At 38.2% G+C, this 72089-nt stretch overlaps 2 pseudogenes; one reads left to right on the top strand and one right to left on the bottom strand.

The window, feature by feature from the left end:
• Window positions 1-25895: 25895 nt before the first annotated feature.
• Window positions 25896-50063, bottom strand: LOC101289550 (52 kDa repressor of the inhibitor of the protein kinase-like; annotated as a pseudogene).
• A 20482-nt stretch (window positions 50064-70545) lies between these two features.
• Window positions 70546-71432, top strand: LOC101289795 (ferritin light chain-like; annotated as a pseudogene).
• Window positions 71433-72089: the final 657 nt, after the last annotated feature.

The following is a 72089-nucleotide window of genomic DNA, read 5'->3' as shown; positions in this document are numbered from 1 at the left end:
CATGAACAAAATGAAAAGAAAACCTACAGAATGGGAGAAAATATTTGCAAATGATACAACTGACAAGGGATTAATCTCCAAAGTATATTGTATAAACAGCTCATGCAGCTCAATATCAAAAAAAGAACCCAATTAAAAAATGAGCAGAGGACTTCTCTGGCCCCCTTTCTCTCGGACCAGTGAACCTCGCCCGGGAGCGCTCCCTGATAAAGCTCACTTGAAGCTTTCCTCTGTTTCACCGTGCCGTTTGTTAAGATCCGACCTTGCATTTGATGCCAAAACCCGGGAGGGGTACCAAGCCCCGCGGGTTACCGCGTGGGCCGCTCCTCCCCTCCCCCAGGAGACAACCAGGGAACCTCTATTCGTCCACCCGATCCGGCAGAAAACGGGGTAAGTCCCCCTCCCTTGTTCCCTCTGACCCTCAGAGTCCCTGCCCACCGGACTCCCTGTCCTTAATCGCGGCCGCGTCAGGGATTCCTCCGTCCTCTCTCCGGGCCTCAGGCAACTGTGGAGACGTCCCAATTGCCTGACCGCTCTCTGACCCGCCGGGCCTCGGGTGATTGTGGAGACGTCCCAATTGCCTGACCGCCCTCCGACCTGCCATGAATTGGAGACTGAGACCAGGGACGCCTCTCTCCCTCTCCATTCACTCAGGGACAGACTGGGGGTCATGGGAACCTCACAATCAAAACCAGATCCGAAGACGCCCCTGGGGTGTCTCCTAGCCAATTTTACAGCCCTCGGTTTCTCCCAAGATCTCCGTCGCCGACGGCTTATTTTCTATTCCACTGTGGCCTGGCCACAATATCCTCTAGACAATCAATCCTGAAGGGACTTTCGATTTTAACATCCTCCGTGATCTAGATAATTACTGCCGCAGGATGGGCAAATGGTCCGAGGTACCCAATGTTCAGGCCTTCTGGTATTTGCGCTCCCGCCCCTCCCTTTGCGTCAATTGTTCTACCTCTCAAATCCTCCATCCAAAACCTCAATCCTCTTGGATTCCTCCCCACTAACCGACCCTCCCGAATCTCTCGCCTCTCCCCCCTCCAGAGCTCCTCTCCAACCTCCACCCTACCCTGAGGCGGTCCCTCCTCCTCCCGAGCCCACTCCGTCCCCTCCAACCGTTCCCCGCCTCCCTCGATGGTTTCTCCTCCCACGCCCCTTGCTTCGCCAATTACTGCACATACACGCTCTCACGACTCCCAAGATTCAAATCTCCTCTGCCCTCTGAGGGAGGTAGCAGGAGCGGAAGGATTAGTTAGAGTTCATGTTCCTTTTTCTCTCCAAGATCTCTCTCAAATAGAAAAGCGATTAGGCTCCTTTTCTGCCGACTCTTCCTGCTACATCAAAGAATTTTGCTCTCTCTCTCACGCTTACGATCTAACCTGGCACGATATCTGTGGTTCTGTCCTCTACCTTAACCCCTGACGAAAGGGAAAGAATTCAAACTGCTGCCCGAAACCATGCAGATCAGGTTCACCTTACCGACAACTCCATGCCTGTCGGAGCCACTGCCGTACCTGGCACCGATCCAGGCTGGACTTATCAGGATGGCCAAGATGGCCATCGTAAACGTGACCTCATGATCCGATGCCTCCTGGCTGGCACGCAGGCCGCCGCTCATAAGGTAGTCAATTTTGAAAAATTAAAAGAGATAACCCAAGAACCTAACGAAAATCCAGCTATCTTTCTCAATCGCCTTACAGAGGCCTTAACTCTCTACACCCGGCTGGACCCCGACACCCTGGCAGGGGCAGCGGTCCTAGCCACCCATTTTATCACCCAATCAGCCCCGGACATCCGAAAGAAATTAAAATGGGCAGAAGACGGCCCTCAAACCCCTATTCGAGATCTGGTAAAAATGGCCTTTAAAGTCTATAATGGCCGTGAGGATTTGGCAGAATCCAGCCGACAGGCTCGGATGCACCAGAAGGTGGCCCTCCAAACCCAAGCTCTTGTAGCCGCCCTAAGGCCGGCCATCTCCCATGGATCACAGCATCCACGGGGTCCGCAAAAGGCAACCCCGCCGGGGGCCTGCTTCAAATGCGGAAAAGAAGGCCACTGGGCTCGCCAATGTCCCAATCCCCAACCTCCTTCTAAGCCCTGTCCCAGCTGTGGGCTAGAAAAAAAAAAAAAAAAATGAGTAGAAGATCTAAATAGATGTTTCTGCAAAGAAGACATACAGATGGCCAAAATGCACATGAAAAGATGCTCAACATCTCTAATTATTAGAGAAATGCAAATCAAAACTACAATGAAGACTCACCTCACACTGGTCAGAATGGCCATTATCATAAAGTCTACAAATAATAAATGCTGGAGAGGGTGTGGAGAAAAAGGAACTCTGCTACACTGTTGGTGGGAATGTAAATTGGTACAGTCTCTATGGAGAACACTACAGTGATTCCTTAAGAAACTAAAAATAGAGATACCATCTGATCCTGTAATCCCACTCCTGGGCATATATCTGGTAAAACTATAATTCGAAAAGATACATGCACCCCAATGTTCACTGCAGCACTATTTACATTAGGCAAAACATGGAAGCAACTAAAATGTTCATCAACAGATACATGGATAAAGAAGATGTGGTATACTTATACAATGGAATATTACTCAGCCATCAAAAGGAATGAAATAATGCCATTTGCAGCAACAAGGATGGACCTAGAGATTATCATACAGAGTGAAGTAAGCCAGACAGAGAAAAACAAACATTATATGACATCACTTATATGTGGAATCTAAAAAAAAAGAAAAATGATGCAGATGAACTTGTATACAGAACAGAGATAGACCCACAGACATAGAGGACAAACTTATGGTTACCAGAAGGGAGAGGGAGGATAGATTAGGAGTTTGGGATTGACATACCTACTGTATAGCACAGGGAACTATATTAAATGTTTTGTAATAGCCTATAAGGGAAAAGAATCTGAAAAAAAAGTATATATATAAAATATATGACTGAATCACTTTGCTGTACACCTGAAACTAACTCAACATTATAAATCAACTATAGTTCAATTTAAAAAAACAAACAATTAAATTAAAAAAAGATGACCATAACTGTTATGGTTACATGTCTGAGTGTTCTGTTGAAGATTCAGAAATTTTACTAATGATAAAATAAAGACAAATATAAAAATAAAGTGCTATTTATTCCATGAAATTTACTTGTCTTTATTTCAGCAAGTTCACTGAATGTTTTTATAATCAAAACTCATATAATTTAAATTCTAACAAAATTAATGCTAAAGAAGACAACCTTTCTTGAGTTTTTATTATAAAACTGTTATTAATTTTAAATTAGGTAAACCTTATGCTGCTGAGGCAGTAGCTGTTAAAATTGTCAAAAAATTCTTAAAGCATTACTTAAATTAAAAACTGGGGCTTCCCTGGTGGCGCAGTGGTTGAGAGTCTGCCTGCCGATGCAGGGGACATGGGTTCGTGCCCCGGTCCGGGAAGATCCCACATGCCGCTGAGCGGCTGGGCCCGTGAGCCATGGCCGCTGAGCCTGCACGTCCAGAACCCGTGCTCCGCAACGGGAGAGGACACAACAGTGAGAGGCCCGCGTACCGCAAAAAAAAAAAAAAAAAAACTGAACTGAGGCAGTGCCCAGTCCTGTATATAAGAAGCTTGGAAGTTGCCACTCCATTCTAATGACAAGTTAAAAGCTAAGCAACCTGAAAAATCAACAACTCTTAGATATGAGAAAGAAGTGAGGTCATAGGGCAAACCACTGCCTCCCAAATTGGAGGGACTGACAGGAAAATATAGAGAATACAATTTCCTGGAACAGAAACTCATGAGCTGAAATGTCTTTGGAAATGGTGTTGGAGTAAAAAAAAAAAAAACAAAAAAAACCTGAACTGTAATTCTGTAATTGACAAATTGTTTGAGGCTCATTGTGGAAAAAACTGAGAGAGAGAAATTCCAAGGGAACTCAGTCATCAGGAGCCACTCACACTTTTCTAAGTTTTCCTCCATGAGCTCAAGCAGGTTCTCATAATAAATAACTGGAAAAAAAATCCCCCTTTGCTTCTGACAGGGGGAGGGAAAAAGAAACCATTTTAAAATACACTGGAGGGCTTCCTTGGTGGCGCAGTGGTTGGGAGTCCGCCTGCCGATGCAGGGGACACGGGTTCGTGCCCCGGTCCGGGAGGATCCCACATGCCGCAGAGCGGCTGGGCCCGTGAGCCATGGCCGCTGAGCCTGCGCGTCCGGAGCCTGTGCTCCGCAGCAGGAGAGGCCACAACAGTGAGAGGCCTGCGTACCACTAAAAAAAAAAAAAAAAAAAAAAAAAATACACTGGAGAATTCTGTGTTTCTTAACAAGGTCTGTCCCCAAGAGAAACTAATTAACCAGAGCCTAATCTGCTGGGGTTTTATCAGAGCCTAATTGACCTAGGGGAAGGGAAATATGCAACTCCAGCTGGCTCTAGCCTTCCATGCACAGGAAAGGAAATACCAAACTCCAGCCTACTATAGCCATCCTGTCCCACCTAAGAGCTCAGGAGAAACTGATAAACAAATGTGAAGTTCACAGTCCAGAGGTACAGGTTCCTTAAAAGACTGAGACATAATTATAGGTCTACAGAATGCTCTCGTTCACCTTATCACCACATTACTAAAGGCCTACTTACAGCAGTTTCTTTTATCCAGCACATTATGCCTAGCTACCAAGATAAAATTACAAGACATACCAAAAGGTGAAAAACATAACTTAAAGACAAAGAGTAAGCATCATAATCATAGTTAAACATAGCAGGGGTGTTGGAATTATCAGACCAGAAATTTAAAACAACTATGATTACTATGCTAAGAGTTCTAATGGATAAAGTAGATAGTATTCAAGGACAGATGAGGGCAATGTAAACAAAGAGAAGAAAATTCTAAGAAAAAAACAAAGGCTAGAGATAAAAAAAAAATACTGTAACAGAAATAAAGAATTCCTTTGATGGGCTTATTAGCAGACTGGACATGGCTGAGGAAAGAATTTCTGAGTTTGAAGATATCTCAATAGAAACCTCCAAAACTGAAAAGCAAACAGAACAAAGATTGAAAAAAAAAAGAAAAAAAAACACCCAAACAGAATATCCAAGGCCTACAGGACAACTTCAAAAAAGTGTAACATAAGTGTAAATGGGAATACTAGAAGGAGAAGAAAGAGAGAAAGGTACAGAAGAAATATTTGAAAAAATAATAGCAGAATTTCCCTAAATTAATGTCAGACACTAAACCACTGATGCAGGAAGTTCAAAGAACATCGAGCAGGATAAATTCCACAGAAAAACAACAGCTAGGTATGTAATTTTCAAAATACAAGAAATCAAATAAAGAAAAAAATCCTGAAAGAAACTAGAGGGAAAAAACCCCACCTTCTCTATAGTGGAGCAAAGATAAGAATTACATCAGACTTCTCTTCAGAAGCCATGCAAACAAGAAGAGAGTGGAATGAAATATTGAAAGTGTTGAGAAAAAAAGTACACGAACCTAGAATTCTGTCCCTTGTGAAATTATCCTTCAAAAGTGAAGGAGAAATAAAGACTTGTAAGATAAACAATAATTATGGGAACTCTTTTGAATGAAATGTTAAAGAAGTTGTTTACCGAGAAGGTAAATGGCATGGTACTTCATGACTCTGTCAGTTATTTAATATGGCTGCTTGTACAAGAGTTACTGAGCTTGGACCATCCCATATCCAAGGGCTAGCCTCATAATGGGACTCAGCTGAGGTCTGCTGGCTGATTACACTCGTTCCTTGGGAAAGCATAGTCCATTCCTGGAGCAGGTTGGTCTCAAGGATGTAACCAAGGTTAATCATTCTCCTCCTCCACCAACCATTCTAGATTTGCCTCAACTCTGGTGAGCACCTGGGCTGGTCCAAGTGGTTTACCTACCCCTGGGGTGTCTGAGCTCAGTCACAATGTCTTTCTCATAGCTGCGTGGTTTGATCTGTCCCCTTATTATCCAAATTAGGCAAGAGGAGGTGTGCCACTAGATCTCATGGAGATCACCCACAAAATTTCCTGTCTCTACTATGCAAAAGCATGTTTATCTCATCAGATGGAGTTGTTCCTGCCAGTTTGGTGGCTTCTCTCTTTTCTTGTTGCTCTCTTGTCATGTCAAGTGACCAAATGGAGCTGAACTTGAAGTTTATTGGGACTTTTGCTGTGTCCTCTTGTGTGCACACTCTCCTGTAGGAATCACAGGCTCCAAACCCACAAAGCCCAGCGTTGTAGGGAACAAACACACACATTATCCAAGTGGATCACTGGGTGTGATGGAAAGAGAGACACTCCTATTTGTAGCCTGTAGTACTAGAATCCATACTTTTTAAATTCATGACATAGAATCATGTACTAGTCATGCTTTAGGGTATATGTGCAGTTTCAATATGGTTCCTCATCCCTGCATGGTATCTTGGGGCGAGTACCTCTGATGCACTTGCAATTCACCTGAAATTTACACCCTCATGTTTATCATTGAATGTGGTCTTTTCTGGGAGAGGCTGCCTTGTTTGAGGCCTCTCTCTGCAGCTGAGGCTAACTCTTAAGTTGCTGAGAGCTTGAAGCTGTCCACTAAGTCCTCCCAATAGTAGGGGTTAAAAGTGCTTCTTTGAAGGAGGATCTGGGTAGCATATATCTATGTCTACCACATGGAGTGTGTGAGATGCAGTCCTTAGAATATATTACCTGAGATAGGAAATCTGTGGGTCGAACTTCTCCTTACTAAGACTTGACCAGGGCCCCTGTTTTCTTTGTTTTGCACACTGTCCCTTGGAACATAATCCTGTTCTCTCCTGGGATGCTGTAAGTGAGAACTGACTCACAACTCATGAGCATCTTCCTCGGCAGGCACAAAGATTTTAGAATTCCCACTCTGCTAAGTCAATTAGCAATAAGGGCACTGTTTATCTCTTTCAATTGTTTGGAATATTTTGATATCTCCATCCCACTATTATTCTCCTCTCCAATATTCTTTGTTATCTTGTTCTTTTACAATTCTAACATTCTCTTGGAGCTCTTTTCAAAGATTATTTTGGGGGGCGGGGAAAGGAATAATGATAAATCATGGGTGAAGTAAGTTTGATTTAGAGAGAGATGAAACTTGTTTCTATAATGCAACTTCTCTGTGGATTCTTGCCCTGTATCAATCCAACCAACTCTTTCCCCATCTCCATATCTACACTTCACAACACTGCAGGAGGCACTGCAAGGTCATGTGGCATTTCTGTCAAAGGACACTGCACTATGGGTCAGAGGGTTCATTGTTTTTCTGTCTTTGTGACTCTGATGCTTTCCTACAAAGGTAGGATCAGCTTTGGTAAATTGGATTAAGATGGGAGGAAGGAAGCTACATTTTCTAGTGTATAGTCTTATATTTACATAAAATTTGCATTAACTATTTTATTTTGGAAATTATTCTTGGCATTTTACTTTATCTTATTTCAGGGTTTTCTAAAAAGTCAATGACAGAGAGATGTGATATTTTAATTTTGTTTTCACTATGTTTCTTCTGTTTTACCTAATATATTTTGCTGCTCTGTTTATATCTCTATATAAAACCATGCCTGTATCATGTTGCATGAACTGTAAAGTTTTCTCTTGATAATTAAAAAATTGAACTAAGAATTTTCCACATCACATTAAAACACTATTATGTTGTCAGTTATGACAAATCACTATCACAGGTACTTTAAAACTACAGTAGTCTCTCTTTATCCACAGGGGATATGTTCCAAGACCCCCAGTGAATGCCTGAAACTGCTGATAGTACCAAACCCTGTATATACTATGTTTTTCCTTATACATACATACATACCTGTGATAAAGTTTAATTTATAAATTAGGCACAGTAAGAGATTAACAACAATAACTAATAATAAAATAAAACAATTATGACAATATACTGTAATAAAAGTTATATGAATGTGGTCTCTCTCTGTCTCTCAAAATATCTAGCATTTTCATGGACTAGTCATGGTTTACACTTAATGCCCCAGGATCCCATATGGTTTGCCATTTGTCCTGGCTAAAATATCTCAGTTTGGACAATAAATTCTATGGTCATCTTACACAAATGGCACTTGGAAATGCTTTTAGAGAGAGGGGAAGAGCAAGGATTTGGGGAGAAAACACATATTTGTTTAATGTGTAAATGAATGAGACCAATAAAATGGTGGGATGAGGGGAGAGGGAGGATGAACAGAGGGTCTTAAGTTCTTGGGAGGGACTCAGGTTCCTTAACATGTAAGATAAAGAAGCATTAGCTAGCTGGCTTTAAGTGTTTCATTAATCTCTTTCTGGACAGACTCAGATCTCTCTGGAAAGAATTCATCTAAAGACTAGATTTATCCTGTTTTTGAAGGAATTCTAATCCAAGAAGGTTGAATGGATTGCTTAGTTTCCCTGTGTGAAAATAGTGACACTTCCCTAGTTTGAGATCTTTACTTGCTAAAATTGATCTCTTTATTACTAAGTTTAAACATTTCCCCCGAGTTTAAAATTAATTCCTCTTCAGTATATTATTTGCATTTTAGAGACCTATTTACCAGCTAGAGTATAGCTTCTTTTTCTCCACCTTTTTTCCTTCCTTCCTTCTTCCTTCCTCCCTCTCTCTCTCTCTTTCTTTCTTCCTTTTTGCTCTTTCTTTCTTCCTTTTCTTTCTTCCTTTTCTTTCTTCCTTCCTTCCTTTCTTTCTTTCTTTCTTTCTTTCTTTCTTTCTTTCTTTCTTTCCTTCCTTCCTTCCTTATTCCTTCCTTAATTAGAGATTTCCATGAGCTATATTGCATGATTTCCTTTCACTCAATTTTAATAGATTAAAAGAAGGTACCAAAGACAAAGAGAGAGTAAGCGACAGAGAGGCGGCGGGGGGGGGGGGGGCTTCAGTGATTTTATAATCTTGCTTCAGGATGGCTTCTATAGGAATTACCCAGCCTTGACAGGAAAAAAAATAGAATGAAAGGCCACAAATGTAGGTAATGACCACTCAAGAGGCTGCCAACCACATACTCTTTCTATACTACTGGGGTTTAATAATTGCTGTCACATTACCTGGGAAATAGGCCACATGAATAAATATTTTTCCTACCACTTGATGCAAAAGATGGCCTGGGCAGGTCATGAAATCCTAGAGCTTGCCAGTGAAAATGTTTGGCCTGCTCTGGCAGAACCCAGAAGATGTGTCATCTCTCGTGGACTGTCCTCCTGACCCATGACCCATGTCATGTCATTCTTGAGACAGAATGAGTCTAATGTTAGGAGGAGTTTTGGAGAATTCCAGTGGACAGGTTCTATTTTTCATGTACAGTCTTTATATATGATCACATGTTTCTTGCCTCCTGAATTTTAGGAATGTAATGCTGAAGTCAGTGTTGGCCCAGCTTCATTTAAATGATATGAGGTAAGAGAAAGGCCTTAAGGCTTCAGTTACAGGAACCCAACCCAATGGAAAAAAATAGATTCCATTGCACTGAGGGGAATAATTCAAGTCATTTAAACAATTCAACTTCTAGGTTCTTCAGGCTAATCCCAGTCACAGGATAGAAGGAGCCTTCTAGGCAGACTAGAAGAATGATGCAAAGAAGGAAAAACAAAATAAAACTACTAATCAAAGTATTTGCCAATCTCTGTGAAACTGTAAACATGTATCTGAAGGCAGAATGTTTTTAGTCAATGATGACTGACAATCCCACATCAATGTTCCTTCAGACTGTGGCATCACATATACATTGAGAATCCACCAAATAAAAGATTTGATCACTGAGAGTTTAGAATAAAAATGCTATAAGCATCTGGAGTACATGACTATTGGAAAACCATGAACAAACACTATAAATGGATTGGTGTGCTAGAAAACAACTATTGGGAGAATAATTGACATATGAATCTTTTAAAAACCTGGAGATTCTAGAAGATAATTATTTTGGTTGTATAGATAACTTCGGACATTCAGAAAAATTCCTTAATTTATTGCAGAAACATGGTAAAATGCTTTATAGGATCAAGGTAATTATAAGCGTGAAATAAAGTAATCTGATATATAAAATGATGGTTGAAAAGATTTTGAGGGGTGGGTTAGAGAAACGTGTGTGTGGTAGAGGTGGAGTGGGGGTGATCTCAGCCTATTCTAAACTAGGATTCAGACTACTTTGAATAGGTTTGATGAACTGTTGTCACCAAGAAGGCATTTGGCTGGAGGAAAAGATTTCATGTGTGATTAGTAGATAGAACAAGGTGGTGGTGGGGTGAAGACAGCTTAGTATCTGTCTGTATTGGATACCCCGGTTGGTCTTCGGGTCATCTGAGTTATGGAAAACAGAGCTCCAGGTGAAGGTTGTCAAATCAGTGTTTCTGAGGAGATGGTGTGATGCTCAGATGACCAAGTCTAACCCAGAGCGGAGTAAGAGTTTTGCAGTAAATACTGTGTGAATGAGGCATGCTCAGGATATCTGAGAGCTTCTTGGATTCCTGAAGGGTCTGTTTATTTTGTGGCAGTGGGACCAGTTCTTCTCAGGCAGTATAATCAATGATAACAGGCTAGAGAAGGGCACATCTGAATATATGCGAGGCATTCTGTGAGAATTCAAGGAAATCTTTCTGAGTTGGGGGCAGGTGTCTTACTGGGGGTGGACATGTTACATGAAACACATGTCTTATTCAAGAAGGGCTAGAGCCAATGAAATGTAAGTCATTATGTAAATTTGATCCCACTTATAAACACAAGCTGGTAAGGTCTGGGACTAGTCAAGTTAAAGATCTATAACAAATAATGCAATGCCCCACCTTCTGTTCCCTCCCACAGTCTCCTGAGCAAAGGGAATAAGCTATGCTGTGTATTTCTTTGTATTGACACCATCTCTTGGAATTTTAGCCTCTGTGGTATGTTGTTTGTTTAAGCTACAAGATGTTATGAACAAAGTAATCAGAGAAAAAAAAGACCCACATGGGCTGTTAACCACATTGGCTTTTTGGCCCAACACACTTTAAATTTAGATAGGCTCTGAATCTTAGTTTATTTGTTGGCAAATGTTTAGAAATAACAAACTATTTGTTGTAGTCGTTCCAAGGAAGAAGATGATGAAATCCCTGTTTTCCATATAAAATGAACCAACATCTTTCAGGCCGAGATATCCTGAGGATATACATTCTTTTATAAAGTCTGGTTAACATTTCTGGAAGAATCTGTCTGTTATTTGTTTCCTGTCAAACAAGTTAGTACAATTTTGCTGACAACAGCCCACCAGTGACAGACTGGAATCAGAACAATAAGCAGCTTCCCAAAGAGAGTTTTGGAAACATCTTATGACCCTTAAAGACTTGTGATAAATTTTATCTTACAAAAAGAAAACAAAAGATTGTTGGATTTTTTTGCTAAAGTAAAGCAAGAAAGATCTAATTGTCTGAGGCACATAGATTAAATAGTTTTCTAAATGAGAACTTAGTCTATTCTCTCAGACAAAAGCATCTTCTTTTTACTTCTTTTATGAAGAGTCTAAGAATCCCTAGAAAACCAAGTATTTTGTTCCCCTCTGCAAAGCTCATCAGTACAAAGCATTGATTTTAGTTACAGAAGATTACTTTTTAAATAAATACAAATATCTATTCATAGGGGAATTGTTTGCTTGCTTGTTTGTTTTTGCGGTACGCGGGCCTCTCACTGTTGTGGCCTCTCCCGTGGCAGAGCACAGGCTCCGGACACACAGGCCCAGCGGCCATGGCTCACGGGCCCAGCCGCTCCGCGGCATGTGGGATCTTCCCGGACCGGGGCACGAACCTGTGTCCCCTGCATTGGCAGGCGGACTCTCAACCACTGCGCCACCAGGGAAGCCCCGGGGAATAGTTTTATTACTTGTTTATATCTATGTAATGGAATACTATGTGGCCTTTAAAGAGAGTGAAGAACATGCATGGGTACTGATGTGGAATTTATTCGAAGACACTCTGTGTGTAAACAAGGAGCACATGAATGCCTGTATCTTGCTACCATTTGCAGTTCAAAAAAGGGGAGGTGTCATAATGTGTGCAAATCTCTAGTGGCCTCTGGAAAGGAATCCAGGGTATGGGGAAGGCAGAGTAGGAGGAATAATGTTTTTATTATTTATTATGCCATCCATTGTACTGTTTAAATATTTAAGCACATGACGATATTTCTCATGTAAAGTAAACAAATAAATCATTGAAAATGTAACCACATGTGCAGCTTTGACCTTCCTCTGCTCCCAACACATGCCTTTCAGCCCTGTCCTGTCCTCATACTCGGACTATTCAAGGGACCTTGAGGATCATCTGGTCAAACTGCCCCGCTTCATGGCTGAGGTGCAGAACAGAGCGGAAGATACTTGCCCAGGGTTAAACTATTTGTTAGTACCGAAGTCCAGACTAGAGCCCTAGGCTTCGTAATGCCAGGGAATTGCTCTTCTCATCCTGTGTTCCTTTAGGAGGGAGACTAAACAGCTTTAGCCTTAAGGATGACCTTCCCCTCCATTCCTTCTCCCTGGTGCTTCTTGCAAAGGTTCAAGCCTCTGCCTCTTGTGTCCCAGGACACACTGCTTAGCTTTTAGGCATCAGTTAACTAGAATAACAAAACCATAAAACTCAGGCCTTCTTAATTGGAGGTCTGCCTGTACAGGTTTCAGAAAATCCTGTGTCTAAGTAAGAGCTAAGAACTCTGGGGAGAGAGCGCAGTTTCCTCTGTGAGCTTCATTGCCAAGTAAGATGAAGTACACTTTTCAACCTGAAAGAGACCTCAGCAGTCATCAAGTCGAATCCTACTCAGGTACATACATGTCCTCAACAACAACCTGCTTTTCTGCTAGAATACATCCACGTGCTGTGGAGTCATCACCAACAGCAGTAAAATTCACTTGGGTAGTTAGCGCTATGCTAACTACCTGTGCCCCCTGCAGTGGAAGCACAGAGTCCTACCCACTGGACCCCCCAGGGAATCCCAGTTCGCTCTATTTTAAAGTGTTGGAGTGAATTTCATTCTTGCTCTTGCGACAGCCCATTTCTATTATGTGTTGTCCTTTCTTCGACACCCAGACTGATAGAATGGCCACCATCAGGAACATGCTGTCATAAAAGGGACAAAAGAGAGCTCAGAGGATATCACAGCAAGAAATTAATGTTCAGCCAGAAAGTCTGTACTTTTAGGCCAGAATGGTTACATGCCCTCAGCCAACCAATGGGAGCCAGAAAGAGCTGTTATAACATGTGCCTGGAAGGCAGAATGATGGAAATATTCAATGAGCAGTAGTCATTGCTACCATCTTTCTCCCTGAATAAAGAGCCAGAAGTCCTGTCAGAGTTTTAGCAATTTCTTGCTAAAATTAACTCACTTAAAAAAAGAAATGAACGCACTTAGAAAATGGAGATGATTGAAAAACTCTCACGGCAGTAGGACATACGATTGTGGTTGGCAGTTACAGGGTGCCTATTCCCCCCTCTCCACTTCTCTGGGCACTGTGCTCCACACTCACCCCTTGCTGAAGACATGAGTCTCTCTGGTCATGTTTGTACATGTCATCACGTTTCCCCACGACAGACGGAACTAGGGATTGACACCTATCCCAGTGGATGCCTATCTGCTGGCTAGCCTGTAACCAAACATATTTTCTGAGTCACAGAGTCTATAATCAAATGGGTGTGGGGCCTATGAATTAAATGGTTCTATAGAACTGGGCCTAGGGCAGGCATTTTCAGCCATGATCATAATCCTAAATTAATCAAGCAGAGATTGGGCAGAGTAGCCAATGATAAGGGAAGATGAGTGGAATAAATGGGATACAGGATTATATGTGGTTCTGGAGAAAGAGAGAGAGAGAGAGAGAGAGAGAAGGAGCTAGAGTGCCAGAGAAACTTCTTGCATCTTCAGTTGTTCCTAGATCCCAGCTCCTATTCCCATGAATAAGGTCTTATTCTGTGCCTCATTCCTGTGAGGTAGCTTTACAGCCTTTTAATAAATCCTTGTTTGAGCCATTTGATTATCTATATGAATGGAGAATCCTAGTTACTCTGTCTCTACCTAGATTGTCACCCCTGGTCTATGCCGGATCTATGTAGAAATTTTGGAACTCATGCTGGGGTGTACAGTTGGGGACTAATAGAAAAGAATCTCACTGTAAACCTTTATTAACTTAATTTTCTTATTTTCTGGATTCTTGACGCTCTGGCATCTGGGACCTCACTGACTTTGAAGAGATTACCGCTCCCAGGTCACCTAGTTCCTAGAGCTAGCAAACACCTTGCCTGGGAATACACCTTTTGTATGCAAACAACCAATCCAGAGGCCTCCCCCCACCCCACCCCAACCCAACCCCTCCTTGGTTAGACTCTTAGACTCCAGGCCAATGTTCCCCTGCCTTAATCACCCCGGGGTAAGGCACCAGACAACTTGGGACAGCCGCTATACCCCAGAGCCTGCTGAAATTATTCAAAGCAGGGCAGTCTTAAACCTGCTTATCCTGGCTTCCCCTGCTTTGTCTATTCCTTCCCACGAAAACCACAACAAAGGTTCCTGCACCTGCTTTCCTCTCATGTCCTTGGATCCCAGATTGACCCTGGTGCTTCCCCATGTGGCCCCCCTGAATTGTGCGCCACATCTCCTGTTTCTAGGGATCTGTGAGTATAAAACTTCATCCTTCACAACAGTCATTTCTGTGTCTGTTTGTCTTACCATACATGATTAAAAGAAATCCCAGGTACATATTAAAACAAAACCTCTCTCTGTTTTCTTCTGGGCCTCCACCTTAGGTTACCTATTGATTAATCTGTCTGAAGAGGTAGGACCCTCTGTTCTGGTAGGCGGTCCTCTTAGATATTCAAATTGTAAGCTGTTTAGGTACACAGAAAAAATAAAGGAAGTACTTTTCCTCCCTTAAATTTATATTATCATTACAATGAATGATAATATAATTCTCTCTAAGCATATTTTTATGTAGAAAATCAGTTCTAATTGTCACAGGCATGCTCTCTCTTGGACAGAACTTAGAAGCACATGGATACATTCTTCCTCTTTTATTCCAAACACTGTGAAAACTTACCATTCTTTATTATGACAGCAAGACAATGACCTCAGTTCTGTCAGAATTAAATTACTGATACTAAAATCCTCTTGTTAGTCTGGGACACTCCTAGACAGTGTTTGGCTAGGGGACACGAAAATGCTTGAATAATGATTTTGATGTATCTCTCTAGGGGAGACTCAAGGCACAATTTTCCTCTCTCTATAAACTCATAGCTTTGCTTCTGTTTGTAATAACCTGACATTCAATCACTATAGAGTTTATTGAGAATATTTACCTCCCTTTAGTCCCAGAACCTCAAGACAGGGGAGAGTTTAGGACAGCAGGATTTTATTTATTTCCCCACTTAGTGCTGGTGTAAAATAGAAAAGTGTAACCCAGCAGTCTTGGGTTCCCACACACTGAATTAGCTCTTTCTGGCTCAGGAAGAATGGGCTATTCAAGCTTGATACGCCAGGTAAGGAAACCCCATGATTGCCCTCAGGTGTATTTGTCAGGGTTTAGTCATAAAAACAAAACTACTTTAAATATTTCAAGGAGAAAAGAATTCAATAGTGAGACTTAAGAGATTACAGGGAAGTGCAGAAGTTAATACTGAAGCTACAGCCACCTCATAACCCTCACCCTGAAGGGTAAGAGACGCGTGTGCAGTCTGAGGTAGCTTCAGCAAGCCACGGCTACTAGTCTACCACAGCATTTCTGTAGCAAGAATACACCTATTGGGTGTCACCATTGCCTCTCATTTGTTAGCTGTACTAAACTCTGATGGGAAGGCACCATGCGAGATGTAGCTCCCAAGCTTCCAGCCCTGTGACACCAGAGGAGAGTATAAAAGGTGCAGAAGTGATCCTGAGTGCTAAAACAATCTGTCCCACCATTTTATCAGGACATTATAATGCCTTATCACCCAGACACAAAAGCTGTTTCTAAAGGCCTAACAATTTCAAATGCAATCACAAAGGCCTGCCCTGTTTCAAGGGTAGGGAATATAGATTCCACCTCTGAATTTTAGGAATATGAAAGAACTTGTGAATATGCTTTCAAATGATCATGATACTATATCTATTTTTAAAAATTTAAACTAGGCTTTGTTGTAGACTTAGGTACAGGCAATTTTCACAAAAGGTTCCATGTCCATCTGAGTGAACAGCATGTTCTCTTTTACTGTGGCACAGTTTAACATGGATTTTTCTATATGTTCTACTTTATTGTGTGATTTAGAACTGTGATAACTTTTCTCATTTTTCCCACTTTTCTCATTTTTCCCACTTGATTTTACTAGATTTAAGAGGGGTATGTTAGTTTATTTGTTTGTGTCTCCTTCTTTATTCATCTCCTCCTGTTTCTGCTCCACGAAGTAGCTGCCGTGCTATTTTATGTAGAGATATTAATAACACTTTTCATTATGCATTTTGGTCCTTAGCATTATAAAGCATCCTTTTCTTGGTCTCATTTTATATTTTGGGGGCTAAATTAGGCCTTGTTTGAAATCAAGATTGGGATTCCTTTTACTTATTTATTTACATTTTTGTTTGCCATCATCTGATCTGCATCATCATGTTTCTGAATCTCCCTTTTCTGGATGTTTCCATAAACACAGATTAGAATTGCACTCTGTTTTGGTAGACAATCTGAAATTTTCCATAGGTGTGATATCCTATTTACATTTAATTAAACTACCAGTATCTTTGCCCCAGTTCAATCATGTTATTTTACGCTATATTTATTCTGTGCATATGTTTCTGTATATAGAAGTATATGTATGGACACACATACTTGCAGTAGGTAGAATTGTTGGGGTGGTGGGGTTTTTTGGCATTTCTTTTGGTATTTAGGAAGATTTTTAAAAGACTTTAAAAGAAATTTTTTTTACAGCAGTTGTAGGTTCATAAAAAAATTGGGAAGATAGAGATTTCTCATATACTCCTTGCTGCCATACATGCATAGACTCCCCCATTATGAACATCCCCCACCAGAATGGTACATTTGTTACTACTGATAGACCTACACTGGCACATCATTACTACCCAAAGTCCATAGATTACTTTATGGTTCACCCTTGGTGTTGTACATTCTATGGGCCTGGACAAATGTATAATGATGTGTATCCACTATCACAGTATCATGCAGAATATTTTCACTGCTCTAAAAATCTTCTGTGCTCTACCTATTCATCATTCTCCTCCCCCCTCCTCCAACCACTGATCCTTTTACTGAATCCATAGTTCTGCCTTTTCAAGAATGTCATATCGTTGGACTCACATAGTATGTTGCTTTTCCAGATTGACTTCTTTCACTTGGTAAAAGGCATTTAAGTTTCCTCTATGTCTCTTCATGGCTTGATAGCTCTTTTTTTTTTTTTTTTTTTTTAGTAGTCCATTGTCTGGATGTACAACAGTTTATTTATCCATGCACCTATTGAAAGATATCTTGGTTCCTTCCAAGTTTTGGCAGTTTTGAATAAAGCTGTTATAAACATCTGTGTGCAGGATTTTGTGTGGAAATACAGTAAGTTTTTAACTCCTTTGGGTAAATATCATGGAGTGAGATTACTGTTTGGTATGGTAAGAATATGTTTAGTTTTGAAAGAAACCACCAAATTGTCTTTCAAAGTAGTTGTAGCATTTTATGTTCCCATCAGCAATGAAGAAGAGTTCCTGTTGCTCCACTTCCTGGCCAGCATTGGTGTTGTCCAAAGCCACTCTAATACAGAAATATAGAAAATGGAACAGGATAGAAAGCCCAGAGATAAACCCACACACCTATGGTCACCTAATCTATGACAAAGGTGGCCAGAATATACAATGGAGCAAAGATAGCCTCTTCAGTAAGTGATGCTGGGAAAACTGGACAGCTACATGGAAGAGAATGAAATTAGAACACTCCCTAACACCATACACAAAAATAAACTCATAATGTGTTAAAGACCTAAATGTAAGGCCAGACACTATAAAACTCTTAGAGAAAAACATAAGCAGAACACTCTTTGACACAAATTTCAGCAAGATCTTTTTTGACCCACCTCCTAGAGTAATGAGAATAAAAACAAAAATAAACAAATGGGACTTAATGAAACTTAAAAGCTCTTGCACAGCAAAGGGAAACATAAACAAGATGAAAAGACAACCCTCAGAATGGGAGAAAATATTTGCAAACAAAGCAATTGACAAACGATTAATCTCCAAAATATACAGACAGCTCATGCAGCCCAGTATCAAAAAACAAAAAACCCAATCAAAGAATGGGCAGAAGATCTAAATAGACATTTCTCCAAAGAAGATATGCAGATGGCCAAGAGGCACATGAAAAGCTGCTCAACATCACTAATTATTGGAGAAATGCAAATCAAAACTACAATGAGGTATCACCTCACACTAGTCAGAATGGCCATCATCAAAAACTCTACAAACAATAAATGCTGGAGAGGGTGTGGAGAAAAGGGAACCCTCTTGCACCAACCCACTGTTGGTGAGAATGTAAATGGATACAGCCACTGTGGAGGACAATATGGAGATTCCTTAAAAACATAAAAATAGAACTACCATATGACCCAGCAATCCCACTACTTTGCATATACCCAGAGAAAACCATAATTCAAAAAGACACATGTAACCCACTATTCATTGCAGCACTATTTACAATAGTCAGGACATGGAAGCAACCGAAATGTCCATCAACAGAGGAATGGATAAAGAAGATGTGGCACATATATGCAATGGAATATTACTCAGCCATAAAAAGGAATGAAATTAGGTCATTTGTAGAGACGTGGATGGACCTGGAGGCTTTCATACAGAGTGAAGTAAGTCAGAAAGAGAAAAAAAAATATTATATATTAATGTATATATGTGGAATCTGAAAAAATTGGTATAGACGATTTTATTTACAAAACAGAAATAGAGAGACAGATGTATAGAACAAATGTATGGATACCAAGGGGGAAGGGGTGAGTGGGTGAATTGGGAGACTGGGATTGACATATATATATACTATTGATACTATGTATAAAATAGATAACTAATGAGAACTTACTGTATAGCACAGGGAACTCTACCCAGTGCTCTGTGGTGACCTAAATGAGAAGGTCATCCAAAAAAGAGGGGATATATGTATACATATAACTGATTCACTTTGCAGTACAGTATAAACTAACACAATATTGTAAAGCAACTATACTCCAATAAAAATTTTTTAATGGGCAAAAGTAACATGTTATTAGAAATTAGGATAGTGATTACCTTTTGGTAGGAAAAAAAGGTAGTAATGGGGGAGAAGGAAGGCTTCTGGGGGTGTTGGTAGTATTTTATTTCTTGACCTGGGTGCTGGTTACATGGATATGTTCACTTTGTGATCACTCACCTAGTTATATATTTGTATTTTTCCTATATAAATATATATGTATATAAAAAGTACTGTACTTTGGTTTAAAAGTTTATTTTTAAAAAGTGAGGGAAAAAAAGAAATGCTGCACAAGAGCACAATACCTGACAATGCCAAGAAAATTTGACCTGTCAGTTACCCAGAGTATTTTCCAACAGTTACACAGAACATGTATTGCCAATTCAATGATGCTGGTCTATGTTGTGGAAAAAAACAAACAAACAACAACAAAAAAAGCCACTCTAATAGGTGTGTAGTGATATCTCATTGTTATTTTAATTTGCATTTCCCTTATGGTGTGGAACATCTTTTCATATGCTTATTTGTCATCTGTGTATCTCCTTTGGTGATGTGTCTCTTAAGCTCTTTGGGCCATTATTTAATCAGGTTGTTTGTTTTCTTACTGCTGAGCTTTAAGAGTTTTGTATATTTTGTATAATGGTTCTTTATCAGCTATGTCTTTTGCAACTATTTTCTCCCAATCTGTGATTGTCTTCTCATTCTCTGACATTGTCTTTAAAGAACAGAAGTTTGAAATTTTAATAAGTCCATCTTATCCATTGTTTCTTTCATAGATTGTGCTTGGTGTTATATTTAAAAAGTCAACACCAATACCCAAGGTCATCTATGTTTTCTTCTACATTATCTCCTAGGAGTTTTATAATTTTGCATTTTACATTTTGGTCTGTGATTCATTTTGAGTGAATTTTTGTGAAGGGTGTAATATCTGTGTCTAGATTCTTTTTTTGTTTTTGCATGTGGATGTCTAGTTGTTCAGCACCATTTGCTCCTTTATCAAAAATTAGTTGACTATATTTGTGTGGGTCTATTTCTAGGCTTATATTGATCTATTTGTGTATTCTTTCATTAATATCACACTGTTTTTTATTCTTGCAGCTTTATAGTAAGTCTTGCAGTTGGGTAATGTTAGTCCTCCAACCTTGTTCCTCTTCAATATTGTGTAGGCTATCCTGGATCTTTTGCCTCTTCTATAAACTTTAGAATCTGTTTATTGATACCTACAAACTTGCTGGGAGTTTGATTGGGATTGCATTGAATCTACAGATCAAATTGGAAGAAAAACATCTTGACAATATTGAGTCTTCCTATCCATAAACATGAAATATCTTTCCATTTATTTAGTTCTTTGATTTTGTTAATCAGTTTTGTAGTTTTCCTCACATAGATTTTGTACATATTTTGTTGGACCTATACCTAAGTATTTAATATTTTGGGTGCTAATGTAAATGATACCATACATTCAATGTTAAATTCCACTCATTCATTGTTAGTATATAGGGAAGCAATTGACTTATGTGTATTAACCTTGTATCCTGCAACCTTGCTAAAATTGCTTATTAGTTCCAAGATTTTTTTTTTTTGGTTAGTTCTTTTGGATTTTCTCCATAGACGAGCATGTCATCTGTGAACGAAGAGTTTTATTTCTTCCTTCCAAATCTGTATACATATATTTTCCTTTTCTTATCTCATTGCTTTGGATAGAAGTTTCAGCAACATGTTGAAAAGCAGTGGTGAGAGGGCATATCCTTGTTTTGTACCTGATCTTAGTGGGAAAGCTTTCCATTTCTCACCTTTAAGTAGAATATTAGCTGTAGTTTTTTTTGTAGCCATGTTTTATCAAGTTGAGGAAATTCCTCTATATTCTAGTTTACTGAGAGTTTTTATCATGAATGGGTGCTCAATTTTGTCAGATGTTTTTCTGTATCGATATGATCATGCTATTTTTATTTTTTAGTCTGTTATTGTGATGGATTACATTATTTGATTTTTGAATGATGAACCAACTTTGCATACCTGGAATAAGTCTTACTTGATTGTGGTATATAATTTTTTTTATACTTGTTGAATTCACTTGCCTAAAATTTGTTGATGATTTTTGCAACTATGTTCATGAGAGCTATTAGTCTGTAGTTTTCTTTCCTTGTAATTTTTTGTCTGTTTTGTCATTTGGATAATGCTAGCTTGTAGCATGAGTTAGGAAGTATTCCTTATGCTTCTATCCTCTAAAAGAGATTTTAGAGAACTGTTATAATTTGTTCCTTAAATATTTGATAGAATTCACCAGTGAACCCATCTGGTACTGATGCTTTCTCTACTGGAAGATTATTAACAATATGTATTTTAATTTCTTTGAAATATATAGCCCTATTTTGATTGCTTATTTCTTTTTGTATGAGTTTTAGCAGATTAGGTCTTTCAAGGATTTGGTTTAATTCATCTAGATTATCAAATCTGTGGTCATAGAGTTGTTGGTACTATTCTTTTATTATCTTTTTAATGTTCATGGGGTCCAAAGTGATGGCCCTCTTTCATTTCTGATGCTAATAATTTGTGTTCTCTCTTTTTTCCTTAGTTAGCCTTCCTAGAGATGTATTGATGTTATTTATCTTAAAGAACCAGATTTTTGTTTTGTTGATTTTTCTACTGCTTTCCTACTTCCAACTTAATTGATTTCTGCTCTAATTCTTATTACTTATTTTGTTCTGCATACTTTGGATTTAATTTACTCTTCTCTTTCTAGTTTTCTCGGGTGGAAACTTAGATTATTGATTTTACATCTTTCTTCTTTTCTAATAAGTACATTCAATGCTATAAATTTCCCTGTATGTAATGATTTTGCTGCATCCCACAAATTTCATAAGTTGTGTTTTCATTTTAATTTAGTTCAAAATATTTTAAAATTTCTCTTGAGAATGGAGAAGCTATACAACAAGGTCAAGAACTAGGATTTGGAACTGTAATACACATCCTGTAGCATTTTAAGAATTCCGTGTTTTGGTTACAGTTACCATGCTTACAATGCCATACAAACCTTCTCCAGAAGCTAATCTTTTCCATTTTTACATGACTTTCAGATTGTGTCAGTTTCTAATCTTGTCCTCAAATTTTAAAGATACTCCTTAAGTCCTTTTTGTAGCATCTATACTACATATTGATTACCAACTTTCTGATGATTGGAATTAAAAACTACATATCATACTAAACTAAAAGTTCATTGAGGGGCTTCTGCTATAATGTTAAAAACTGGAAAAAGCATCACTTCCAATATAACAATAAGAAAACCCCCCAAAATTCATAAAATTGCCAGCACTTTGAAACAGTTATACCTTTTCTTCAACCAACCAGAGAACTGAGTTTCATAGGGTAACTAACAACCTGAAAACTAAGAAAATATAGGTGGCTCTGTTAAAACATGGGAAAGTGAGTTTACCTGGGATAGAGCAAGGGAGGAAAATGGGACTACCAAACAAGTGGGTAAGAAGAAATTACCTAAATTTTTAATGAATTGCTAAAGGCTAACTGTGGGCTAGTGTAAGAGTATAGAACAGGGGTTGGAAAACTTATTTTAATAGGTCAAATAGTAAATATTTTAGGCTTTGTGGGCCATAAGGTAACTCTTGCAACTACTGAACTCTGTGTTTATAGTGCAAAAGCAACCATAGACATTAGGCAAATGATTGGGTGTGGCTGCATTCCATTGAAACTTTATTTAAAAAAACAGATGACTAGCCCACAAACCATAGTTTTCTGTGCCCTAATGTAGAATACCTGAAAATGACAGACACAAAGGCAGTTTGTATCCACTTCCAGACTCTTTTCCATGGACCTCTCTGGTTTCTCATGAGATAGACTGAGAGCAGGGCAGTAGACCAGAAAGAGGCCCCTGGCAATGCAGGACTGAGGTAGGGGAACAGCAGTGGGGGATTCCTGGATCCTTTTTTCTATCTTTTCTATGGTACAAAAACTTTAAGCCTCTGGGGAACTGGCAGCAAATACTGTCTTTCTCAGACATAACTGAAGACCCATTGGAAGGGAAGGGAAGGGAACAGAAAAAAAAACCTTCAACGCCTGAGGGAAGGAAAGGAATTTCCCTTGGCCCAGACCATTAGAGGTCAACTACAGCTGGCCAAGGGGCAGAATCACTGAAAAATCTCTTTCTGTGAGACACAAGAGAGAGGTCTTGCCTAAGACTGAAGATAAAGGAAGAAATAGAGTATATTCCCACCCTCCACCACCAGGCTTGCTAGCACTGAATAACAAGTAACAGCACTCTACCACTGGGGGCAGGGCAAGAAGATAAAGAGAGACCTCCTTTGAGGTTACATTCACAGAAGAAGATTAAACTTGAGACTGAAAATGGAACATTGAAAAATATTCTTTGGAAACTTAACTACAGAGGAATCTGTAGTCAATAGTGTGCAGAAGGTAAAAACATTGAGCTAGCAAAACCCAAACCCTACTCAACTTTTGACTAGATTGACACAATTCCCCATATTAAATGTATAGTAGAAAAAGAGGCATGCCCAATCCAGGCATATATCTATATCTATATCTATATATATGTCTATACCTATATCTATATCTATACCTATACCTATACCTATACCTATATCCATCTCAGTCTTTACTGTCCTACACATGATATCCAGCTTTTAACCATAAATGATGAGATTCACAAAAATTCAAGAGAAAACAACTTTCTACCAAGAGACAATGCAATCTGCAGAACCCAGATGTTGGAGCTAATAGGCATGGTATTAAAAAGAGAAAACTATGAGTTATGTGTTAAAGGTTCTAGTGTAAAAGAAGAATAACATACAAGAACACATGGAAAATTTTAGCAGAGAAATGGAAACCGTAAGAAAGTATGAAATGGAAATGCCAGAAATAAAGATATAGTCATAAGATAAAGATCACTCAAAATAAATGATTCAAACGAAACACAAAGAAAGAGGGGGAAAAAGCCAATACATCCAAGAGCTGTGGGACAATGTCAAATAGTCTAATATATGAGCAATTGGAATGCCAAAATGAAAAAAGAGAATGGGGAGAAGATATATTTGAAAATATAATGGCAGAGCATTCCCCTCAAACAATGAAAGATTTTAAACCATAGATTTGGAAAGCTCATAGAAGACCCAGTAGGATAAATACTAAAAAGAAAGGAAGGAAGAAAGGAGGGAAGATGAGGGAGGGAGGGAAGTATGTAGGAGGGAGGAAGAAAACACCTAGACACATCAATACCAACGATCGAGATAAAATCTAGAAGGCAGCCCAGTGGAAAAAAAGATACACATGGAGGAACAAAGGTGAGAGTTACAACAGACTTCTTATTAGAAGCTATCTAAGTCTGAAGATGATAGAGGGGCATCTTTATAGCACTGAAAGAGAAAAAAATGGTCAACTCAGAAATCAGGGCCCAGTTAATCTATCACTGAAAAATGAAAGAGAAATAAAGAATTTATGGACAAGGAAAAAAAAGAATTCATTATCAGCAAACTTTCACTATAAGAAATGTTAAAAGAGTATTTTAGGTAGAAGGAATGTTATTAGACAGAAACTTGGATCTATACAAGAAAAAAAAATGTTGGAAATGGTAAAAATGACAGTAAATATACAGTTTACTTTTCTTATTTTGATAATACTAAAAGATAATTGACTAAAGAAGTAATGTGTTATGTGTATACAATGTATAAATGTTTATTGAAATCATTTTATTTATTTAAACAAAATTCACATTTTATTTAGGTTGAAATAAGCTATAAAAATTGATTTTCTTCACCAAAAATAACAGCAATATTTTATGTATTATTCCTAGATAAACCACAAAACACTTATATTTGCAGGTTTTCTAGGTTTTGCTTGTAAATCAAGATGAGGCAGTAGATACAGTCATGGAAAAAGACAGAAGAAAACAGAGAAATCAGTTGTCAGTATCCATGGCCTCTGATCCTGTCTTGACCATAAGATAGAAGTGTTCAACATATACCTGTCAAAAAGCTTATGAAGATGTAGGCTCAATAAAGGAATGTAAACAGCAACAACCACATGTGGAACAACAATGGCAGGCTCTTCCATTCAAACTTTGACTATAACTTGCTCCTTTAACCTCATTTGATAAAGACAAAATCTACACTGAAATCCTTGTTTGGCGAGCTCACATGTTTCTATTACAGTCTGATAATTTTCTTAACTGTCCCTTACAGATTTTTAACAGCATACTTAAAACTTCTACTATGCAAAGGTCAGTCATGAGCTTCACTGTAATGTTTTATAAAATGTATTCCTTCCTCCCATACCTCCTCAAAATTTATTTCTTCAAAGAACTGATAACTCAATACCTGACAATTAGATCCACTGTGATATAACTTATGTCTAAAGTGACTTAACTACTACAATTCCAAAGTGCCATTAGCAGAGATCACACAGAATGTAACAGGGTACTTTCAATGCTATCTTCTGGAAGAACAGTTAGGTCTCCAAAGCATGGGACTTCAAACAGGCCATTTAAACAGGCAGATTATCAATGACTAACGTACTCAATGGGAGGCCTACAGGTCAAGATATTCAGTGACTAAGTGGCCTACGTACACCTTGCAAGTTTTCCGTAAGATATTTTCAAATTTCTTACAGAGTTTTTCAAATATCAAATGTAAGAGAAAGCCTATTTTAAAAGTCTCTTAGGTATTTTCAATGGTTTCTGAATTATCTGTAGGAAGCTCTGACTTGTATAGAGTTTGATGTATGTATCCACCACTAAATCCAAATCGTGTTTTATATCAAAATTTATGTTAAGCAAAGCCAAGTTACTTGAACTTTGGTCTGTCAAAGTGTTTCTCGGGTATGCTTTGCAACGTTTTCACCCATTTTCATAGCATCCATTCTCAACCTTCATCACAGGAAGAATGCATAGGACCTTCAGCAATGCATAAACATTAGGAAAAAACTTGATGTCTGGCAGATGAAGGGCTTCATAAATAGTGGATGGAAGTTCTATATCTTTCCCTTTGTGTTTCCACTTGATTCTCCAACAATGCAGCTCAGCAGACAGCGTGTCAGGATTATGTAAACCACTTCTGTACATGTCAGCATGATGCTCCTCTGATGTATTGAATCTGAGCTGTCCCATGACAGAGGGTACTAGAGATAAGCATTTAAGAGCTTTGAGGTGCTGTTCTGAGAATATTTCTTTCAGTTTCTGAATAATGTGTTCCACTGTTGGAACACTTAGAGTTTCTTTATAGTAACTCTCAGAGGTTAGCTGAGATTCCAGGTTACTGTGCTGAGCTCTGCGAAATTTCCCTGGGAGTTTCTTCTGAATATCAAGTTTAGTTGCCAAATTTGTGGCTTCCTCAAACCAAAACTCATGATAAACTTCGATATTTTCCATCACTTCATTTAGTGAATGCAGCACTACAGTCAAACTACTGGCTGCAAAGAAGACATCGGAGGTTTGCCCCTGAAGATTTTTTCCAAAGGCTCTTGTGAAAGATAGAACTTTTTTTTTTTTTTTTTTTTTAAGGGTACGCGGGCCTCTCACTGTCGTGGTCTCCTCCGTTGCGGAGCACAGGCTCCGTACGCGCAGGCCCAGCGGCCACGGCTCGCGGGCCCAGCCGCTCAGCGGAATGTGGGATCTTCCCGGACCGGGGCACGAACCCACGTCCCCTGCATCGGCAGGCGGACTCCCAACAACTGCGCCACCAGGGAAGCCCTAGAACATTTTTAAGAACAACAATGGTAATGATGAAATCAAAATCTGTTACCGCACTACAGAGGACAAATGCTCGGCCAGCTATACAGTTATTCCATTTAACATTTGTGTCACTCTTTATACCATCTAAACATAAAACCAGTGCTTGTACGAGGTCCACTAAGATTTCAAAAGCATCATGCTTGCCTGTCCACTGAGAATGGCAAATTTCCTTCAGTTCTCTGTCCCTTTCTGCGTTGTTCTGAAAGAGGACAGAAATTACATTGTCAAGTTCTAAAAGCAATTGTGGTGATGGATGGAAGAAAGAACAAACTTCCCCAATTGTTCCTAATGTGACAGATACTCCCATAACAGGCACTGATTTTACCAACCACATATTTAAGGTACAGGAAGAGCACAGTGTGTAGATAGCTTGGGGGTATTTCTCTAAAAGTCTAGAAGCAACAACTATCTTTGGAAGCAAATCCACTGGACACAATGTAAGCCTGGCCACGACAGTACTCCATGTTTAATCCCCACTTCTCAGTTATCGTAGTGTGAAATTTCACAGCCAAATTTTCTGCATCAGCTGCATAAGGCAGGAAGCCCACAAATTCCTCTCTCAGGTTGTGAGCTTCGTCAACAAACCTCACCAACACAGGCAGGTGCTCTTCCCCTGCTATGTCCACCACATCGTCAGTGATGATGGAAAAGAAGTGAGAGCCTCTCACTTCCCTGAGGGTTTCTTCTTGAGTGCAGCCCTCCCTGATCTCTAGCATCCGTTTCTGCTGTGTTTTCGAACAGAACAGTGTGTTAGCTGCTGTTGTCTCAAAGCGCTTTATCAGAACCTCTTCACCAGAATGGATCCCGCACTCCAGCAGTGCTTGAAAGTTATCAGGAGTTAACAGACCTTCTGGGATTTCATCAGCTTCACGTCCATCCAGACATGAAGACATGTTTTCCCATAAGAATCAAAATTTCAAATAAAGATTTTAAGTATTCTTTGTTTTCCTTCTCTTCAAGGGTTAAAGGTAAAATGTCTTCATCCTTCTCTTCACCCCCTTCTTCTGCACTGGGGTTCTGAGCATTGCTGTTGTTTATTTCCTTATGTTTTGTTTCCTGTTCAGAAGTTTCATCAGGTTTTTTTTTTTTTCTGTTTCAGTGTCCTGATTTCATCCTCACTCAATGCTTTTATTCGTTTTCTGTGTCTCCTGTGTGGATTATTCAAATGGCTGGTAAGACCAAATATTGTTGGTATTGCATTATCTAGAAGAACTGTCCTTTAAGGGCTAGTTCTACAAATCAAAGAAGTCTCAAAGTGTATGTCACACAATCGATAATATTTAGTTGATCAGGTATTTTATCTTCTAAGTCTGCTCTCCTGCACTTCTCCACTTCTGGCATCTGGCTGGATCACGCGGGAACCTGAAAAAGGCCAGGTCCGACTGCGTGCTCTTCCGCGTGCAGCTGGGGAATCCGCGCAGAGGTTCGGCACCGCCGTCTGCCCGCCGGCCGGCACAGCCCTCCCCTCCCCCCCTGCTTAGGGCAGCCAGCCAACCCCTTGGGCTGGGGAGGGGAGCTGGGCCCCCCCGGCTCGTCAGGGCCGGCGCGCCGGGGGGAGGGGCGGGCCGAAATCATTTTAATATTTGATTATTGAGTAAGCCTGTCAAGGTTTGCTGTGACTCAAGACTGCTATTTATCATATCTCTTATTCAACTACCCACCAATCATCCAACAAAAAAACTCCAGAGGTTTTAACATTAAAAACAGATTACCTCTAAAATTCAGTTTAAACTCTATCTAAAATTTTTGTCTAAAAGGGAACTTATTGTGTGAACATTTATGTATGATTTTCATTGTGGTTCAATTTCCAAGGAGGATTTACTGCTTTTCCCACTCTGATATCTTTGGTGCTTTAGAGAAGAAAGAGCTGAATTGCCCAGTTTGATACATTGCAGCTTCCCCCATTTGTTTATACCAGACATTTTTCCAACAGCATTCTCTAAATTTATGATATCATTTGTCTACTGTCTTCCCACGGCATCTAAATTGCAGTTCTGCTTTTTGTAAAATCAGATTTTGTGTGTGTTGTGTGTGTGCGTGAGAGACAGGGAGGGAGAAAGAGAGTGAAAGAGGGAGGGAAATTGGAGGAGAGAGAGAAGACTAGAGAGAGGAGAGGAAAAGTCTTTTATTACAGCAGAAAAATCTATTTTATTATATAATTTTTTTGTTTTGGGTAGAAACTGATTTGTAAAAAACGTTCATATTTTTATATGCATGTTCATCCTTCTTTTTTCTGTGTGTATAAATGGACTATTATGCTTTGAGGTTAAAGCAAACATTTAACTCCGTTTTCATATGTTTCTGTGTTAGGCTGTGGGCAAAAGAAGTCTGCCGCAAAAATTCTGTGGTGCTTAGTAAATATAAATTTGATACAGCCAGGAGTGATGTAATGTGGTAGGTCAGAAACCCCATTCATCTTAAGACCCCAACTGCTTCAACAGAAGTCAGCACTTCTCACACTTTCTACTCATCCCACAAGCCTCCACAGACTTCTTGTAACCTACAATGATCTCCATCAAAATAGAAAAATAGAGAGAAGATGTTTTAAAAACTATTTCTTTTAGAGAAATAGAGTGCCCACTGTCACAACTAAACAGTGTCTGGAGGACTGTTGTTCATTGCGCTTTTTGGTATATAACCTTTAAAAATTGTGAATTATTGTACACCTATAATTTATATAATACTATACATCACATATACACATATGTATATATGTACACACACACACACTATAGAGGGAGCTGCATAAAATAAAAAAGATATAATGAGATTACTGAAACAGTGCTGGGGTTCTCATTAGGCGAACGACTTAGCTCACCTCATTCACACTCCAAAGATTTCTGTTGCCTCCACCAGGTAATGGATCTAAACTTTACATCTTTCCTTCTCACTACTAGAAAAAATCCTTTCCAGCACATTTTGAAGACCAGACTCCTAGTGTGAGAAGTAATAATGAAAACTTAAAAGGTTATCTAAAGTCATTTGTGACAAAGTTTACAGTTTCTCTATTCTCTACATTTCAGTTGTTATTAAATGGTGACTGTATTTGTACAATATAGCCATTATTTATTTTAATAAACATCAAATGTTCTTTCTAAAATATATTTCTAAAAGTAAGTAGAACAAATAATAATTTAGTAGATTGTCTCACAAAATTTAATCTGCCTTCCGTAACAAACAGATATTTTCATGAGTCTCAGGAAAGACCCAAGGACACCTAATAGGTATTTTACATTTTTGTTTCTAAATAAATCTTTTATTGAAAATATCAGAGAGAGAGAGAGAGAGAGAGAAGAATCACAAATTATAAGTGTAAACCCATGTAATCAATACTCAGATCAAGAAATAGAGCACTAATCAAGTGTCCCAGAAGTCCCACTTTTCTCCGTCTTAGTGATTATTGCCACCAAATTAACTATTATCCTTATTTCTATTACCACCAATTTATTTTTACAAATTTTTGACCTTTCTATAAATGGAATCATACAGTATATACCTTTCTGTGCCTGGCTTCTTTAGTCCATCACCTTGTTTATGAGATTGATTCATACTCTTCTGTGTAGAAACAGTTTATTTTTCATTGCAGCATAGTATTCCATTGTATGAATATTTCACCATTTATTCATCCATTCAACTATTGATGCTATCAATCAATAATCTATTCTTACCATCCTGGATAGGATTTGAAGTGCAATGTCAAATACAAATGCTAATAGTGGGCAATCTTTGCTCATCCATTCCCAAAGTTAGGCGTAAGTTTTCAATATTTCACACTTAAGTATCATTTTTGTGATAGTTTTTTTAAAATAAATATTCTTTGTCAGTTTAAGGTAATTCCCTTCTTTTATTGGTTTGCATTTTTCAGTAAATTTTTTTTTGTTACAGAAAATCCTTTTATTCCCAGTTTGCATAGAGGGTTATTTTTTTCCTGCTGTGGTCTTACATTTTATCAAAAAATTTTTACATCTTTTGAGACCTGTAGTGATGTTCCCTGTTTCATTCTTGATATATGTTATTTGTGACTTCTCTGCTTTTCCTTGTTTAGTCTTACTAGGAGACCAGTATCAATTCATTGGTCTTTCCAAGTAATCAACTTTTCAACTTATTGATTTTTCTCTTGCATGTATGTTTCTTATTTATCTTTGTCCTTTTATTGTTTATTATCTTTATTACTACTAATTTTACTCTTATCTTTATTTTTTCTTCTTTACTCTTTCTTGAGTTTAATTTGGTATCTTTTCTTATTTCTTGAGAGGAATACCTAAACAATTGATATTCAGGCTTTTTGCTTTCCTAAGATATGAATTTAAGTTATAGATTTCCCTCTAAGCACAGTGATAGCTAAATTACATGTCTCAAAATATTATATTTCAGTTATTATTCAGTTCAAGTATTTTACTATACATTATAATCTCATCTTCAACTCGTTATGTAGAAGCATGTTGCTTAATTTCTGATGTTTGAGGATTTTTTTATCTTTTAGTTATTGATTTCTACCTTTATTCCACTAAGATCAAACAATACATTTAAACTGTTAGAGTCCTTTTAAATTTGTTGAGTTTGGCTTTTTGGCCACAGATATGGTCTATTTTTGTAAGTGTTCCATATATACTAGCCAAAACTGTGTATGCTGTCATTTTTTGGTGCATTTTAACAAAACAATGTTTCTACTTTGCTAATGGTGCTGTTCAGATTATCTATAGCCTTACTAATTTTCTGGATGTTTGTTTTATCAATTATCCAAAAGATGTGTGAAATTCTGCCTCTCTGATTGTGGATTTGTATATTCCTCATTTTAAACCTGTCAGTTTTACTTTATGTATTGTGAAGCTGTATTAGTAGGTCTATAAAAAAGAATTTTTATATCTTTCTAGTGGATGGACCCTTTTATTATTATTAAAGATTTCTTTCATTTCTAGGAATGTTTCTTGCCTTAAAGTAGATCTTATGTGATGTTAGTATAGCAAAATCAGTTTTCTCTTGGTATGTGTTTGTATAGCATATCTTTCTGAGTCCTTTTATATATAAGATGTGTTTCTTTCTCATAAGAAGCATATAATTAGGTTTTCTTAAAAATATTTTAATCATTTGACAATCTTTACCTTTTAACTAGAATATTCAGACCGTTTATATTTTAATTTAGTTGCTGATACATTTGGGTTTATATCCACTATATTATTAATAGTTGTTTTATTTGTCTCACTTGTTTTATGTTCCTTTGGTCCAATCTTTGCCAAGATGCCAGGCCTTTTTGCCCTGTGTCAGTCAGTCATTGCCTTTGACTTCCTCTTGGGGTCAGGAGCATAACCTCCAGGGGAAGCTGGTTCCCTTTTGGTTAAGGACAATTCTTCAGATAAGGGAAGCTGTGAGCCATTAGCAGCAAACACTCAGAACAGCTGGAGTGCAGGTACGCTGGCCAGCTAGAGGGGATCTGGGCAGGGCACCATCAGTATTGTTTATTAACTTTACTTAATATTCCACTTTTTTCCATTTTCACACCTGAGGGCTATATATTCTTCTACTTTTAGTACTTTTAGTGATTCCTGTAAAGATTGCAAGATAGTTCCTTGACTTATTCAGGTCTAATATTGTTTTGTCCAACATAGTAGCCACTGCGCACTTATAGTGTGGTTTGAGTTAAGATTTGCTGTAAGTATACAATACTGAATATTGAAGATTTAGTACAAAAAAGAATGTAAAATATCTCATTAATATTTTAAAAATTGATTATATGTTGAAATTTTCATAATTTTGGTGAGATAAAATACATCAAAATTGATGTTAACAATTTCATTTTACTTTTTCTAATGTGACTACTAGAAAATTTTAAATTATGTAAGTGGTTTGCAATATATTTCAATGGGACTACTCTGTTTGATATAAATTGGTGCTTTTCCTACTTCCCAAGCAATACTACAATGTTAAAATCCTTTTTACTCATTCTCACACTTGTTATTGTTGCATACATTTTTCTTTTTTTTTTGCGGTACGCGGGCCTCTCACTGTTGTGGCCTCTCCCGTTGCAGAGCACAGGCTCCGGACGCGCAGGCTCAGCGGCCATGGCTCACGGGCCCAGCCGCTCCGCGGCATGTGGGATCTTCCCGGACCAGGGCACGAACCCGTGTCCCCTGCATCGGCAGGCGGACTCTCAACCTCTGCGTCACCAGGGAAGCCCTTTTGTTTTTTTTAAAGTAGAATGCACAAAGCAAAATAAGGAATGTTTACTAAATTGCATTGTAAGGTAAAAATTCACTGGTTATGGAAACAGCAATAAGGATCATAAAATATCATTGCTATTTTTTTTAAAGATATGGAGGAACTTTATTTTTTAATTAATTAATTAATTATTTTTTTAGTCTGTGTCACGCAGCTTGTGGGATCTTAGTTCCCCAACCAGGGATGGAATCCTGGCCCTTGGCAGTGAAAGCGTGGAGTCCTAACCACTGGACTACAAGGGAATTCCCTCATTGCTATTTTTTATATGGTCAATATTTATTTATATTTGCCCTCATTTTAATTTATCTTTCCATTGGTCTCCATTCCTTCTGCATTTCCTTATTCCTTCTAGGATGATTTTTCTTCTGCCTGAAGAATTCTCTTTAGTATTTACTTTATTTCGGTTTTGTTGTTGACAAACTCAGTTTTGGTTTGTTTGGAAATAGTTTTTCTCTCTCTCTCTTAAATCAGATATCGAAAAACTCGTATCTTTTATTTCTTTTTACCTCCATGCATTTGGGAGAAGAAGAAAGGGTCAATTAACCTCTTGTGGCCTAACAGACTCATGAACTTTTATACATTTTAGAATACGGTGATGTCAATTTAATACCATTCCCTGGACAACAAGTTATGAAATAAGCCAATCAGAATTACAAACACTTTAGAGGTTAAAGGTTACTTTTTATAATATATAACCATTGCTGAAGTTCATCTATTGTAAAAAGTTTCTTTATCAGAATTAAATTTAACATGGACATTATGATGCAAAATAATAACTGCTTTTCTATAGCTGCAGTGAGAGAGGATACATCTTTCTTTTTACACCTTTCTGGTATTTCTTCACAAACATTAGAAAGGTCTAAAGGTCTGCAGTTTCAAGGCTAAGTGCTCTCATTTTACTAATTAGCACTAAGATATCAAAGCTAACCTGAGGAAACAAAAACTGACAATAAGGAAAGGGAAAACAACTATCATAACCAGCAGAAGATGGAGCATGTAATTAGATCAGAAATATGACGTAATCAGGGCCAGTGAAACATGAGGATAAGCCTTCTGTCAGTAATCTGGGAGAAGTTTCTCTTCAGAGTATTCTTATCTCCTCTTAAAATTGTCATATTTGCATATAGCATTTGTAACTACCCTGGATATCTTGCTAAGCTGACACTGATGATTTCCTTGTGGAAAGGTGCAAAATACCTGGGGTCCTTGATAACACTGTTGAAGTGCTTAATCAACCAAGCATGAAGGCTGTCCTACTTATTAAGTAAACAAAAGGTGAAAAAAAAGATGTCCTTGTTCTTTAAAGCTGACTTAAGGGGCTTCTGTTACCAGTCCAAATATCCAATGAAATGACATCATAACGGAAAAAGAAAAAACAAATAAAAAGGAGTAAACCCAGTGAAACTATTGGTAAAGGAAATGAGACAACACTTGAATAAATCAGGCCCTACTCTTCCCGCAGCAAGGGTTCAGTGTGCACTGAGGTAATTTACAGTTAGTGCTGAAAGCCATACTGTTTTTGTGATTGCACTGGATTAACATCATCTTGCCTTGTGAACTAATATGTAAGTTTGGATTCTCGTTGAGAATGTGTAATTTCTGATTTGATTTGGACTAAGGTGATGCTTTAATTTGCTTAAAAAGAATAGCTAACTTTTACTACCTGCAGCGTTTGAATGGTACTTTGCTTTCTGGGCGTTGAATCAGATTCTTTTTCCCAGTTTTTATTGCTTGTATAGGATTACAGATTTGTTTTCAAATTGATACTTTATGAATTCGTTTTCTTGTTAACGTTTGCCAAATCTCCTCCAGTAGCATATTGGCCCCAAAAATTTCAACCTTTAAAGACATAAGGTCAAAATTCCCAGAAAACACTAAATGAATTATAGTGTGGTATGAAATAAATAGTTAATGTAAACTAATTTTTGAGCTTCTAAAAGTTGAGGATTTGGGGCTCCAGATCATGATGTATCAGCTACTGTCAGCGTTTCAGTTAGATGCATGTGTCAGAGACATAGATAAAGGGAACTCCTCTGAGCATATAAAACTATGTTCTAGGATTTTATAATTCACTTCTATGTGTCTCCATCATGATGGTGTTTTCTGTTCTGGTCCTGAATCTCCAGAAAAATGTCACTGGAGAAACTTCAGAATGGGGTGCAAGGGTGCCCCTTCCTACGTCCTGTAGCCCGTGTGTCTAGTTCTCCCCATTGTCTCAGTTCCAGATATTTCCTGGCATAGCTGATACTTTCTCCTCATTTTTTTCCCCCTATAGCAACAACCCTCTGTCCCTTGGGGGTTTATGATCGATTGAGAGAATCTTATGAAAATCATGAGATGCATATACAAAAATCTTGCTGTATAAATTCAGAGACACCCAGTTATAAGCCCCTATTACAAGACTATAGCCCAGTTTCTGATATGATGTACAAATTTATGTCAATTAGAACTTACTGTAAATTAAATAAATCATCTATGCATTTAGTAAATATTTAGTGAGGACCTACATATACTGCTCTTGGTGCTAGAAATATCATGATCAGGAAGAAAAACTCCCTGTCCTCATAGGGCTTATATCCTAGTGAGAAGAGAGACAGATAACTATAAGCAGATAAAACAAAAGAATGTATAATATAAAATTAGGTAAGTGTAATGAAGAAATAACGAAGTATGGTAAGAGGGTAAAGAGTGACAGCATGCTATGAAGAAAACTACATCAAAATAAAACAAATGCAAAAATTTGCATTTCTTTAATGATTTTTAAACTATTTTTTCTAAACCTTTGTTATAATTTCTTTATATCAATAATATTGGGAATATAAGATGTAGGAATCATAAAATCTTTCATTAAAGTTCTTTCTATGGTTACTTAAATAAATTGATTTTAAAAAAAGAAATGATGGGTAAAATTAGTATGCCTTCTTTGGAAAATCAGAAGTAACCAAAAAAGAATTTTTGCTAGATTTTATTCAGTAAAACTTCATGGAAAATTCAGTGAGCTCTTGCTAAAATCTTCTTAGCTTACTGTACTTCTGGCTTCTGTAAAGTTAGAGATCATCTAAAAGCTGGAAGACGCTCGGTTTCCACAAATGAAACCAAATGGAAATGGTGGTAGAAGCATATTATCCTCCCACAGACCTTCTGAGAAAGGCAATGAAGTTAGGTTTTATTTAATGCAGATGTACTATCACTAATTTTCTGTCTGAAGACGTACTTGACAGTGGTCTTACATCCACATATACACAGATGTATAACATTAACATATTTAACCCAGCTGACCACAGAACACTTGTGTAGCCTTTAGAAGTGGCAGAAATACTGAGGAAATTCATAGTCAATTCTTCCATAGTAAAAAAAAAATCTCCATTGCTCTTTTGGCCACAGAGGAAGGATTTGCAAGCACACTTGTCTGCAATTTCAGGCAGTGGAATATGCTCTCTTATTATTGCACAGTCTGAAATGCGACAAAATATTTCACCTTTTCATGCCATGCCAGTTGGAAAAAAGTTTTTTTAATGGGAAAACCACCGCCTAAGTCATTGCCAAAAGTGATGCAAATGAACTCTAAAGGATTCTGCAGGGTGACTGGAACTTCTGGTTACTAAAGTAAATGGAGATAGACCTGACCCTAGTTTTACTTTATCAATTAATCTAAGGGAAGGATTTTCTTTTTTATTCATGGCAAGGAGTATATGCTTTTAGAACCCATGGTGCGTTTTTTAGGATGTCCTCAATGGTGGTCAACTTTTTCCCTTTGAAAGAACACACTTTTTTTTTTTTTTTTTAAAGAGACAATAAAAAATCATTGGCAGGGCTTCCCTGGTGGCACAGTGGTTGAGAGTCCGCCTGCCCATGCAGGGGACACGGGTTCGTGCCCCGGTCTGGGAGGATCCCACATGCCGCGGAGCGGCTGGGCCCGTGAGCCGTGGCCGCTGAGCGCTGAGCCTGCGCGTCCGGAGCCTGTGCTCCGCAACGGGAGAGGCCACAGCAGTGAGAGGCCCAGGTACCGCAAAAAAAAAAAAAAAAAAAATCATTGGCAGCTAGCTGATTTTGTGAAGGAGGATGGATGATCAGGTTGGGCCACTTTTTTTCTTTTATAAAAACCAGAAGAGATTGTAAAATAAAGAGGCTAATTCTCTAGTGTAGCTGGGGCTGCTGTTACCAGGAAAGAGCTGCTGCAGTATTTCAAACAATGTGAGCATTATTAGAAGAGCCCCTGAGGGAAATCTTTGAAAGATGACATTTAGTAGAGCGCAAACATTTCAATATACATCATAATCACCCCTCAGGTAAAAAGGATAACGTGGAATAAAGTAAATTTAGCATGGCACCACGGGGAGAAAGGTGAGAATAGAGGCAATATTCCTGACCAGGGTGTTAAGAAAAGCATGCCTTAGATGTTGCCCTTGAAGAATGTGTAAGATTTAGATGTACAGAAAAGGACGTGTATTCCATCCCATGGATGGAAAAAGAAGCAGAGAAATGCAAGGGACATGTGTTAGCTAGGGAGTAGGTCAATTTGAAGTAATGTTTTCATGTAGAAAAGAAGCAGGCAAAAAGTGTCATTAGGTATATTGTGTTAAATTTGGACTTGGGTGCCAGGCTCTCAAGGAGTTCTGATTGATATTATGGTCAATGGAGAGTCACTAAAGATTTTTGAGTAGAATCACAGTGTAGAGAAAGTAGGATATTAAGAAGATCCATCTGGTAGTGGAATGGATTGGAGGAGGAGACTGGAGAGGAGGAGGCCAGGCGTGGACTTTAATGGCAGAAGAGATGTGATGTGATAAAAATCTCCCTTGTGATGGCTATCATGTGCTGTTAAGTGGGAAAACATGATGAAAATACACATTTCTCACCCGCAAAATGTCAGAACATTCAACTGAAGCATGTATTTTAGAATAATGCATCAGGAAATATAAATTCAGTAAATTTTCCTATAATTTATAGTGGGAATACCTTAATTCTGCTGTCAGGCAATCACAGCAGAGATTTAAAAAATCTTGGTATGCTCCAAATATTCTTTGTAAAAAAAAAAATTAAAAATTTCACATTGCACTTTATTATTTTTTATCAAATACGAAAGATGGTTTCTTAACTAGTACTTATTAACAGTTGCAAGGCATCATGCTCAAAGTTGTGAAGGAGAAAAGGTGAAACATAAGTAGAAATTGCCTTTAGGGAACTGACTGTCTAGAAGCGGAGGTGACCGACACCAGCTAAGGAGAATGCATGGGCTAAGGTGCTGAGTTCCAGCTAGAAAGAAAATGCTAAACAGGCAGGAGAGATCATATGAAGCTATTTAGCGAAGATTTGTTGGGGAAATGGCCCTTGAGCTTGGCCTGGGAAAATGTGTGAGACTGGCCATGAAGGTCTGGAGAGGGGAAGAATATTGCTTTGCATTATTCTTTTTATTTACTGTTTGTTGAAAGATACAAAAATCCTGGGAATATTTTGGCAGGGGAAAAAAAAACCTTTTTTGGCTGTACAAATATGTCATTCTGTTTCATTACTTCGGGAACATTGCTTTAAGATAAAAATTTTAGTATAGTTTGTACTGCTAAGAAAAGGAATTAAAGGTCTTTTAAAATATAAAAGATAAATGAAATAATATGTCTCCTAAAGTGGTAACAAAGCACAGAGGTTAAAATCATGAACCCTGGAGGCAAATGGCCAGGGTTCAAATCCTAGCTCTAACCCTTACCAGCTGTGTGACTTTGAGTAAACGATTGGACTTCTTATGTCTGTCTTAGTTTCCCTATCTATAAAAAGGGGGCTAGAGTAATGTTTACCTTGTAAATTTTTTGAGATTAAATTATACAAACACACACACACACACATATAAGGGGCTGGGATTTGATTATATAAGGGGCTGGGATTTGATTATATAAGGGGCTGGAATTTTATTTTACCCTACTTAAAAGCTAATAAATTACACTGTTATTTTTTTCATGGATGTTGGCAAAACATATCAAACTCCTGGGTCAGAGACAAAGGACTTCACTACTGATGGTCAGCAAGCAGCACGAGTATCAGGTCTGTATGTAGAGGATCCAGGTAGACGTTATGCACACGGTGGGTTTATGTTGTAGCCAGGGAACATTAAGCTTGGGGAATCCACCTGTTTCATAGCAGCTAGTAAGTGGGCCTGCTCTTGGTCCTAATGGGAGACATTATCTCATTCCTCAGTGTTACTTGCTGCAAATACAACCCTGAGAAATGGCTTGGGTAATGGGCTATTAAGGCCTTGCGTTACTGGCATACCTAGCAAGGCGTATAGGGGCATGAGATACTCATGAAAGACCATCTCCCTCAACTGTGTAAACACTTAAGAACAGTGCTGTGCACATATTAAAGACTCTTGATAAAGAACGAGGACCTACCGTAAAGCACAGGAATCTATATCTATGTATATCTATATACCTATGTCTATATATATATATATATATATATATGAATCATTTTTCTGTACACCTGAAACTAACACAACATTGTAAGTCAACTATTTCAATAAAAAAATAAATTAAAAAGGACTCAGTGAATATACACTATTATCTTTACTGCAGAATAGTCTATGTGGTCTAAAATGTAGTTCTTTGAAAGCACTATTGTGAAATAAACTTTAACTTAAGGTTTGAGTATTGCAATATTTACTATATATTCAGGTAAAAAGAATTACAGAGACTCTACTCAGTGACCTGTGGTGACCTAAATGTGAAGGAAATCTAAAAAATAGTGGATATACATATACGTATAACTGATTCACTTTGCTGAACAGCAGAAACTAACACAACATTGTAAAGCAACTATACTCCAATAAAAAAAAAGAATTACAGAGAAATGTGTTTATATTAACAGATATTTCTCAGAGATACACTTGGAGAAATTTGAAATTTTGTTTTGGATCAGTAGCCCTTAACTGCTTTGGGTCCATTAGTCATTTTGACAGAAGTTTAAACACTGTCAATATTTTATTAATTAACCCAAAGTATAACAATTAGAATGTAAAAATGATCCTAATTAATGTTACGATAGCTTTCTGTGAGGGAGCCAGAGGCTGTTACCACCTTTTATGCACAACAAATTATGTCTGGGGCTTTTTCTTTTGATTATTATGATGCTTAGGGCTTTAGATTTTTGGACCATTTCACAAACGTTTGTACATATGTAGATATGGAAAATCATCAGGGAAAAATTAAAACAATTTTTTTTGACAACAATAGGACAAAGACATATTTCGAACAAATATTTGGAAAGAAAAAGAAAGTCAAGGATCATTTAGGAAAGATGAAAGACAGGAAAAAAATAGCAAGTATATATAATATTGGTAAAGGAGTACTTTTGAAATGTTGAGTGTTTCAGCTATTAAATGCCAGAAAGGGATGATATAGGGAGATATTAAAAGAAAAGACAACTCAAAGTTAAAAACTGTAAGTAAAAAAGAATATTAAAATGCTTCTTAGGGGGACCCTGATTTTTTTAAAAGAAAATTTGAAGTGGAAAAGAAAGGGAAAGTCTATTTGTACAAACTTTGATGAAAAAATTGATAATATTAACAACAAGTAGAAACTCTGGATAGATTTCATCTCAGAAAAAGAAAAAAAGATTGAGGAATAGGTTGAAGGAATTAATGTGGCAGACCAGAAGAGACTATAAGTACTGCAGGCTACCTTCAACGGGGTCAACTACAGTTTGCCTCTAGTCTGCTCTCTCGTTTCAGTGCTTTCTTGCTGTTAAATTTAAGTGGCTTCTATGTGGTCTGTAGCACACTACATTTTCAACTGACTCATCATTAACACTATTTGGAAGGCTTGTACTGGAACTCAGAATCCTGAGAAACATGCCCAGATTGAGTTTGTCCTGCTGGCTGAGCTATAGGAGACAGTCCATGAGTGTAATGTCACAGAGGTTGTTTTTTTTAAGGAACTCTGAGTTGAGTTTCTAAGGTTCCATTATGTAACTAAGTAAAAAACTCTATTGACTGTTTCCATGTACACTTGGGAGGTATTATAAGCACCAAACTAGAGAACTGAACATGCAAATCATGGGGTTACATCCATGGTTCAGTGAGGTTTTACTCAGTACTTGTACTTTCTTCCAGTTTTCTTTTTAGTGCCATTCTGTTCGAATTAGCTGAGCCATGAGTGACAATGAGCTTGGTATAGTCGGTTTTTAAAAACAGTATCATGAATCAATAGACAAAACAAATGTTTTTATGAGAGTGGGCATGCCATTGAATGCCCATTTACTAGGTGCCTGGTAGTCTCTGGGTGAGCTACTTATTATGTTTGTTTACTTATTTTTGGATGCATTGGACAAGATGGGGCTATGTATTTTAAAAAATTTTATTTGCACTCTCAATAGTCTGAAGGATAAACAAAACGCAAAATGATGAACAAAAAAGGTTTCTCATATAAGGAGGCCCAGACTAAATTAATTCAAAACAGAGAAATTATGGGGTCTGTGCGTGTGTGACTGTGTGTGTGTGGAGGGGCGCATGGTTTCTGTGCATGCCCTTATGCCTAACCACAATTGCCTAGGCATTTCTCATGCCTTTGTATCCTCTCACATCAGCATCTTAGAAGGCATATATTCACAACTTTTAGGGTACCTTGTGTTGTATTCATCCCTCAGGCCACAGCTGTCTAGATCAGAACTGGACAATAGACCCCCAATTTACGCCAATCAGTTTTTCTCTTCCTTTCAAGAACTGAACTGGGTCACTAAGAAGCTGATAGTGAGATAACGTTAAGCATGTAAACTAAATGGACATATTAGAGTGAGGGCTGGTGTAGATTCCATGACATGCAAGCCAGAGCAGTTGGAGAATTTGAAACCATGAGTAGGATTTGAAACCATGAAGATTAAGACTAAGAACATCCAAGGCACAAGGTCCAGCTTTGGCAAAGGCCATGGAACTCCTAAACAGTCATTATCAGAAAATATGATCACTTGGAGAATTTCATTGCATGCTATTTTATTGTGGCCTGGCACAAAGAAACCCACAACTGATGGGAAATACTTTGGCATTCCACAGTCCCCCAAATTATACACAATAGTGACTGTATCTGTATGGAGGTACAAACTAAAATATTTTGGTGAAGAGTTCTTCCTGGAACCCATGAAGGGAACAACAGTAATAACAGAAAATTTTACCTGTGCAAATGAGTAGTGATTCTTTTTTTGAGTGTGGATGAATTCTTTAGCACATTAAAAAGATGTATTCACAAAAGAATGAAACTAGACCACTGTCTTACACCATACACACAAAATTAACTCCTAATGGATTGAAGTGTTGAATGTAAGACCTAAAGCTATAAAACTCCTAGAAGAAACCATAGGTGGTAAGCCACTTGATATCAGTCTCAGTGATGAAGTTTTGGATCTGACTCCAAAAGCAATGGTAACAAAAGCAAAAATAAACAAGTGGGACTATATCAAACTAAAAAGCTTCTGTACAGCAAAGAGAACTATCAACAAAATGAAAAGACAATCTACTGAATGGGAGAAAATATTTGCAAATCATATATCTGTTAAGGGGTTAATATCCCAAATATATAAAGATCTCATACAACTCAACAACAACAAAACAAACACCTGATGGAAAAATGGGCAGAGGATCTAAAAAGACATTTTTGCAAAGAAGATGTACAGATGGCTGAGAGGCACATGTAAATATGTTCAACATTGCTAATTAATAGGGAAATGCATATTAAAACCACAGTGAGCTATTATCTCATACCTGTTAGAAGGGTTGTTATCAAAAGACAAGAAATAACAAGTGTTGGCAAGGATGTGGAGAAAAGGGGACACTTGCACGCTGTTGGTGGGAATGTAAAGTTGTGCAGCCACTATGGAAAACAGTAGGGAGGTTCCTCAAAAAATTAAAAATAGATCTACCATACGACCCAGCAATTCCACTTCTGGATATTTATCTGAAGAAAACTAAAACACTAATTTAAAAATATATATGCACTCCTATGTTCGTTGCAGTATTATCTACAGTAACCAAGATAAGGAAAGAACCTAAGTGTCCATCAATGGATGAATGGGTAAATAAGATGTCACATATATCTACATATTATATATCTATAATATGTATATATATGTATATATATATATTATATATATATAATATGTATATATATATGAATGCTAATCAGCCATAAAAAAGAATGAAATCATGCCCTTTGCAACAACATGGATGGAACTTGGGGGAATTACACTAAATGGAATAAGTCAGAGAAAGACAAATACTGCATCATTTCACTTATATGTGGAATCTAAAAAACAAATCAAAACAAAATCAAAATCATAGGTACAGAGAACAAAATGGTAGTTGCCAGAGGGGAGGGGTGTTTGGGGGTGGACAAAACAGGTGAAGGGGGTCAAGTGTTATAAAATAAATGTCATGGGGATGTAATGTACAGCATGGCCACTACAGTCAGTAATATCATAGAGCATACCAAGAAAGTTGACAAGGGCTTCCCTGGTGGCGCAGTGGTTGAGAGTCCGCCTGCTGAAGCAGGGGACACGGGTTCGTGTCCCGGTCCGGGAGGATCCCACATACCGCGGAGCGGCTGGGCCCGTGAGCCATGGCCGTTGAGCCTGCGCGTCTGGAGCCTGTGCTCCGCAACGGGAGGGGCCACAACAATGAGAGGCCCGCGTACCGCAAAAAAAAAAAAAAAGAAAGTTGCCAAGAAAGTAAATCCTAAAAGTTAAATTTGTATGGTGACAGATGGGAACTAGACTTTTTGTGGTGATCATTTTGCTGTATATCCAAATACTGAATCATTATGTTGTACACCTGAAACCAATATAATGTTATATGCCAATTATACCTCAATAAAATTTTTCTAAAAAGATTTATTCTTGACCTCTTCTTCCCACCCCCATCCTCCATATCTGCTCTGGGTTTGGAGTAAATTATATAGCAGTGCTGGAGTACTTAAGCTTAAACTCCTCCTGCAAGTATTATATATTTTTATGAGCGAATTCTCATCTGGAGAGCTGTCCTTTGGGACTATGTCTGTGAACATGTTTTAGCCTTTAAGTACAATAGTGCTTGCAAAAGCCTAGGCATCTCAGTCAAAAGGGAAAGCTCTCAGATGTTTGAACATGACTGATGACGCTCGTGCTGAAGGGTTCGCCTAATTATTTAACCCAAAAAAATACAAGTCTGGGACGTTATTAACATCATACGTGCTAAGTGGGTGGATGATGGACTCAGCTGTATTCACCATCATAATTGCTTTGTAATTGATAAAAGCTCAGTTTAACAAAAATTGAGTATCGTGTTCTAGGCATATTCTAGAGGTTAGAGATAGATAAATCAGACATAGGAAAGGCAATAGAAATCTGCTACTAATAAATACAATAAATGTTATCCATTCAAGAATGGAAGTGCAGACAAACTACGGAGGTGGTGAAATTGTTATTCTGATGGGGATGGGGTGGGGGAAGGGCAGCCAGGCTTCCCAGAGGGGTGAGTGGTGAGCACTTTGCGGCTGGGAGCCCATCAAACAGAAAAGGAAGGGAAGTACTCCAGACAGGGAAGCAGCAGGTATGAGGTGGTACAACAGCATGCCGTGTGCCAGAAAGTAGTTCAGAGTTGTTACAGCAAAAAGTGCCTGTGTGTCTGGGATGGGAGGCGGGTTGAGGGCTGGAAAGGAAGGAGATGAGGCTGAGACCCAGCAATGAGCGTGCTGGGAGGACCTGGCGTGATGGGCCAAGGGGCTCAGGCTTTGTTCTGTAGTCTGAGTGGTGGGAAATTACTGCAAGATTTAAGCAGAAGAGTGGGTGGTCACACTAGAGGTTAGCAGTATCTCTGAGGCAGATTGGGTCCACTTGTCAAAATACTAGAGGCAAGAAGGTAGATTGGTTGGTGAGGACACTGCCCTTAAAATTAGGGGTGGAAAACTACAGCGCTTAGGCCCAAACTGACTCACCACCTCTTTTTAATGGGCCCAGGAGGTAAGAAAGCTTTTTACAAATAAACATTTTCAATCGACTTGATGATAAGGAACACTAACCTTGAACCCCAATTAAGCAAAATTTATCTCCCTGAATTCTATTTTTCTCATTAGTAGATCTACATTACATTTTTTTCTCAATAATTATTATATTTTTAATTTATTCAGTAAAAAATTGGAGAAATTTGTTTTCTCTTTTGTTATATAAGCACATAGATAATATCCTCAGCTTTTCCTCTTGGCCCACAAAGCCTAGAATGTTTACTTTCTGGTTCTTTACAGAACGAGTTGACCAGCTCCTGGTCTAAATGAGAAATAATGAGGATAGTATGAAAGGACAGGAGGAAACGGACCTCATAGTGAGGCCCATTCGGGTGTGAGTCCCTGTAAGAGGATGTTAATTTTCTGACTATGCATTGATTTGGAAAACACAGGGGTGTAACAAATATGTTTTTGCCATGTAGACAAAACAATAAGTTGTCTAAATTGATCATTTTCAATCAGCTGTAGTATCATTAAGACTTAAGATCATTAATGTGCATTTTAAAAAGGGCTTTATATCGTCTTTATCAATTTAAATCAGGTAAATAGAACTCCTCTATATATATTGGCATTTTTTTCACATACCATCATGTAGATAAGTGCATAATTTCTTATTTTTTTAAATGCTATTAAAAAAAAATACAAGATAGTGCTGATGCTTTAAAAAAAAATCCCAACAGGAGAAAAAGATACACAGTAAAAAGTGAACTTCCATTTCACTTTAGTCTGCTAGTTCCTCAGTTTGGCAGTCCTCTCCAGAGGCAGTTTACTTTGCCAGTTTCTTATACTTCATACCCATACATATGTAACGTGTATATGCATACAGTGCCATTTTCTTTTATTCACACAGTAACGCACTCTACATACTGTACTGTACCTTCCTTTTGCCGGTTAATATAACCTGGAGTTGATTTCATATCATTTCATATCAATCTTTATAGCTCTCCCTTATTAAGAGCTCCACAGTATTCTGACGCATGGATGCTATAATAACTGTGTACAAACATCTCTATGCATGTAGTACAGGGTTTCTATAAGAAAAATTTCTAGAAGTAGAATTTCAGAGAAGGGGATATTTATAATTTAAACTGACAAATATTGTCAAATTGACTTTCAAAAGTTGAACTAATTTACACCATCTCAACTATATATCATAGTGTATATTTTCTTATCTCTTTGTCAAAACAGGGTAATAGCCAACTCTTAAATCTTTTCCGGACTGATAGATGAAAAAACAAGTCATTCCCTTATAATCTTTAAGTACATTTCTCATACGATCATGAAGTTGAACATCTTTTCATGTGTTTAAAGGTCATTTCCTTTTCTTTGAATTGTCTGTTCATGTTCTTGGCTTATTCTTCTATTGGGATCATGTTCTGTTTTAAAAATAATACAATTCTTGAAAGTACTTTGTTAGGGAAAGAAATCCTATTCAAGCCAAATTTTATAGATGGAAAAAAAAAACCCTTATTATTCAAAGATTTCAATTACTTTACCAGAAAACAAGAATTGCCCAACTTAGCTTACTTTTACACCACATCCTGTGAGAGAGCCACACAAATCCATGTGATCTATAATCAATATTTTTTGTGACCATATCTCCCTATTGAATAATCAGTTACTGGCCCAAAGTCTAAATGAACAAGTTCAGGGACGCCGCAGATCCAGGGTAAAGAAAAAATAAAGTAAAATCCTTTTAATGTAACAGAGCCGATCCCAAGAGGACTGGAATAGTAATCAGAAGAGAAGAAACAACTAGCAATTTTAATTCATGCAGAATAGCTGAAAATTATGCAAAAATACATTTGAAAGAAGAATGGAATTTGGAATTAAAATACACACACACTTTTTTTGAGTAAATTTTAAAGTCAACTCTCATATTGCCTAGGAAAAAGATGCTCACCAAACAAAAAGCTGTTGCTTTGGCTCAAAAAAACCTGTTTTAAATGAGACAGAGGCTTAATGATCAGACTGCTTTTCTTGGGACTTGTATTCTCTGTCCATGTATAAAATTTCATGAGGTTTAACACATAGGCTAAAATCCAAAGTAAAGTTTCTCAGAGGTGCGGGTTTGAGCTCAGCACCCTCGTGCTTCTTTCTGTCAATAAGTTGTTGAAAATTACAGAGATCTATACGTGTACTCCCATAGACACAGAACCAGTAACGGACACCCAGGAACACGAGGGCGTTGAACTAAAAGACCTCAAGAGTCTGTGCTTACAATGAGGAGGACCCTTAAGGAAAGCTCATTCCAAGCTCTGCCATGTGTCCCCTCAGGGCAGTTAGCCACAGTCTTCAAAAACTTTCTTCCTACAGAAAAAGGCAGCTAAGTACACTCTCAGGTATCTTTCTTGAGGGATCGTGGATGTCAAACACATGTCATCACTCAAGGAGTATTGCTATAAATCAAGTTAAAGCCTTGGCAAGAATTTCCTATTTTTATCAGTGGTATTCAACTAGCAACCCTTAAGAATGAAAACAAAACTAGAGGCAGCCTAGGGGCATATTTATTGCGACTTTCTTTCTCTGAGACTTTCTCTGCTAAGGCAGGCTTTGTTGTGGACACCTTCTGATGTTTTCAGTTAAGAATAGGACTGGTAATATTCCATTGTAATGAGGTGGATAGACCTAGAGTCTGTCATATAGAGTGAAGTAAGTCAGAAAGACAAATACCGTATGCTAACACATATATATGGAATTTAAGGGAAAAAAAATGTCATGAAGAACCTAGGGGTAAGACAGGAATAAAGACACAGACCTACTAGAGAATGGACTTGAGGATATGGGGAAGGGGAAGGGTGAGCTGTGACAAAACGAGAGAGAGGCATGGACATATATACACTAACAAACGTAAGGTAGATAGCTAGTGGGAAGCAGCCGCATAGCACAGGAAGATGAGCTCGGTGCTTTGTGACCACCTAGAGGGTTGGGATAGGGAGGGTGGGAAGGAGGGAGATGCAAGAGGGAAGAGATATGGGAACATATGTATATGTATAACTGATTCACTTTGTTATAAAGCAGAAACTAACACACCATTGTAAAGCAATTATACCCCAATAAAGATGTTAAAAAAAAAAGAAACACTTAAATTATATTAACATACACGTTTATATTGTTTGAATTTTTGCTTTTGATATTTTCTGGAGTACTTTTTTATTGAATGAAAAATTCTTTAAATTCTATACTGCTTTACAATTTACAGAATTTTACACACATGGTTTCATTTAATCCCATAGTATGGATTTTCTGGAGTGATTTAAACTATTCTTAAATGTTCAATTAAAGTGGTTAAAAGAGAAAATGTTGTATCAAAGCAAAAATCACCTGTCTTGCTATCCCCATTCCATTTTCCTCCCTGCAATTTTTTCATATCTGTTAAAATCTGATTTGTCACTCTTCTGCTTTAAACCTTCCTTTCTGTGGTTCCCAGTGCTTTTAGGGAAAAGCTCAAATGCCTTAACAGGGCTTCCAAGGTTCCCCATGATCTGGCGTTTCTCTTTACCACTTCCTTATCCTCGTCACCAGCCCCATAGAGAAGTGAAGGAGTCATGGTTAAGAGCATGGATCTGGAGATAGAACACTTGGCTGTGGTACCTGGTTCTTTTCGTTCCATCTCTGTGACCTTGAGCAAGTTATTTAAATTCTCTGTGCCTCAACTTTCTCATTTGCACTTTGAGATAATAACTGAACCTACTTCATGAGGCTGTTGTGAGGATTAAATGAGGTAACATGTGAAAGGAACTTAAAACAAGGTCTGACAAACAGTAAGTACTAAGTAAATATTTGCTATTGTAATTTTTATTTCAATTATTTTAAGATGCTATACCCTCTGCTTCCAGATCTCTGTACCGCTTTTCTTTCTTCCTAGAACTTTCTCTCTTTAATTCTTATCATTATTTGTATAATTTTCACTCCTTTTTATTAGTCTGAGTTCACAAGAGAAACAGAACCAGTATATATGTATTGATTGGCTCACCTGATTATGGAGGCTGGCAAGTCCCAAGATCTGCAGGATGAGTCAGCAAACTGGAGGCCCAGAAGAGCTGATGTTTAGTTCTAGTCTGAGTTCAGAGGCCTAACAACCAGGAGAGCTATTCACTCTGTATTTCTGGATTTTATTCTTCAGCACTGGGTATAGTCTACGGCTATGAAAATTGTGGTACAATTATTTTAAAATTTTTAATCAAAAAGATATCATGGGGCTTCTCTGGTGGCGCAGTGGTTGAGAGTCCGCCTGCCGATGCAGGGGACACGGGTTCGTCCCCCGGTCCGGGAGGATCCCACATGCCGCGGAGCGGCTGGGCCCGTGAGCCATGGCCGCTGAGCCTGCGCGTCCGGAGCCTGTGCTCCGCAATGGGAGAGGCCACAACAGTGAGAGGGCCGCGTACCGCAAAAAAAAAAAAAAATTCTCTCTTCAAAAAACTTACTGCGGGTCTTCCCTGGTGGCGCAGTGGTTGAGAGTCCGCCTGACGGTGGAGGGGACGCGGGTTCATGCCCCGGTCCGGGAAGATCCCACATGCCGCGGAGCGGCTGGGCCCGTGAGCCATGGCCGCTGCGCCTGCGCATCCGGAGCTTGTGCTCCGCAATGGGAGAGGCCACAACAGCGAGAGGCCCGCGTACCGCAGGAAAAAAAAAAAAAAACATGAATTGCTCCAAATTTGATTTTCAGAAACCTTATTTTCTATTTTAAAGATGAAAGAAACTAAGGTTAGACAAGCTAGGTGACTTGTTCAAGGCCATAATACTTCTAGTAAAGATGACACCAGGACATAGCTAGGTTCCCATGACATAGCCCATGCTCATTTCTCCACCTCACCTCGGTATGGAAAGATGACCAGCTTATACCAGGTCAGATTCATGGCCATGGCCTCAATAGCTTTCTGTTCTAGCGTTTCCAAAGTTCAAAATGGTCAGAATCAACTAGAGGGCTGTTTAAAACACAGATTTCTGGCCCCCCCTTCCTCACACACAGAGTTTCTGATTCTGTAGGTCTAGGTTAGACCTGAGAATTTCCGTCTGTAAGTTCCCAGGTGATGCCGACGCTGCTGGTTGGAGGCCATTTTCACTTTGCTACTTGAACCAGTTTTACTGGCTAATCTTTCTCGGTGAGGCGGGTGAAAGAAGACAGGCTGGGCTTGCCACTCTACTGTGTTTTTACTAAGTTCTGCCACCTAAGCATGCATGTGGAACTACTTTCTCTATGATTGTATCCTTGGTGCAGTTCAGCTTTCAATTTAATTTTTAAAAATCTTTTGGGGCTTCCCTGGTGGCGCAGTGGTTGAGGGTCCGCCTGCCGATGCAGGGGACACGGGTTCGTGCCCCGGTCTAGGAGGGTCCCGCGTGCCGCGGAGCGGCTGGGCCCGTGAGCCGTGGCCGCTGGGCCTACGCGTCCGGAGCCTGTGCTCCGCAACGGGAGAGGCCACAACAGTGAGAGGCCCGCGTACCGCAAAAAAAAAAAATCTTCTGAAAGTAAAAAAAACTCAATGTTTCTGGAATAGAGCTTTCAATATGGGACTGCGCAGGAACTACTGCTATTAATCTCATAATATGAGTCAAAGAAAAACAAACAGTCAAGATTTTGTTATGCAAATTTTGTAAGTTGTCCTACTATGTATGGCTAAGATTGCTGTTTATGACTGTGTAAGTAGATCCCACGTGTCCCATTTCTGAGAATTTCTCCCTAGAACTCTGACCAGCTGTAAGGTAACCCTGTACCTATGTTTGTTTCTACAACCTGCCTTTGCTCCCTGCTCATTCCTGGAAGGGGAATGGGTGGATGCCTGTCCAAAAGGGCTGAGCAGATGCTTCTCCTGAGACTTTGAAACAGAGGTATTTGTTATAGATTCATTTAGTTCTAGAAACTGAAGGACATTTATATGCAGGAGCAGGGGGGTCAATTACTTACCTTCATGTGCAAAATGAAGCAGAGAAAGCAGCCTGGAGACACATACACACACCCACATAGAGGGGCAGAGAATAACTGGGTTCTTGCTGCTTTTCCAGTTGCAGGTTCCAGTTCCTAAGGAGACCTGACCAGAGGTTTGTAAGATGCTCCTGATTCTTTCTGAGACTGTGATTTTTTGAGTGGGTTTTTGTTTTTGCCCTCCAGAATAGCCTAAGAGAGTTTGCTACAGACACACTCTTCCTATAGAACCACCTTTCTTCAGGGACAGTGTAGTAATTGGTGAGGAATGGAGAATCAGCAGTGCCGCCTCTGTGAGGAACTAGTTACAGGACCTCAGGGAAATTACTTTCCTACCTCAGATCTGTCACCTGTAAATAGAAGAGTTCATTTAGATTATTTTTAAAGAGCCCTTCCAGCTCTAATATTTATGCTAAAGGAAAACAAGGAAAATGGAGGTTGCCCGTTCTTTTTTTAATTAATGAATTTATTTATTTTTGGCTGTGTTGGGTCTTCGTTTCTGTGCGTGGCCTTTCTCCAGTTGCGGCGAGCGGGGGCCACTCTTCATCGCGGTGCACGGGCCTCTCACTATCGCGGCCTCTCTTGTTGGGGAGCACAGGCTCCAGACGCGCAGGCTCAGTAGTTGTGGTGCACGGGCCCAGTTGCTCCGTGGCATGTGGGATCTTCCCAGACCAGGGCTCAAACCCGTGTCCCCTGCGTTGGCAGGCAGATTCTCAACCACTGCGCCACCAGGGAAGCCCACGTTGCCCATTCTTGATCTGGAATTTTAAATGCGAGCCTTGGGGCTGAGTCTGGGTGGGGACAGCAGCATTCACCTGAAGGACCTTAAAGAGAAAACCAAACTAAGAGGAAGAGTCAAGACGGCTTAAACAATTACCCCTAAAAATAGGGAGAAAATCTGGTCATTCCAAACTTCTTTATTAAGCCTTTGTGCAAGGTTTTCAACATGAGGGTGAGGGTTAGCATCACCTGGGAACCAAAAATTCAAAATCAAAGCCAAAAAACAACTAATGTTCTGGTCACACTCTTGGCCAATTAAATCATGAATTCTACAGTCTGAAGAGGGAGGCAGGCAGGCATTCCTGGATGTTAAAGCTCTCCAGGTGATTACAATCATGGCCAAGTTTGGGAACTACTGAGCCTTTGTATTTGCATTTGTTTAAAAAGGATGTGATTAACTTTAAAAGGTCACAGCTGAATATAAGCAAGATAAGCAGTGAGGGCATGCAGGTATAAGCAGAGCTCCTGTAAACTGAAAAAAGAAAACTTAAAATGTTTTTATGAGCCATAAAAGTTCCCTGTTCCAAAGACTTTTATAATATGGTCTATATGTTTAAAGATTTCTTAAGAATATCAAGGTAATATAGATAGCAAAATATCTGACTTTGAAAATCTTGGAGTTATCAAGATAATGTTAAATTTCCTCCGCGTATTTTTAAAGAAGGTAAGTAAATGTAATATATATTTTTAAGAAGGCTTCTAACAAAATAGTTTGAATAAAAGGAGAAACCTTCAGGATCTAAGGTAAGACCTCTCTATGCTAAAAATCAATAACGAGATAGCCTTAATCTCAGTGTGTTAACAAAGTAGGCATTGTTTGCACGGAACTGAGTTTGTACGGAACTGAGACAATTTAGGGTATGTTAAGGGCTCACAAAAAAGGATTCAATCTTAGCGTTTGAATTTTCAGGTTTCATTGGAAAAGACAGTGGCCCAAGAGAGCTTTTTGTAGTCCATGGTTTACACTCTGCTTCATTCTCATCGCTCAGTTTGTTTCTTCATCTATTTTCACCACTTACACTCTCATTCTATATCCTCTCTAGTTGGCAGATTCTCCATACTGTCTTTCATATGCTTAAAACTTCTGTCTATCGACCTGAAGGATCTTCAGTCCTTTCTTCATTTACCTACTTTATGTTGGGCATTGGGCATACAGCAGTGAATAGGTAGGAAATTTCCCTGCCCTCACAGAATCAGCATTTTAGTGGAAGAAAGAGACAATTAACAGGAAAACAAGTAAACAAGGTAATTACTGAGTAGGATACATATTATACTAAGAGGCACACTAACTGGTGGATATGAGGAGATAGTAATTTTCTTTAGATTGCTGATTCACAAGTTGGCTGCAGTTAAAATCACCTGTAGAGGTTTGGTTTATTTTGTTTTAATTCTGATGCCATGGTCCTATTCAGATTAATTACTAGGAGTGGGATGCGGTCAGCTGAAGTTTTTATAAGCTTCCTAGGTGATTCTGATACATGGTGAGGATTGAGAATTACTGTTTTAGAGGAAGATCTCTTGAAGAAGATATTTGAACTGAGACCTGAAGGAAAAAGAAGAGGAAGCCAGCTTGCTGGAGGGGGGAGGAGATTGCCCCAGAGAGAGGAAAGGGCAGTTGCAAAGGCCCTGAGGTGCTAGAGACTTTGGTGTGCCCGAGGAAGACACTGGAGGGCAGCATAGCTGGAGCACAGTAGATTAGAGAGAATGGAAATTTAAAAAGGCAGGTAGAGAGCAGTTCATGACAGAGTTGGAATTCTTTGTGTTTTCTATGTTTGAAGTTTAAATGAAATGAGAAGTCACTGGAGAATTGTAACCAGGTAAGTGACATGATCTTGAGTATTTTTTAAAAGAACACACTCTCTGCTTCATGGAAGATGGATTTTAACGGGTCAGTGGTCACAGTGGAGAGACCAGATAAGGAAACTATGGCCTCAGCCCGATAGAGAAGATGGTGTCTTGGATAGCGTGGTGGCAGTGGGGTAAAAGGAATGCATGGACGTGGAGAATACTTTTGAAGACAAACTGGTAGGACTTGCTATGTAGCTATTACCTAACTCCCTAAGAAAGAAAATCTGAGTAGTGAGTCAGTAACCTAGTTAATAGACCCACTCCATTCCCATTGCAGAACACCATGCCATCTCACAGGCTACTAGTTTTCCTTGTGTCAGTCAACGGATGATTGTCTTAGTATCTGGAGCTCAAACGAATCATGGCCCATGATGCAGCTCATGTGGGACAAAGCAAGTTAACGCATACAGAAGGAAGAGCTTTCTCTGGAGAGGGGTTACAGGTATAACAGTTACTCAGACTTTCTTAGATTCCCCTTTAATGATCATTTTTAAAATAAGATTTATCTTTAGTGAATGACATAATGATCAAATATATAAATTATGAAAACTGCAAACTTCTCACACAAAGGTATGTGTAAATGTGTTTTAATTAAACTCGGGTAAGACATGCATATTTTCAAGGCCAAGTTTTTTTTTGTTTTTTTTTTTTAATTGGGTTTCCATTCTGCTGGCCTCAGGCTGTCCAGCTAAACTGATTTTGTCTTTAAAAAAAGCACATAGTAGTTTGGTTATAAAGAAGGAAGAAAATGTTGTGATTTTTGTTAGACTGTCATAAATCAAGTTTGAGAAAAACAACTAAGGATATGAAATTTCTAATGTAGCTTGTCATATGCAAAAATTCACATAGTTCAAAAAAATCTTGTAAATGAGAATATCTCTCTAAAAATGTTATAAACAGTCTTCATATTTCTAGTGAAAGTACACCTGGAAAAAGTACTTTAATGTTTTCAATGAAAATTCACCAAATGTTTAAGTTCCCCAAACTTTAAGTATTAAGTCTTTGGGCATTTATTATTTATACATTTTGAATGTAAAGGTCTGTTACTTTTGCCTGTGACCAAATGGGCAAAACATACATTTTGAGCCTGCACAGATCCAATATTTTGATTTATTGACCTATAAAGTAAGAATGTCTTGATTTTGTTTCTATAAAAAGGGAAAGAGAAAACATGAGAGCCAGAACAAAAACAGTATTTTTTAATGTTGCCTTTTCCTCATGGATTTCTCCATTCTCTGTAATGGACACCTTCCATGAGTCCTTAAAAAGGATTTTTGTTAGCCAGAGAAACTTTCCATGAGCTTTCTTGCTTGCCAAAATTATTAAGACCTCCTGACATGATGTATGCTAGTCCAATAATAACAAACTCTACCTCTAAAATTTTAGCTGCATGTAGAAAACAGCTTAAATTACATGTACCTTTTGCCACTTGTATTTTAACCTGAATTCTGCATTCCTTCTTTTTTTAAGAATTAAGATTTATTACTTGAATAACTATACTAGGTACTAGATTGGAGAAGGAATATTAAGTAGTTAACAAAAAACTATGTAGGAATTCCCTTCTAGGCTGAGCCACTGACTAACCTTCAGCTTTAAGATAATTCTGCTAGTGAATAGGAACATTGGTTGGATGTGAGAAGTTATGGAAGCTCAGATGTTTTGAATAAATGTTGATACAGCAGGGAAATCAACAGCATTGATCATAGGACTGTTTCCTTCCTTATCCTCCACTCCTTTAGACTTCTTTCCCTATCTCCAAATGAATGTCTTGTGGTTCTTTTGTTCCTAGCTCCATCTTCCATTTTCTTATCGTTTGCTCCTGTACCTAGTATGTAATTCTTATCAAGTTCTCAAAGCATTTTCTTTCTCTTTCAGAAACTTGCTGAAATCTCAGCACCCCAAGAGAAACCCTGGAAATGAATTGATAAACATTTTCTTTCTCATTTAATTCCCCTGGTGTAACCCACACACAGTGTAAGTTGATTTCATAGCACAATCCTAGGCTGTTCTATTCACAAAAAATGTGTTATCTAGAAAAATGGTACAGATGGACCTATTTGCAGGGCAGGAATAAACACGCAGACGTAGAGAACCGACATGTGGACATGGGGGGTATGAATTGGGAGATTGGGACTGACATATATACACTACCATGTGTAAAATTGATAGCTAGTGGGAACCTGCTGTGTAAGCGCAGGGAGCTCAGCTCGGTGCTCTGTGATGACCTAGAGGGGTGGGATGGGGGGCAGGGGGGTGGGATGGAGGTCCAAGAGGGAGGAGATATATGTATACATATAGCTGATTGACTTCGTTATGCAGCAGAAACTAACACAACATTGTAAAGCAACTATACCCCAATAAAAAAGATGTCTGATTGTGTGATACCCACATACCACAGAAACAGTGATTTCAGCATCTTGGGAAATGCTTTTTCAGGTGGTGGTTAACCTTCAAGTTTTTCTCTTCCAAAATGACCCAGAGGGAAAGAGCAACAAAAGAGTATAAAAAGTAGAAAAGAAAGATCCCCCATCCCCAAAATAAGCCATTCCCAAATAACAGTTATCTGCACCCAACACTTTGCTGAGAATTCAACTGAAGGAGATACAGATGCAAACAGAAAAACAAAAGTTAGAGATACGGGTATATAAACTCTAAGGAAAAGACCTAAAATTCTCTGCAATTAGTGTTAAAGACCTGATATAAAGAAACAGAAATTCTGGAATAGATGCTTGTGGATTACAAAACCAGTGCAGAATATAACAGGATTAGGAAGTCACACCCAACCAACAAAAGGGAAGGAAAATTTGAATTGAACCAGGGAAGATAAGTTTCCTTCTATATTAGTTTCCTGTTGCTGGTATGAAAAATTATCACAAATCCTGTGGCTTAATACAGTACAAATTTATCTTACAGTTCTGGAGGTCAGAAGTTGGAAATGGGTCTTACTTGGCTAAAATCAGGTGTTGGAAGGAATTCAGGGCTTCATTCCTTTGGGAGACTCTAGAGGAAAATCTGTTTCTTAACTTTTCCAGCTTTTAGAGGTTTTTAGTGACTCCCCTCCTTCATTTTATTCCATAGTTTCAGCATAGTGACTGCAGTGTCTGCTGAGAGGTGGCTATGTCAGTGCCTGTCATGGAATTATTGGAGAACAAGAAGAGTGAATAGAGGTGGTTGTAGAGATTGTCAAAGGAGTTTAAGTACATGCAAATCATCCTCTGGGTTCTCACAGAAATGCATGCAAGTTACTCAGCAGAACATGGATATTATTGTGGAAAATGCAGGAAAGAGCCAGTGTAATCTGAGTTGATGCTATTGCAATCTTTGGATCCTGGTGAAACTTGGGGTTACATGTATATATATAGTCCATTCCTGAGTTTTGAGTTCAGACATTCTCAGTTAATCTTTTTTTATTCTCTAAATTCTATTATCCAATTATATATTGCTAGAGATAATTACTTGTACCAGCTATATCTCAATTGAATTTGCTAGTACATTTTGGTATCTAAGTTGAGCAGTCTCAGGAGACAGCACCCCTTACAGAAAGGGTCTAGCAATTACTCGTGTTTGAGTGAATTACGCATGACATGAGTGGCTCAAAAGTGTTATAAAATAAGAGCCACAATTGTTCCAGTTTGCCGACATAAAGAAAATATATTCCATACTTGATTTACTGTTTCTTCTGTAATTTCAGATTATATGCGTATGTATTCAATTTAGGATGTTGTTTCTCTCCATAAAACTGTTTAATTTGCAGTTAAAAGCAGATTTACTGTGGTATAATTATTACATAAAGAACTGCATATATTTAATGTGTACAATTTGAGTTTGAACATATGCAAACACCTGTGATACCATCATGACAATCAAAGTAACAGGCATATCCAATACCTCCCAAAGCTTCCTTGTGTCCCCTGCTCTTGTGTGTGTGTGTGTGTGTGTGTGTGTGTGTGTGTGTGTGTGTGTGTGTAAAGATGGTCAGCATCATTAATTATCAGGGAAATGCAAATTAAAAATGACATATCGGGGCTTCCCTGGTGGCACAGCGGTTGAGAGTCCGCCTGCCGACGCAGGGGACACGGGTTCGTGCCCCGGTCTGGGAGGATCCCATGTGCCGCAGAGCGGCTGGGCCCGTGAGCCATGGCCGCTGAGCCTGCGCGTCCAGAGCCTGTGCTCCGCAACAAGAGGGGCCACAGTGGTGGGAGACCCGCGTACCGCAAAAAAAAAAAAAAAAAAAAAAAAAAATGACATATCAACTCACACTGGTTAGGATGGCTATTATCAAAAAAACCCCAAAAGATAACAAGTGTTGGCAAGGCTGTGGAGAAATTGAAACTCTTATACACTGTTGATGGGAATGTAAAATAATGCAGCAACTATGGAAAAAATATGGAGGTTCCTTAAAAAATTAAGAATAGAACTACCGGGCTTCCCTGGTGGCGCAGTGGTTAAGAGTCCGCCTGCCGATGCAGGGGACACAGGTTCGTGCCCCGGTCCGGGAAGATCCCACATGCCGCGGAGCGGCTGGGCCCCGTGAGCCTTGGCCGCTGAGCCTGCGCGTCCGGAGCCTGTGCTCCGCAACGGGAGAGGCCACAACAGTGAGAGGCCCGCGTAACGCAAAAAAAAAAAAAAAAAAAAAAAAAAAAAAAAAAGAATAGAACTACCATATGATTCAGCAATCCTACTTCTGGGTATGTATCCAAAAGAAGTGAAATCAATCCTGAAGAGATATCTACACTCCCATGTTCATTGCAGTATTATTCAACAGTAGCCGAGATAGGGAAACAATCCAAATGTCATCGCAGATGAATAGATACAGAAAATGTATACATGTACAATAGAATATTATTCAGCCTTATAAAAGAAGGAAATCCTGCCATTTGCTACAACATAGATGAACTTGGAGAACATTATGCTAAGTGAAATAAGTGTCATAGTAGAACAAATATGGCATGGTTTCTCTTTTGGGGTATCTAAATTAGGCAAACTCATAAAAGCACAGAGTATTTTTCATTGAAGTGCTCATGGACTCAAGGTTAAATTTTGTATACATGATCCTTAATGTGGGGGGAAAATAAGTTTATCATCCATCATCTATAATAATGTTAGATAATCCATTGTTAGAAATATATCCCTTTGTGTTGAGACATTTTCTCAAAAATGTCTTTTATAATGCATATACTCCTAAGAAAAGTGGCTCATTTTGTTTTCAATAATGCAAGGTCATGTCCTTTCAGAATTAGTTTCTCAAATAGTAACTACTTTGCAATGAAATTACTGTGGATATGTGAATTTTATATAAGTATGAATGCACTGATTTAGAGCGTTGAAGGAGAAATTCTATTGGGATATAGAAGGGCAAAATACTTCTTAAAAAGTAGTTGATATTTGAATTGGAAAAAGATTATCTAGATGGAAAGGAGTATCAAAAATGCCAAGATGAATAGACTCCAAAGACAATCTTTATTTAATTTATAATTTTTGTCATGAGCATCCCTGTGGGAAAGAGCTTACCATAGTATTTCTGAATATATCCTTAATATGTTTCTTAAAATATGCTTTAAAAGCCAATGATACAGTGTTCAAAGTTTGGCATATGAAAAAGCTAATGGTTATGGAAGTGGCGTGCATTTGGTTTGGTGTTCATTGGCCAATGATTAAGGGAATATCCACAGAAACCCTTATAAAATTGTTTAGGTAGTTCTCTTCAGTATGGCTTCTGGCTATTTGCATTCTTTAGCACAGTGTATTATAATTTTTCAATGCTGAATAAAATATCTTCTAGACCTCGGACTTGGCTCTTAGAGAGCTAAACATTTTTCTTGATGTCATTAAGTTGATAGATAATTTTGGAGGCCACTATAAAATCTATTTACAAGTGGAGGGAGTTGGGATTGTGGAGCACAAACAAACAAAATCCATCTGGTGTTTATGTGAGTTTGTGTTTATAAAGGCAGTTTCCACCGTACAAACGGATTGTATTTTAAAAATTCATTTTAAAGTTCATTGTTTGGAACCTAGAATACATTTTTCCTTAGAACCAACTATTCTGTATAGTGGCTAGGTTCCTACGCCAGCTATCAAAAGCCTCTTTAACTCACAGGATTCCTGAAATGTCCATGGATACTAATACCATTAAGGAAACAGCTATCATGAACAATGCTGCTCTCTGGAAAAATAAGCTTGAGTGTCAACTGGGGATTCCGGAGCGTTAGCTTCCCCTTACCTTCTGCAAGTCGTGCAATGAGAGAAACTCTGTAAAGAAAACAAATTAATTAGGTAGAAGAGTGCTAAATGCCAGAACAAAGCAAAGAGAAATCAGTTAAATAAAAGAAGAAGAAATAATAGAGCAGTTGTAAGAGATGGAAAATAGAGAGGCTTCTAGAAGAGATACCAGAGAAGAAAATAATAGAACGTCAGAGAAGTAATATATTAAGAGAGAATTTCTGAGAATTCTTTATATGGATGAACAAAATGCCAAGAGTTGCTAAAACTTTGAAGAAAAATAAGGTGAAATTATAAATGACAAAAGTTATTTAAAAAAATTGTAATCAATATAACATGGTATTCAAACAGGCTAGGTAAAGGCACCAGTCGTACAGAATAAAAAAACTAAGAAACAGATCCACCTATATATAAAAATTTGATATAATAATGAAATTGGTATTGCATATCAGTAGGGAAATGATGCAATAAATTATACTGAGTAGCTATGCATATTGAAAAACATAGTTATAGCCCTTCCTAAAACCATATACAAACAATAACTCCAGGTATTATATACTGCTAGTAAGTGTATAAATTAACATGAGCTCACATTTGTAGAGCGATCTGGATATGTGTTAATTTTCTATTGGTGCTGTAATAAATTAAGTAGCTTAAAACAACACAAATCTATTATCTCACAGTTCTGGAGGTCAGAAGTCTGAATTGGGTCTCTCTGGATTAAAATTAAGGTGTCAGGATGGTTGAGTTCCTTTCTGGAAATTCTAGGAGAGAGTCTGCTTCCTTGTTTTTTTCTAGCTTCTAGAGGCAGTCTACGTTCCCTCCATCTTCCAAGTCAGAAACACTGAGCTGAGTCCTTTTCATACTACCATCTCTCTGGTTCTTCCTCTCACTCTTTTCCTCCTTCTTGCACTTATAAGGACCCTTGTGATGACATTGGGCCCACCTGGACAATCCAGAATAATCTCATCCCATGGTCAGTCAGTCAGCAACCTTTATTTCCCTTTGCCATGTAAACAAACATATTCACAAGTTCTGGGGATTAGGACATGGACTTCTTTGAGGAACTATTATTCTGCCTACAATAGGAACTATCTATTCAACTTGAATGTTTTTTATGTCTGATGACTTTGCAATTTCATTTCTAGGTATAGTCCCTTCAGAAAATATAGCACATTTTTAAGGGAATTTATATAAGATAGTTGCAGCTTTCAAGGGAATTTATATAAGATGCAGCATTTTTGGTAGTATAACCTAAATGTCTATCATCAAGAGCAAGGGAAAATTGTGGTCTACTGGTACAACAGAATATTATACAATAGTCAAAAATAATGAACTAGAGGCCACAGGTGTCAACACAGACATTTCTCAATAACAAAATGTTGTAGGAAGCCATTTATTCTATGAAACCATTTATATAAAGTTTTAAAACCTGAAGACAACCATATTTTATTTATGGACACACTGCATGAGGTGTAAGTAATTCTCACCTAGGCTACAATGTTTTTATACTCACCCTTTAGCCTTCAATTTTGTGCTTATGCCCACCCTTCTATGGCAGGCGTTGGTAAATTATGGTGCTGTGGGCAGCCCACCTTTTTTGTGAATAAAGTTTTATTGAAATACAGGCTGCCTACCTTTTTGTAAAGAAAGTTTTATTGGACTAGAGCCATGCTCATTTTTTTAAACATCTTTATTAGAGTATAATTTCTTTACAATGTTGTGTTAGTTTCTGCTGTATAACAAAGTGAATCAGCTATACAGATACATATATCCCCTATCCCCTCCCTCTTGCATCTCCCTCTCACCCCTCTAGGTGGTCACAAAGCATGGAGCTGATCTCCCTGTGCTATGCCATGCTCATTTTTAAAAAAACGTTTTATCTGTGGCTGATTTAGTACTACAGTGGCAGAGCTGAGTAGTTGTGACAGAGACTGGATAGCCCGCAAGTCTAAAATATTTACTACTGGCCCTTTAAGAAAAAGCTTGTTAGTATGAGGTTAACACCACTTGTTCAGTCCTGGGTATTGAGCTGGTTTCCGGAGACACAAAGGTGCTTAGAGGGTCCTGCCCTCAAGGAGCTTAGACCAATAGAGAAAAAGATATAAAATAAGTTCAGCAAAATGGTTTATACCCTAGGAAGGAAGTTCTGTAAAACACAATGAAGTGGGAGATTTTTCCTCAGGTACTGAAAGGACAAATAAATGAGGATTAAAATATAAAGTGCCTGGCTCATAATAAGACTTCAGTGCTGTGGGTTTACTATTGATATTCATATGCTTGTGACTGTCATCATCCTATGAAACTGCATGAATAAGAGTAAAGAAAGGGAAGGAAGAAAAAAAGGCAGAAAAAGAACATTTAGAAGAGGAGAACATTGAAAGTGTGTTAAATAATGAAAGATAAGGAATGCCTATTTTTACTTTTTTACAAGTTAATATTTCAAAATAGAGTCAATAAAACTGTTATTTATCTTTTTTATATCAGTGAAATGTAAATCAGTCATTTTTACCAGAAACATAGCCATTTGATTTCCCTAGTGCTAACTATAAATAAAGTGAATAGATTTCTCAAATTATCTTGCTTGGGTTTTCATACTAAGATTTACTGGAACATACATGCCTGTGAATTATAAATATGGTTTTTTAAAGCATACCAAATAATTTTTTTGGAACAAAGTCTTTCTTATGAGAGAACACATTTATTTTCTTTAATGGATTCTCAAGGTAATAAAAAAATGTAGATAAGTTGTCATCGTGATCATTACCCATTTTTATTTGTGGGGTTTCTAAGGCCTGTTCAGTTCCCTGGAGAGCATGTTTCACTCTGCTACTTGGTCAATCATGTTTCCCCAAATGGCCATTGAAGTTATTTTGGCTCATGTCATCTTTCAAGAGGGAAACCATTTTTATCTGTCTCCAGAATAATAATAGTTTTCATGTCATATATTTTTCTCTTCTTCACTTCTCCTTGATCATTCAGTGGCTCCACGTATTTGTTCTCTTGGGATTTCTGCTAAGGAGGAGCTGGGCACTTGTCTTGAACAAATGATTTTCACTCAATTACAAAACTATTGTTACTTGGTTTTCCTTCCTGGATAGTTTTTCAAATGTTCAGCTGTTATTGAACATCTCATAGCTGTGAGATTTTTAGAATTAACTTGATGGTAAAACTTCTTTTAAAAGGCACTTTGCTCTTTTCTCTGGTAGAACATTACCAGGCTAGCAATTTCCTTCTAGAGCTAAAATTTCTTGCTTAGTTCTATTATGTATAGCATCAAAATGGTATTTCATTAACAAATAGGAAGAGAACTTTTATCTTCCTCTAATAAAATGTTCATTTAAATTCAATTTAATTGTACTCCTGTAGTTTTTATTCGGCTTCATTTTTTCTTCACCGGGCAATGACCTTCTTAAGGAGAGGCAAGAATGAATCCAACTAGCAACATTGCAGGAAAGTGCTGTTACATTTGGGAGGGTAGAGGGATGGGAAACATAGCTGATGCTGCTAGTTGAATGGGAATGGAAGTACACTAATGACAGAGTTCAGAGGGCATGCCCCAAAAACCTTCCTACTCACCTATGAATAAAACACCCAACTTCCCCAAGGCCACATCTATAACATCCAGAAGACACAGTTTTGAAAAAGTATAATTCTTGAGACTACACATTTCATTCTGACCTTCACCTCAGAAACCTTACTTGTTTAACTTTCCTCTTAAGAATTTTGTTTTGTATTAAAGTAATGAAATATATTCAGAATTCTATAATCTAAAATAGTGAAATATGTTTAGGTTTCAAAATGGTTGCCTTACCATTGGTGCATTTTACAACCATGTATCCTTTTTTTTTTTTTTCTTGTTCCCTGACCATCTCTTTGCCTAGCTCGGCCTGTGCAGCCAGAATGAGGGCAAGCGCTGAGCTGAGTTGAGCTGAGCAGACCAAACAATACCCCCTTAGAGGTTGTGTGACCTCAGGCAGGCTCCTCAGTCTACAAGCTTCAAGCTCCTCCTCTATATAATAGGCGAAATGCTAAACAAATGCCTAATTGCACGTTTTATTAAAAGGAAGCCTCCTCCCAAATGCCTTGTTTTTTAAATTTTTATACAGCAGGTTCTTATTAGTTATCCATTTTATACATATTAGTGTATACACGTCAATCCCAATCTCCCAATTCATCCCACCACACCCCCACAACCCTGCTTTCCCCCCTTGGTGTCCATACGTTTGTTCTGTACATCCGTGTCTATTTCTGCCTTGCACACCGGTTCATCTGTACCATTTTTCTATATTCCTCATACATGTGTTAATATACGATACTTGTTTTTCTCTTTCTGACTTACTTCATTCTGTATGACAGTCTCTAGGTCCATCCACGTCTCTACAAATGACCCAGTTTTGTTCCTTTTTATGGCTGAGTAATATTCCATTGTATATATGTACCACATCTTCTTTATTCATTCATCTGTCGATGGGCATTTAGGTTGCTTCCATGACCTGGCTATTGTAAATAGTGCTGCAATGACCATTGGGGTGCATGTGTCTTTTTGAATTATGGTTTTCTCTGGGTATATGCCCAGTAGTGGGATTGCTGGGTCATATGGTAGCTCTATTTTTAGTTTTTGAGGGAACCTCCATACTGTTCTCGATAGTGGCTATATCAATTTACATTCCCACCAATAGTGCAAGAGTGTTCCCTTTTCTCCACACCCTCTCCAGCATTTGTTGGTTGTAGATTTTCTGATGATGCCCATTCTAACTGGTATGAGGTGATACCTCATTGTAGTTTTGATTAGCATTTCTCTAATAATTAGTGATGGTGAGCAGCTTTTCATGTGCCTCTTGGTCATCTGTATGTCTTCTTTGGAGAAATGTCTATTTAGGTTTTCTGTCCATTTTTGGATTGGGTTGTTTGTTTTTTTAATATTGAGCTGCATGAGCTGTTTATATATTTTGGAGATCCTTTGTCCGTTGATTTGATTGCAAACATTTTCTCCCATTCTGAGGGTTGTCTTTCCACCTTGTTTATAGCTTCCTTTGCTGTGCAAAAGCTTTTAAGTTTCATTAGTTATCCACTTTTGGATAAAAGCCACTTAATAACTCAGTGACTTGACAATGCACAGAGAGAGCAGAATGTCTGGGTCAACATGGAGCAGTTCCTCATTTGGATCTCTCTTTCCCACCAAAATATAAATAAGGGATAGAATATTTAAGTGTTAAAAGGTATAGGACCACACTCAAAAATAGAAAGGGAAAATCTTCATGTTACAGAAGCAGAGGGAGCCCAGAGCAATAGCAGAGATTACAGTATTATAACCCAGATCGAGTCATAACCATATATATGTACTAGAGATGGTACTTTAGGGACTGTAGGTATGGAAGTCAAATCGGCCACACACATAGCAGGGAACAGGAAATGGCTCCCCATGTGAGCCCAGGAAGTAGGACCATACTGTCTGCCTATTTAAAAGAGCTGAAATAGCTCTACCCACTTACACAGTTACAATTAGAGACATTCCATTTGAGTACAGAAAGACTGCATGATATCTGCACCCATACTGATGCACAACTGCCGTAGTTGCTGAAACAACATTTGATAAAATTTAATATCTATGTTGGGTTAAAGCCATTCATAAAATAACAACAGATGGATATTTTCTAGTTATTTCTAAATACAAAATCCATCAGCAAGCTTAATAGGAAACAACTAGAAGATGAAAACTGGCTTCTAGCTGACACACTTAGACAAAGAAGAAAGAAAGAAAGAAAGAAAAGAAAGAAATATATGTTGTAAAACTTGGAGGAAAAAGGCAAAATTAACGTTACTTGCACATGATAGCATTGTAGTACTTGAAAAGCCACGAGATTCAAAATCAAAACTATTACAAGCTATACGAAGTTTTAGGTACAAATATAAACAGCCTTCAATAAAAAAACACAACCATTAAAAAACATAATATTTACAATATGTTTAGACAAAGATAATATAGCTACATAATAATTAGCAAAAATATTGTAGGAAGAAAACTTTAGAATGCTTCTGAGAGACAGAAAAACACTTGATCAAAAGAAAAACTTACCTCTCCTTACACAAGGTTTATAGCATAAAGTTACTAATTTTCCCAAAATTCGTCTGCAGGTCTAAAGCATCCCAACAAAATAAGAACTTATTTTCTTTGGAAATAAACAAGCTGATTCAAAAGTTCATATGAAGAAATAAACAAGCAGTAATAGAAACTAAATCATAATATTTATGTTATGGAATTAACTGTGTCCTCCCTAATTCATGTTCATAGGGTTGAAGCCCTAACCTGCAATACCTTAGAATGTGACTATATTTGGAGATAGAGCCTTTAAAGTGGTAATTACATTAAAATGAGTCCTCTAGGGTGGGCCCTAATCCAATCTGACTAGTGTCCTTATAAGAACAGATTAGGATACACAGAGAGACACCAGGGATATTCATGTATAGATGAAAGGACATATAAGGCCAATGCAAGAAGGTGACCATCTACAAGGCAAGGAAAGGAGCCTCAGGAGAAAGCAAACCTGTCCACACCTTGATCTTTGACTTCTGGCCTCCAGAATTGTTAGAAAATGAATTTGTTGTTTAAGCCAGCCACTCTGTGATCTTTTGTTATGGCAGTCCTAGCAGACTAACACAATTTAACCCACAAACCGCTCTGAGTTCAGTAACACCCCTTACACAAATATTCATTGAAAATCTAGTAAGAGGCATATACTGGGATTGTTTCAGTAAGGAAAGCTTATCACTGCAAAATTTTTAGGACCTGACAAACAGTTCTTTAAGCAATTTAATAATCTTCCATAAGGAGAAGTCTGGAGCTAGGAAGCCCAGGATTGGTTCCTCAACTCAGTCATCAAAAAGCCAGCCTATTCATAACCTCTTGCTCAGCCATCTTCAGCTTTTGGGCTTTTTGGTGTTTATGCTATTGTAACCTCGATGAAACAACTCAGCTACCAGAGCTTCAGGCATGACTGTATCACATCAGCATCACAGACTACAAGAAAGAAGGAGAGCAAACCTCACAGGGCTATCTTTTTTTTTTTTTTTTTAATGGTCAATCAAATTTTTTTTCCCACATCTTTATTGGAGTATAATTGCTTTACAATGGTGTGTTAGTTTCTGCCTTACAACAAAATGAATCAGCCATACACATACATATGTTCCCATATCTCTTCCCTCTTGTGTCTCCCTCCCTCCCTCCCACCCTCCCTATCCCACCCCTCCAGGCGGTCACAAAGCACCGAGCTGATCTCCCTGTGCTATGCGGCTGCTTCCCACTAGCTGTCTACCTTACATTTGGTAGTGTATGTATGTCCATGCCTCTCTCTCGCTTTGTCACAGCTATCTTTTTAATACATAAAGAAAAGCTTTCCCCCAACCCCCTAGCTGACTTTCTTTCATACTTGGTAATATTAATGTGCTATACACATGCATCCATTCTTTCCATGCAAAATTACTGCACATAAGTATCAGGCAAATACTCTTTCTTATGAGTTATTAATAATCTGGCCCTGAATATTGGGCACAATCATTAATTATAGAGCTGAGGAGAGCTTCTTGCTTGAATTACTATAGGAATCACCCATGTGTCTTCTACCCACTGAAAACCCTGTTAAAATAACAGTAATTTGCTAAACTGGTTAGAGTAAATAATCCAACTCACAATATTTTTCCTCCTGGTCTTCTCAGTTACCATATATAAATAAATCAGAGTATTTACAGCACATTCTCTAGATACAGATTTAGGTGACATGAGGGATATAAAAAGATTTTCCATGCACAAGATCCTTTCAGATTTATTAGGGAAATAAGACCTATGTTCAAAAGAAAATGTGAGCAAGAATGAAATATTCCTATATAAGTAATACTTCTATTTTAAATTGTCATTCTGTTTAGTTGGCAGTTTCCCAAACTTACACACCTGTTCCTTTAACCTACAATTCTCTTCCTTTCTCTCCCTCTTCCTCCATATGCTTTGAAACTCAGATCGAGCATTAGCTCCGGTATAAAACTTTGTCCAACCATCCACACCTTCTTTGTGTACCCTCTGCAAAATGTTTCAACAGCGCAAGCTATCAATTCTTGCATGTATTTGTTTGCATGCTCGTCTCATGCAAGATTACACTCATTCAACTTTGTGTACCTGATAGCTAGCACAACACTGGAAACAGTGGAGATCAACCAAATATGTGAATAAAACAATGAGAGTTTGACTATTTAAAAAGGAGACAAGAATACAATACTGTAAGGACCAAAAGAAGCACAGGAGTCATTTGAGATCCCTTCATGGTGAAGGAATGAACTAGAACTAGAAGCATGCTTACCCTAAAAGAAAAATATCTGGTCTTTGAATTAATTTTAAGTTATTTGCAGTGAGAAATAAGATCATACTTTACTGTTCCTGGGCTACAAACTTTGAAGACTAAATACATTTTCCTGCTTCTGTGCTAAACAAAACTGGGACTGGGCAAAAGCAACTTAGCAGCTTGCTATAGGAAATACTTGTTTTGGAAGATAAGTCTATGAACCAACCAAAATAGCTTACTTATAAAGACTAATAGCTCACTTCAAGACCTTCTCCTTATCATGTCCACCGAACCAAAGCTACTTTGTTATAAATTTTGCCAATCCCAGTTTCCTCCCTTGCAGTATCAGCCTTAAAAATCACCTAGGGCCCTATATACTTGCTCCTGGAAATTCTCCCTTCACAGACCTGGCTAAAAATCTATCATAGTGGTGTTCTTTCTTACTGTAAGTCTAACAAACTCAGATTTGCATGATCAACATGTGTTTCTGATGGTCTTTTGGTGGAGCTAAAGGCCAATAGTAGCCTTAAAATGAATTTGACATATACCCAGCTTTGAAGAAAGTATATCTGATGTAGGAAAGCAACTTTTGTGTTATTTACCTTAGATTTTATTCTTCTCCCCAAATATGAGGAGGCATGAGTAATTTACAAAAACACGAAGTATTTTTGTTCATTTTTAAAGTGACAGCTAAAGTTATCAATTTTTTCCCTTGCTTCCTCTGTTAAGAATTACTTCCTCATATTTTCATACTCAAATTTATTGACTGGTATTACCTTAAAAATAACCATTTATTTCATTTATCTTTAACAGCTTTATTAGGGCCCATTTATTATAGGACATGTACATTTCCTCTAAAAGAATTCCCAAGACATAAAACCACTGTCTCCTTTTCAAAATGTTTTAACCTAATGAATATCCATGAGAAAGAAAATATACTGTCACCATTCTATTACAAGATGTTATTTATAGAAATTTTATATATTTCAGTTGCTTTACTATATCAAGTTACAACTGGTTGTCATCATCTCTGAAACCTGAAATCTATAATCTATGTTGGATGAATGAAACAAAAATGAAAAGAAAAGTAAAATAAATGCTTGGTAAATAAATAAATGGATAAATGAATTGTTATAAATTGACATAATTCCAGGAAGCCACAGGTGCCTAAGTATTTCAATGAATATGTTGTCATTTTAAGAATTACTGACTGCCAATCTTTCTTTATCTCTTATCCTTCAAAAGGCTCATATCCATCTACCTTTGTGTGCTATTTTAATCATTATTTTTTATAGCCCATATGTTTTATTTTCCATTTTCCTTTATTGTTTCCTTTTAGCATTACTTACTTGTTTCCTTTTGTAGTTTATTTGATCCATCAGGATCTTATAAAGAAGGTATTTTTTAAATTAATTCAACATTGCTAGGTTCTCATTAACTTCATTTCATATGCTTAGCATAGCTTCGACTTCTTATTTACACCTTAGTGCAAATTTCTTCACTTTCTTGGAGTTTAAGTAAAAAATGGTATACAACATTGTAAATCAACTATACTCCAATAAAAATCAATTTTAAAAAGGTAGAATAATTAAAACACAGCATGGAACAATAAGGGAAAAACTACTGTTTTTAGATACTAGTTGTAATAAGTGATAAAGAAATTTTTAAAAGGAAATTCTATATTTACATAGATGAGATAAATATAAAAATTCTAAAGGAAAAACACTAAATAAGAAGAAAGTAATACATACATTAAAGACATATGAAAAAGTACATTTAGGTGAATTAATTTTCATTGCTTTAAATCACAAGACAAAGTTTGGCATTCAGTCTTCTAAATAAAATGGTTTTTAGCTATGTCTTGATCAAATGTCACATTAGAGACTAGAACACCGTATGGCTCATAGTAGAGGCTCAATACATGTTTCTTCAAATATATCTAACAAACTTACCAAAAATTGTGATGTTAAAATTCTCTGTCCTCAGCAAATGTTAACAGATTGCAGAAGGCCACAGGCTTCTGGATTAAAGTATCATTAAGGGAACAGCTGCCACTATTTTTAATGAGGTTCCTTTTCCAATGACGTAAGCAAAATTATTAGGTTATAGGTTTTCTAATACCCAATATCAGCCTGATCATTTTCACTGGTAAGAGCAAAGTTTTTACAAGTCCTCCTTCTCTGAAACCATCAAAGATTACAATGACTACCCCTAACTGTTAAGGCCATTTGGAAAGCTGATATGTCTCAAAACCTCAGAAGGGATACTCCTATAGGTAATGGACTTTATTCAAAGAAGTCTGATTTCAACTCAATCCAAAAATCATTTCTTAGTTCTCATTGTGTGCAAAGCTTTGGACCAGGCACTGAGGGGCTATGGAGACCAGAAGACACAGAGGATGATCTTAAGGAACTTGCCCTCAAGGAGCTGGCCTTCGAGTAAAAGAATAATAAACACAAATAGGCAGTGCACTCAGCAGTCCCACAGATCTCTCTCTTGCTCCAACGATGTTTGGACGGAACAGACCGCAGGGACATCCCTTGCTCCAGCCTCTGACCACTCTTCAACCTTTTTTCCAGTCACAACCTTTGGAATCCACCACTCAGCTATCCTTCATCACCAGAACTAGCCAACACCATTTTTTGAGCTTAACTTCTTATTACCGATCAACCATGAGCTCCCAGATTTGTCAGAGTTATTCCACCGAGGTGGAGGTCGCCATCAACTACCTGGTCAATATGCATCTGCAGGCCTCCTACACCTAGCTCTCTTTGGACTTCTATTTTGACTGTGACTATATGGCTCTGAAGGGCATGGGCCACTTTTTCCATGAATTGGCTGAGGAGAAGCGCGAGGGTGCCGAGAGTCTCTTGAAAATGCAAAAGCAGCACGGTGGTCGTGCCCTCTTCCAGGATGTGCAGAAGCCATCTCAAAATGAGTGGGGTAAAACCCAGGACACTATGGGAGCTGCCATTCTCATGGAGAAGAACCTGAACCATGCCCTGGGTTCTGCCTGTGCAGGCCCCCACCTCTGTGACTTCCTAGAGAGCCACCTCCCAGATGAAGAGGTGAAACTCATCAAGATGGGTGACCACCTGACCAACCTCTGCAGGCTGGCTGATCTCTAGGTTTGCCTGAGCAAGAATCCCTTCAAAAGGCTCATGCTCAAGCACGACTAGGAGCCTCCGGAACCCAGTGGCCTTTGAGGAGCCCTCTCTGGTGTCAGGGCTTCTGCCTGAAGCCCCTCTCTGTAGCCACTAGGCAGCTATTTAACCACTCTGGAGCACTCTCACCCAAGCCTTGGACCAAATGGAAACAGTAAAGCCTTTTGAAGCAAAAAAAAAAAGAAAAGAAAGAAAGAAAGAAAGAAAGGAAGGAAGAAAGAAAGGAAGAAAGGAGGGAGGGAGGGAGGGAGGAAGGAAGGAAGGAAGAAAAGAAACACAAATAACTGTAATTCAAAGTAAAGTGACATATTTGTACAAATGGAGATAAAAGAAATATGATTGGGAGACACAGGGAGAGAAGTTATGATCTCCAAAAGTGAAACTAGAAAAGCTTTCAGGATTTTCTAGTTACTGATTAAGTATTATGTCAAATACAATTGTGAGGAAGAGAGAGAAGATATTTTAGGTGAAACAGAGACACAGATGTCTGCATATGCATGGCTTGGACAGAAACAGTGAAGATTATGGAATATGGGAGGATATACTGCAAAGAAAAATTGGAAATGTGTCAGGGACAAGATTGTGAAGACCTTGAATATCATGCTAAGGAATTTGTATTTA

This window comes from Orcinus orca, chromosome 5, assembly GCF_937001465.1.
Source record: "Orcinus orca chromosome 5, mOrcOrc1.1, whole genome shotgun sequence".
NCBI lineage: Eukaryota > Metazoa > Chordata > Mammalia > Artiodactyla > Delphinidae > Orcinus > Orcinus orca.
The sequence above is the reverse complement of the archived record's forward strand: the minus strand, read 5'-3'. Positions and strand labels throughout refer to the sequence as shown.